Below are 72,089 nucleotides of genomic sequence, written 5' to 3' on the forward strand. Positions count from 1 at the left end.
GAATAAAAAAAGAAAAGAAAATGAAAAAATAAATGTTATAAACTAGTTGCCCAGCAAAGTTGTGAACTTCGGCCCAAAAGAAAAGAAAACAAAAATAAATAATAAAAGTCTAAGCTAGTGTTGGCCCAGCAAAACCCTTACAAATATTGGCCCAAGCAAAACAAAGGCCCAAGTATATATAGATATATATTGAGGAGATTTAAACTTATCAAAATCTGTGAATTTGATCTACAATTAAGGCTCAAATCTACTAGCTTAATGATGGCCCCATATAGAGAGGATACGTGGCACTCACATCAAGGCTCGGGTTGCTGTATAAATAGGGGCAAATGTGTTGTAAATAAGAGAAGAAAAAAAAAACAAAAGAAAATAAAGGAAAGAGAGAGTGGAAAAAAAACCGAGAGGAAGAAACTTAGTAGGGAAGTTCTGATAGTAAAGCAAGGCTAAGAGTTATAATTAAGCTGAGTTATATTATACCTTACAAATTACATTTTATTAAGTTGTATAAATAAAAGTTATGTTTATAAATATTTCAATTACGTGGGTTACTTTCTAAACTCTATTTACTTAAAAGGAAACCCATGGATATGTTTGTTTAAATTTTAATATATATTTGACTATAACCTTATAAACAATTGTGTTTTGTAAGTCCCACGCCTTGGGGGACTTAAATAACCGCTGGCCTCTGTTTGACCACTTTGTGGTCCGCTGTTTGTCATGGATCCATTGACCTCTGTTCTAACTGTCACTTCTGTGACCTCTGCTCTGTTCTGTTTCATACCGTGGTTGTAATTATTTATTTCCATGATTTCTGTATTCTGCTGCGTTAAATAAATTGTCATTTAAATTAAATTATGCAAATATTTTAGCCTAACCAGTTATCCATGGTTATTTTGTATTCCCTACACTCTTGGCATAATATTTCTCACTCTGCTATGTGCTTATAGCTGTTACCCTTTCAGGTGACGAGATATAAGGGAGACCCATAACCCCACAAAATGGAACCTGCTCATGAATTGTTGTTGAACCACTATTTTATCTTCTTTTTTTTTTTTATATTTTTGCTTCCTTTTGTCTCTATTCGGGGCTGGTCGCTGAATGATAAAATAATAAAAGCCCTAGAAATGTATTTCTTCTTTCTTAAATAGTAAAATGTAGTAAAATTTCTGTTTAATTACTTTTGTTTTCACTTGCGCAACTTAATTTGCTTCGAATAAGAATAAGTTAGTAAGTCACGATTCCAACTCTAAGCCCTTGGGGTGGGTCGTGACAAGATTGGTGTTTGTTTGGCTACAAAGAGGGACATGAATTCCTTGAGTAAGCCCAAATTGCCTAGCAAATTGGGCAGGGCAATAAGGTTCAACAATGCATTTGTAAGCTTGAAAGTTCAAGGTACCAATGTAGAGCTCCCTTGGAATCAAAATCGAGGCCCACATATCCCTATGAATGGGGTTGGAGCAGGTGTTGTTAGCTAGGAAAAGTCCTCAGCCATGTCAACCTTGTGTTAACCACAAAGGGACAGAAAAAGGTGGGAGAAGGAGAAACTAGAAGTTGATGGAAGAAGGTAAGGTAATAAGCAAAGCTAGAAGGGTAGCATGAAACTCTGGCATACTTCATTCCATAAGTGGTAGGGTCTTCCACCAAGAACCTTAGGCACCTGGAATGTAAGTCAGTAAAGTACGCGAAAAGCCAGAGTTGCAACACCCAAATTGGTCCTCCTTGGTTAGCATCGAGAGGTTTCTCACAAAATTGAGAGCAAGTTCTGTATACATGACCCAGTACATAGGGAGCTAAGGATATCTTCTAAACCAAAGCGAGAGCCTTAGCAAGAGGGACGAATTAAGGCATAATATTCTGTGAAGAGGTACAGAATAAAAACTTGTAGAGCCAATATAAGAGAAACGAAAAGAACTCCCGATTAGTCATAGGACCTTCCTTTTTATTCTCAGACTGCACAAAATCACTAAAGGAAGAAGTCAGGAGGGAAATAGAGAAATGAACATTAATATCAGGATAATTAGGACCAAAGAGAGTATCAGCGGGTGATAACCCTAGAAGATGGCATATGTTAAGGACAATGGGGGCGATCATACCACATCGAAATTGAAAGAAATTGAAAACTGTTTTCCAAAAACAAAGAGCAGTGGGTATGAGAAAATGGTCTTTAGGAATAGAAAACTTGGCTAGTCAAAGGGTGTCAAAGAGATAGAGTTCCTGGAGGTCCAGTGTCCGGGCAGGAATAACTTAGTTGTACCATTCCTCCCATTTTGGCCTCAATTTGGGCCAGCAGCGATGATGACGGTTCATCTTCCAACTTCCCCAATCAAGGCCACTCTTGTAAAGGAGGCATTGACCTTCTAAGTGCGGATACAGAATAGGGAGTTAGATAGGGGCTTCTCTGAAAATGGGACCAAGGATAATCTCCCCTTGAGCATGGTGTTGGGGAATAAAGATGCAACCATCGATAGCACACCGTTCCCCAGTCTTGTATTTGTCATATTCTTTGTTGATGATTCTCCTCAAAGCCACAGATGGACTTACGCGCTCGACGAATGGTATTTCAGAAGAAGAAGCCATTAGTAAGGAATTGAAAGAAGAAAGTGAACGAAAGGGCAAAGAGCTGCAGATAAGGGTAGGAGTGAAAGAAAGAGTTTGGACAAGCGTATAGATAAAACAAAAGAAGAAGGGTTTTAAAACCTTTCTGTCCAAAGTTACCTATTTAACATAATGGGTTAAATAGACCCAGGTTCTAACCCATGTGTGATCAAGGCTTTTATTTTAAATCCCTGAGAACACAAGAAAGAAGACTGCCTTCAAGCCAAGATATAGATACCTTATCAAGGAGGGAAACACATTTCAAATACCCACCTTAGCTTCGAAAGGTGTTAGGTGGCTTCAAAGCCAGTTTTCAAATACTTAGTTTAACTTTGAAAATAGGTAGTTGGCTTTGAAAGGTGTTAGTTGGCTTCGAAGCTAGTTTTCAAATACTTAACTTAACTTTGAAAACATGTAGTTGGCTTCGAAAGGTGTTAGTTGGCTTCAAAGCCAGTTTTCAAATACTTAGCTTAACTTTGAAAACATGTAGTTGGCTTCAAAAGGTGTTAGTTGGTTTCGAAAGGTGTTAGTTGGCTTCGAAGTCTATTTTCAAATACTTAGCTTAATTTTGAGAGCAGGTAGTTGGCTTTGAAGCCAGTCTTATGCCTTGAATTCAAGCATAGTTAAGATTTGCTCACTTCAAGAATCCTGGAGGTGTGCTTTTAAACTTTCCAACAAAAGAAGTTTCCTTCGTAATAACCTATAGTTAGAATATGGTTCTTACCTATTCTTTCAGTATAGATAAGCATTATGAAACCTATGGGAGCGAAATAATTTTGGATCAATAGGAACGAACCAGTCTCGTCCAGAAAATAACCTCTATTCGGCATTGACCCTATTCAATTGCAGGGCCGAATAAAGTAGCCGGCATTCCTACCAGTGAAACAAGGGCCGAGTAGAAGTACATGTAAAGAACTAGGGTTGGGTCGGGCCCTAAGGCCCAAAGAGAATACTATAAATACAAGATCTTTAATTCTAGAAAGGTATGTGAGAACTATTAAGCTTAACTTAGAATACAAGTAATCATGAGTGCAGGGACTAACTTGCCCGTAGGAGTGCTAATTCCGGCACCCCCGACCGGAGTGTTTGTTCCTTTTCAGGTGACTAGCAGAGGATCACGAGTGTCCCCTAGGATCAGAAGAGTATTTTCAAACCACATCCCCATAATTGGCGCCTTCTGTGGGAATACTCAAACACATCCATGGCGGGCGTAACGGAAGACCCTCCGATAGTCACTGATAAAACCACGCAAAGAGACGACCTCACTCCAACAAACATGCTTAGACTGGAGACTATCCCCGTAAGACGCACTTTGAACTTCGCCTCACCCTCGACTCCAGAGCATGAGGCAATGCAGGCGATCATGGAACAAGCAAAGCAAAACGAACAGAGGTTGGAGAACATGATAGCTAAGAACGAACGTCTCCGTCAGGATTTGGCTTTGGAGGTGGCAAAGTCCAAACTAGCTGTACGCCAAGATCCGGAACGACCTGTGAGGGTAGGTGGTCGATGATCTCGAGCTCGACAACAAGACACTGATAGCGACTCCGACTCATTATCCCTGGAGCCCAGAAGAAGGGACGATCTGAAACTTCTAGTTCTTCTAATGAGAGTCCCCGTATAAGGCCTAAGCGAAGAAGAAACAGTTCGGATGAAGATCAACACGATCCTTTTGTACGACGGATTGCAAAGGCAGTGCTACCCAAGAAATTCAAAGCACCGTCATTCACCTTGTACGATGGTAAATCAGACCCCACCGATCACATCCGCCATTATGAGCAAGCCATAACATTGCATGCAGATGACGAGGCTTTGATGTGTAGAATATTTCCGAGTAGTTTGGGACCACTAGCTATTAGGTGGTATTACAAACTGGAGCCGGCTTCGATTAAAAGTTTCCACCAACTCCAAAAATCCTTCAGGGCAATGTTTATCACTAATGAGGTCCAGCCAAAGAAAGCCGATTCCCTCTAGGCAATGCAGATTCAACCGGGGGAAACCCTTCATGCCTACTCGGCGCGGTATTGGGAATGTTTCAATCTGGTAAACGATGCTTGCAATGACTCCATGGCTATCACCGCCTTCAAGATGAGGCTGCATGCCGATAGTGCCCTTATCAACTCTTTGACCAGGTGGCCCCCTAAAACAGTTTGATCGTTAATGAAGAAGGTTGAAGAATATTGTAAAGTGGAAGATGATGCCTTGAGGGTTAAAGCCGGAAATGTGACCAACAAGATGGCTTCTGCTGAAACTGCTCAACCGTTAAATTCTGTAGCACCCCAGAGCCCTGAACCACGACATCAGGCCAAACGGGACAACAGACGGGATTCCCGCCGATCAACCGACCAATGCTCCCACCGAGAAAATGAACAGCTACAAGTTGACAGTAGGCGCACGAGGCACGCCGACAAGAAATATACGGAGTTAACAGAGCCGATCAGTGCGGTTATGTCCAAAATCTAACACCTTCTGTTTTTCAAATGGCCGTCGAAAATGATGGGACCTCCCGACACAAGAAGGCGGGATAGACAGTGTGAGTATCACAAAGACCATGGCCATGATACTGATAGTTGTTATGCACTGAAGGATCTTCTGGAGGAATTGGTACAAGATGGCCAGCTACAACAGTATGTCCGAAAAAGTAACCCAACCAAAGCAATAGCCTTAAGACAGGATTCACTTCCGCTCGGCGTGATCTACATGATTTACAGCCTGCCAATTTCATTTGCGGTGCATACGATTCAGTCAAATCTTAGTTCTCAAAACCAACTCACTCCGGCCAAACGACCCCATGAAGCTGTAAGCATTTCTTTTGATGATTCAGATTTGGCCAGTGTGACACTTCCCCACAGCGATCCCTTGGTAATTGAGTTACGCGTAAACCGATTCACAGTTGAGCGCGTACTTATTGATCCGGGGAGCACATCAGAGGTTATGTGCTACAAGACATTCACCAAACTCGGCTTCTTCGAATCAGATCTCTCCCCGGCCCCTTATCCACTATTCGGCTTCAACGCCAATCCAGAATACCCATTGGGGGAAAATCACACTACCAGTCTGAGTCGGCTCCCGAACAGTGGATGTGGGATTCTTGGTCGTCAGGCTGCCATCGCCGTATAATCTCATCATGGGGCGATCCTAGTTGCATGTTATACAGGCTGTGCCAAGCATCTATCATTAGCTGTTATGCTTTCCCACAGAATGCGGCATTGAGCAAATTCGCGGCTCTCAGAAATCGGCACAAGCATGTTATCTCCTTGCTCAAAAGACGCCAAAGGAGTTGCAAGTGAACTCTATCGAGGTCACAGATCGCGAGAGCCTCGACGATGTTGGGTGGCTCCCAAATGAAAAGGCCACAGAAGATCTAGATCGAGTTGAAATCAATGGCAACCCAAACAGGTTCTTCATGGTCGGCGCCTCCCTCAATCAAGCCGACTGACAGAAGCTAATTTCCTTCCTGCTCGGCAACCTTGATATATTTGTGTGGACTCCATATGAGATGCTGGGTGTAGACCAGTCTGTTTCGGAACACCGCTTAAATGCCAACCCTAAATGCAAGCCGATCACCTAGAAAAGCCGTCGATCAGCCACAGAGCACACCGCCTCAGTTGTTGAAGAGGTTGACCGGTTTCTTGACGCCGGGGTAATCAAGGAAGTGACCTACCCTACATGGCTCTCTAATACTGTGGTTGTGAAGAAAAAGAATGGGACCTGGCGAGTCTGCGTTGATTTCACGGACCTAAACAAAGCCTGCCCTAAAGACTGTTTTCCTCTCCCAATGATAGACCAACTGGTAGATGCTACAGCACGTCATCAGCGCATGAGCTTCCTTGATGCCTACAGAGGCTACCATCAAATTGCCTTGCATCCGGAGGACCAAGACAAGACTACATTCCTCACCCCAAGAGGAATCTATTGCTACAAGGTTATACCTTTTGAGTTGAAAAATGCAGGGGCAACTTACCAGAGAGTACTCACCACCATGTTCAAAGAGCAACTTGGCCACACTATGGAAGTATACATTGACGACATGGTTGTCAAATCCAAGGAAGAGCAAAGTCATATAGCCGATCTGGAGGAGACATTCGGCATTCTACGCTGTAGACACCCCATTTTTGACCGTCCTCAAGACTTAGACGTCACCGCTTGAACACTCGGTGATCATCCATGTTTTGCGTTCGTCTTGAGTTCTCGGAGGCCTCGGCTATGCGCCTTGCCTCAAGATCTCTCGACTCGACCGTTTTGTGTCTGGTTTTGCACCAAACACTTGTGTTTTGCTTTGGAGGGCAGGGAATGGCTTTTGGGACATCCCCACACTCCACCAGCTATGGCTTGAGGCCACCGGCTGTGTTGTGTTGCCGTCGGCCAAATGTGATGGCCGGCTGGCCAATTTGACTGCCGGTCAGCCACTTTGATGGCCGGCCGGCCAAATGTGGTTTTCAACAGATATTTCTACAGACAGCTGGCAGCTGTCAATCCAGGCCATACCCCAGCCCATGCCTGGACGTGGGAGCTCTGAGGAGCTGCAGATTGATATATCTCTATATCAATCAAGCTCTCAAAAAGAGAGAGAGATATACAAGAGGAAGAGGAGGAGAGATACAAAAAAAGGGCAAAAAATCTCTCTCTCTCTCTACATTTTTCTGCCCCTCTCTCTAAGGTTTAGGGCTTGTTTGTGCTCAAAAGTGCATTTTCTTTGCACTTTTGCATATAAACACCTAGTTCTCTACTCCCTCTATTGAGCTGAGGTCCTTGAAGGTGATTTTTGGGGTGATTTGAAGCCTTTTCTTGGTCTAAAAGTTGCTGATTTGCTGTTGTGCTACAAGGGTAAGACTTTTGTCCTTTTTTACCCCATTTTTGCAAAGCTTTTTAGCCTATCTTGCATCTATTTTTGAGCTTAGCATATAACATAGAAAAGTCTTTTTTTTGAGTGCTCTAAATAGTTTGTTACGGGTGTTTTAAGCTTTGGGGTTGTTTGACCCCTCTTAAGGCTTGTTTGGCCTTTGTTTTGTGCCATTTCGGTTGAGCTCCGGGACCATTGTGTTTGGGCCTCCTCACCACTGAAATCTTGAGGGATTTCAGGGGTGAGGATGGTTCCTTGAGGTCCTAGGAAGGAGAGGGCCACCCCCTCTCCTTGTTGTTCTTGGAAAGGGCCATTTTTTGCCTCCTTAGTGAGCATCATGTTTAGGTTCATGTTGGCCATGCCTTAACTATTATTTGGTAGTATTTTGCCATATATTACCTCTGTTTCATGTTGGTTTAGGTACACCATGCTTGCTTAGCATACATGCCTTGTAATGCCGTGAATAGCCTTAACATGCTTTGTGCTTTGAGCCTTGTTCTAGCATGATTTAGGCCTAGCTTTGTGAAGCTTTTGTGCTTGTTTTAGCATGCTTAAGTTCTATTTTTGCTTGTTTTGGTCGAACATGACATGCTTAATATAGCCACCTTGCATTTTGGTTTGTAGGCCTTGGGTGTGTGAGTGTGGAGCATGCATTGCTTACATCTCTTCAGTGGTTTGGAACCATTTAGCATGTCATTTTAGTCCTCATGGCATGCTTGTATGCTTGCATTTGATGTCCCTTTAATGCTTTATAAGGTTACCATCTTATGCTCCATGTTTGGCTTCTTGTATGCTTCCATGTGTAACTCATTTAGATGCCATCTAAGTGTTTCTTGGGGTTCATTTTGACATGCTAAAACCCTGATTTCAGTTGTTTAAATCCTACCATGTTTGGTTTTGCTAAGTGTAGTTCAATACCTTTTTAACTTGCCTTGAGTTTTGGCCATGCTTGCATGCTTTGCTTGTGTTGATTGGTCGGTTTGGCACCTCTTTTCCATGCAATTTCAGAGCTTATAATGCATGCCTTTGGTCCATATTTATTCTCTTTTAAGTGTGCTTAAAAGTTGTCTCTATGTGCCTAAGTGTTAGACCTTGCATGCATGCCTATTTGTATGTGTTTTGGCTTCCATCCTTGAGCATGTTGGCCACTGTTTTAGGCTTGTTTGAGGGTTGCCTAAATTAGCCTAAGTCCATTCTCGCATGTCGTGGCATGCTCACCTTGTGTGTTGATTGCATACTTGGCTTATCATGTGTTGTTGCATGTTTAAGTGGCTTTGCATTTGGCATGCATTTATCTTGGTTAAGTTGCCTAACATGTTGTCACATGCCTTGCCTACTTGCATACCCACATTACATTTTGTGTGCTTGTCATTCCATACCTTGCATGATTGATTCCTTAGGTTGTGTGCCTAGCATCATTACTTGCTTGCATGTTCATGTTGCATACTTAGTCAACATGCCTAGGTTGCATTGCATTGGCATGCATGCCTCACCTCTTGATCAAGCCATGATAGAGGTTGAAGGCTTCCTTGTATGTTTATATGCATTGCATTACATTTGAAATCAAAATGCACACTTGATGCTTTGGGCCATCATGCATGGAAATGCGCGATTGGTGGTCCGAGAATCGAGAATCATACCTCTTTGAGTCATGAATATGATAAGAGGTGTGATTGGTGCATACATTGCTTGAAATACATTGTCATGCCAAGTTCTGTCCTCTGCTGCTGTCAAAACAGATTCAGCAGGAATATTTGGCCGGCCGGCAGCTTTTGGTGCCGACCGGTAAAACAATTTTGGCCGAGAGCATGATTTTGTGGCCGGTGACCATTCTCCATGGCCGGTGGAGTTCTCACTCAGCCGGTAGTGTCCCACAACACTCAGAGAAGCAACCTTGGGAGTTGTGCAATTTTCAGAGAAGCAGAACAGTCAAAGCAGAGGCAAACTTGTGCATGGCAGTGACTTTCCGAGCGGAGCCGAATGCGCTTTGCATTAGGCCCTCTTCCCGAGGCCGTTTACTGCTTTCATTAGATTAGTTAATTTATTAATTAATTAATTGGTCTGTAATAATTAATTAGCTTGTAGGTTAATTAATTTGTATTATTCTTTTGGTCCCTCTGAGCGAGGGCAAATCTGTAATAAGTGTGGGTGCGTGTGCGCATGTCTTCTAACCCCCACTTCTTTCTCCCTTTTACTTACCTGCTTTTGATGGTTAGTATTAGGACATGTTTACTTTAGCATACCTTATGCTATGCATGCGTGCATCATTCATCAGTATTGCATGCACCAAGCTCAGCGCATCATACTAACTGCATAAGTATTTCAAATCTAACTTGAATACATACTACTTGTGCATTTTCACATGTCATTTATAGACTAGCCGAGTCTACTCTAGTGACATTCCGTATGCGTTGCATTAGGCATTTAAACATGGACTTAGATCATGCATAATTGCTAACATGTTCTTGTTTTGGCTTGGAGTACTCGGTAAGCATTTATGCTTTAGCATGCCGCATGCGTGTGAGTGTTGCCATAACAGCATGATTACCATGAGGCTAGCTACTTATGTGATATAACTGCTTAAATGCGTGTGGGTAGAGGTCGAATTACCTAAATTAGAATAATGCATTAAAACTGTGAGTTTTAAGCCCACTTGAGGGTGGCAAAACCTGCATTTCAGCCTACTTGCGAGTAGCAAACCATTTTCAAAACAAGCATGAAATGTTTTGTTCCAATTTAGGCGATTTGGTCTATACTTGTTTGCTGTGCGCATAACATAGTAATTCTAGGCGAATAAACGGAGTAAGAACACATAACGTTTTCAAAAACGGATATCACGGTTAGTAGAGGCTGATCTTTGGATCGGGCGAGAGGGGGTGCTCATAGCTGACCTTCACCAATCGTACCCAAGCTCCCGAGCCAAGGCAACTTTGGTGATGATGGACACGTGGCCTTTGGCACCGAGTCAGGGTTTCCTAAATTCCCCTATAAAAAATATTTAGGTGGCAACTCTGTATCTGGCAAAGCAATCCATGTTTGGCACTTCTTTTCAAAAATCTGTTTCTCAAAACGATTTGCCGGATTTGGACTCTTTGGTTCCGATTAAGGACCGTGACGCAAATTGAGTCCGAACTGTAGCGAGGCCCACGGGCGCGTCTACATACGCAAATACAAAATGAAGTTGAATTCTTCCAAATGTGCGTTTGGGATCGGCTCTGACAAGTTCTTGGGTTACATTGTTAACCACCGAGGAATTGAGGCCAACCCGAGGCAAATTACAGCAATTTTGGAACTCGGCTCCACTCGTTCTGTAAAAGAGGTTCAAAAGTTGATAGGGATGGCCGCCGCACTCAACAGGTTCATCAGTCGGTCTACAGATTGCTGCTGATAATTCTTTCATATACTACGACAGGGCAAGGCTTTTGAATGGTCTGCCGAATGCGAAGCTGCTTTCAACGGACTCAAGACCTACCTCCGCTCAGTGCCACTCTTGACAACACCCGCTACTGGTGACCCGCTGTAGACACCCCATTTTTGACTGACCTTAAGACTCAGACGTCACCAGTTGAGTGCTCGGTGATATTGCACATCGTGCTCATTCAGAAGTTTCAGAGTCTCGGCTGCGAGCCTTGCCTCCGGACTTTCGGACTCTTTTGTGCCTTGCCTCGGTTGCAAAACAGGCTCTATTTTCTCTGTTTTCTCTTCCTGAAGGGAGGTAGAGGTCTCGTAGATCATCTCTCAGTGGCCGTAAGCTACGTTTCGTAGTCGTAGGCCATTTTTCCCGTTTGGAGCTCGGTTTCCGTTTTTTCAGAGCCAACGACCGTGTGCCTCAGTTCGGGACCGCCTAACCACCTCCGTTTGCTCTGGTTTTTGGTATACACCTTATTTCCTCCCTTTTGAGGAACACTGTGGCCCGAGAGACCAACTTCGTGGTCGAACGCCACCTCCGGTGCTTAACAGCCCATTTTCGGGGCCCCAGGCCGCGCGTTTCGGTCCTCGAACCTCTATTTTGCATCCGTTTTGGTTCATTTTTGGTGGAGGCCTTATTTTCATTGTTAGGAAGCTTGTAGGAGGGTGGGAGGCCAGCAATTGTTCTGAAAAGCCAGCTTTATTTCTTTATCGCTCTCCGTCGCCCGTTTTCCTCACTAAAAAGCTAATGTTGACCACCTTGGGGCCACTTTCTTTAGCCTTAAACCCCATATTTGTGTTGTACACACCTAGGAGGCCACCAATATGTATAGGCCGGCCAGTAATTGCCATTGACCCTTTTGAACCCCTCTAAAAAGTTGGCTTTTCTCTCTCCTGGTTCATATTTTTTTGGGTTTTGACTACATAGTTGTGTTGTGCACACATGGGAGGCCACCTTTTTGAGGTGGCCGGCCAGCAATCTTCATTGACCCTTTTGACCTTTGGCCGGCCGGCCATGGGAGGTGGCCGGCCGGCCACCTGAACCTTTTTTACCTGGCTGGCCATTCTTCTCTCTTCTGGTACATTACAACTGTGCCAGCTGTTTTGCACAAAACCCCTGCCTGAGGGTCTGCCCTTTTGGGGGGGAAATTTGAATTGGTTTTCTTCCCCTTTTCCTCCACTCCTCCCTCTATAAAACCAGACCCCCCAGCTCCATTTTTGAGGGTTACAAATTCTTGTTTAGAGCCTTGCTTACATCTCTCCCTCTCCCTCTCTTCCAAGCCTCAAAACCCTAAAAGCCTTGCACCATTTACACACCAACCCATAGCTCCACACATCCACACTCCATTCCAGCCTTTTGAAGCTAATTTCCAGAGGCTAGGAGCTCCTCTTCTTGGTCCAAAGGCTGCTGGTTCATTGCTCTTCAAGGGTAAGCATACTTTTCCCCTAAACTAGTCTTTTCTTGCTTCATTTATAAGCCTTAATTGAAAGCATTTTTGGGCTCCGACCCAAACTTTAAAAAGTCATATTTTGTGCTCATCTCCATGTTTGATTAAGGGTCTTTCTCTGTTTGAGGTCTCCTCCTCACCCTTTGTGTTTAAACTCTCTTTTAGGCCTATTTTTGCATGATATTTTAGGCTTATTTGTGAGCTGTTTCGGACTTGGTCATAAACTGTGAAATGTCTTGTTTTAAACCCCTCTTCAACTTTGTTGAAGGGTCTCCTCTATTTGAGGCCAGTAGCTATCACTTGTCTCTTTATCCCTCTTTTAGGCCTTTTTCTTGCATGATATTTAGGCCTACTTGTGATTATTTTCGAAGCTTGACATAAACTGTAAAGTGAATTTTTTTGAGCCCCTCTTCAACTTTTTTGAAGGGATCTTCACTTTTTGAGGCCAGCTTCTGTCCCTTGTCTCTATTCTCTCTTTTAGGGCCATTTTTGCATGATAGATTAGCCCTACTTGTGTTTGTTTTTGAGAGTTGTCATGAACTGAAAAATATCTTGTTTTAATCTCATCTTCAAGTTTGTTTAAGGTTCAATTTTTGTTTGAGGTCATATGCTTCCTTGTATGCTCGATTGTCTCCTATTTTGGGCCTTACACCTAAGCCCTTGTTGCATGCTTTGTTTGGCCTTCTAGCCACTGAAATCCAGTGGATTTTCACTGGCTAAGACACTGTTTTGAGCTTCCAAATCAGAGGGGGGTGACCCCCTCTCACCTTGACTTGTTTGGTGGTCATTTTGGCCTTCCAAAGAGACCCTATCTTGCATGCTTTGGAGTCACTTTCTAGGGTCAATTTGGTGAGTTTTGGGACTACCATATTGATTTTCATAGTTTTTTATGCCATTCTAAATGTCTATCTTGCATGTGTTTAATAACTCCTCGCATGGCCCTCTAAAGTAACTCATCATTTTTGCATGCCATGGTTGCATATCAGTGATTATTTGGGCTTATTTTCACATGTTTTATTCACTTATTTTTCTGGTTTGGTGAGATTCCATGTGCATCCTATACCTGCCATGTAAACCATGTTTGCTAGTCAAAATTGCATGCTATTTTAGTCTATCTTGCTAGCATCTTTTGACCATGCTTTGAACTGAAAATGTCCATGTTTTGGGACTGCCTTGGCTCTGTCTTCATGCTTCATGATTAAATAATGCATGCTTTGTATAGCTACAAGTCATTCCATGTGCCTAGTTTTGAGTTACGGGGTTCATCTCATGCATCGGGTGTCATATTTCTATAATTCGGGACCATTTTGCATCATATTTCAGTGCTGGAATCTACATGCTTGTATGCCATATTCCATGCCTTGCCATGCCTTGTTAGAGTTGCATGTTATGCCTTAGATTCGGTCCCCGGTTTGCATGCATGCGTGCACGCATTTCGAGAGTCTCATTTTCATTTAATGGCTACTGATGTGAGTGTGGCTGAGGTCCACTCATGTTGGTGTAAGTCCATCGTGCATTGTGTATGCCATTTTATTTCGCAGTATTGTGTATGTTAGGTTGTATGTTAGAGCATTGTGTATGCCTCGTTACATCGTGTATTGTGTATGCCATTTCATAGCATTGTGTATGCTAGGATGCATGTTAGGATCGCATTCATGCATGTCATGTATATTGCATAGTGCTTGGGATAGGAGTTAGCCCAAGCACGGGAAACGAGGGACGTTTCGTACTCCGAGTGACGGAACGTGTCTCAATTCCCTGTCGCCGACATTCCGGATTACCCATGATGGAGTTTAGGCCTTGTTGTGTCCATATGTGCATTCATTTCATATTGAGTCGTGCAAATCGACTCCTCGGCCATCATACATCGAGATGCGTGATTGGTGGCACGAGGATCGAGGACTATACTCCCTGAAGAGTAGTCATGCATACATATGTGAACATACTTTGCCATGCCCCTATGTTGCTCTCTGTTGCAGCAAATCAGAAATCGACAGCCTTCTGGAGCTTGGCACGCATCCCGAGAACAATTGTAAATAGAGGCAAACCGGGACATCGCAATGGATTTCCGCGCAAGGCAACTCAAGCATGCATCATCCATCATTTGGAACCGAGCTGAGGCGGTCCATGGATTTGCGTGCCAATTTACTGCTTTCCTAGATTAATTTGCTAATTAATTAAGATTTTGTACTTATTCGGACTGTACTATTTATTCGGGACTGTATTATTTATTCGGACCCTTTGTACAAGGGCAGTGTTGTAATAAGTGTGCGTGTGTGTGGTGTATGTCTTCCAACCCCACGTCTTTCTCCCTTTTATTTATCAGCTTATGATGGTTAGATTAGGGCATGTTTCATTAGCATACAGTATGATAGCATGTTTGCATTCATTCATCTGTCTTGTATGCACCAGGCTCGGCGCATCATACTAACTGCATTTGTATCTCAATTCCAAGTTGAATACATGTTAGTTGTAGCATTTCACATGCCATCTTTAGAATAGCCGAGCCTATCTTAGTTGCATTTTTGCATGTGTTGCATTAGGCATTTCTGTATAGTTAGGATCATGCATGAATTTCTAACATAGCTTTTGTTTTGGCTTGGAGTACTCGGTAAGTGTTTATGCTTTAGCATCCTTGCATGTGTGTGAGTGACTGCCATGATAGCATGCTTACCATAAGGCTATATGCTTATGTGATATAACTGCCTGAATGCCTGTGGGTGAAGGTTGGATTATTTGAATTGGAATAAATGCATTGACTATGAGTTTTAAGCCCACTAGATAGTGGCAAAATCATGTTTTCCTAAGCCCAGCCGAGGGTGGCAAATCCACGTCTTAGCCTACTTGCGGGTTGCACCATCAAACCACTTTCAAAAATAAACATGAAATGTTTTGTTCCAATTCAGACGATCCAGTCTATACTTGTATGCTGTGCGCATCACATAGTAAATCTAGGCTAATAACCGGAATAAGAACGCATAAAGTTTTCAAAACTAGATATCATGGTTAGTAGAGGCCGATCTTCGATCGGGCGAGCGGGGGTGCTCACGAAGTGAGCTTCCCCAATCGTACTTAAGTTCCCGAGCTGAGGCAACTTTGGTGATGACGAACACGTGGCCTTAGGCAATGAGTCAGGGTTTCCTAAATTTTTCAAAAATAAAATATTTAGGTGGCGACTCTGTATCTGGCAAAGCAGTCCATGTTTGGCACTTCTTTCAAAAAATCTGTTTTCTCAAAACGATTTGCCGGATTTGGACTCTTCGGTTCAGATTAAGAACCATGACAATTTGAGAGTCCGAACATGTAGTGACCCCAATATGAACGGAACGGGACCCATCCTCCCGGGGCGTTCGGGGATGTTTATACCCGCTCATTTTGTATCTGGCAGTTTCCGACAGGGCCATCAGCGCCGTACTGATAAAGGAAGAGCTGGGGGAGCAGCGGCCAGTGTATTATGTGAGCAAGGCAATGGTTGACGCCAAAGCACGCTACTTTCTGCTGGAAAAACTCATCCTAGCCCTAGTCATGGCGGCAAGAAAACTGATGCATTACTTCCAAGGACATAGCATTGGGGTGCTAACAGATTATCCCCTCCGATCAGTACTACAAAGTGCAGAAGCATCAGGACGTGTTTCAAAGTGGGCTCTTGAACTCGGCCAGTACGACATTCAGTTTCTACCTAGAACCTGAATCAAGGGACAGGTGCTTGCTAACTTTGTCACTGAATTCACTGGGGGTCTTGCCGATTTCAAGTCCGATGAGATTTGACCGGAGCCGAACTAGAGAATTTATGTTGGGAACATTTGGCAGTTGTACTGTGATGGGTCATCCAATCAGGGGGGCAGCGGAGCCGAAGTTGTAATCATGGCTCTCGACGGCGTAATAATTGAGCAAGCCGTCAAACTCGGCTTAGAAGCGTCAAACAACGAAGCCGAATACGAAGCCCTTCTAGCCGGTTTGCGGAATGCACATCTTCTGGGTGGTCGGCGTTTGCTTGTATTTTGCGATTCAAAACTGGTGATCAATCAGTTAAAGGGAGAGTATGCGACAAGAAACGACTGTATGGCGGGTTACATGAAAATGGCCAACTCTTTGCTGGCAAAATTTGACCATCATGAATTGAACCAGATAATACGTGATCAGAACACACATGCAAATGCCCTTGCTTGCCTAGCCTCCGCCATCAACTCAGAGATTAAACGAACCATCGAAGTAGGTTTCATTCCAGAGCCGAGCATTGGCCCTTCGGAAGAAGTCCAGGTCAATGTTATAGAATATGGACCGAGTTTGATGGATCCCATTGCCGCATTCCTGTCTTCCGAACAGCTCCCAGAGGACAAGAAAGAAGTGCATAAGCTGCGAAACAAAGCCTTGCGATACTACTTGGACCCGCAATGAAGGCTTTATAAAAAATCCCTCTCTGGTCCATATTTGGAAGGTGTGCACCCGGACAAAGTCGAGGAGCTTTTGATTGAAATACATGAAGGCAGTTGTGGCGCCCATTCTGGCGGGCTGTCCTTGGCTCATCGAGCCATAACACAAGGTTATTACTGGCCGACAATGAGAGCAAACGCCGAATGCTACGTAAAAAAGTGTGAACAGTGCCAGAAGTTCTCTCCTTTGACCTACCTGCCTGCTGAAGAGCTAAGCTCCATAACCAGTCCTTGGCTGTTCGCCCAATGGGGACTTGGCATTGTCGGACCACTGCCGCGTGCCCCGGGTAACAAGTGATTTTTGATTGTCGCGACAGATTATTTTACAAAATGGGTAGAAGCGAAGGCACTAACCCACATCCGAGATACCGACGTAAAGCGTTTTGTTTGGAGAAACATCATAACACGGTTCGAAATTAACTTTAGGATTAAATTGGAAAAATCATAAAACATGAAGGGTCGAAGTGGGAAAAAACAAACTTAAAGGGCCAAAGTGTGAAAGTGACTCTAAACATAAAGGGAGCAAAGTGTAATTTATCTTAAGTTATTTTGGTAACTTTTTAACTTTTTGGTTAAAATATGAGGTGAAAAAAATTAGTATACTTAGGATACTTTTTGACTTTTTACGAAAATACATACAAAAAGTAAGAAGAAAGAGAATCTTTAACTTTTTTTATACAGTTCTTTAATCTTTTGACTTTTTGGTATTTTTTGACTTAAGCCTATTTCTGAAAAATAAGTTAAAAGTTGATTTTTTTTTTTTTGAAAAAATGTACAAAAAAATAAAAAAATAATGTGACCAAATAATATAAAAAATCCAAAAAAATTAACTTTTAACCATATTACCCAAATAAATCTTAATAAGCCTGTGTTTGGCAAGTGGGTTTGCAGGCTTTTTTGGCTATTTTAGCCACAAAAAACAAAATAGACTATTTTAGCCATAACAAACAAAACATCACATCAAACCTATAATCATTACATTCTTCTCTCACAAAAAAACTCAAAAAAGCCAAAAAGTCCTTCCCAAACTAAGTTTTTAAGCCCAGGCTAAAATAGTCAAAAAAATCAAAATGCCAACCCACTTCCCAAACGGAGGCTAACTATTATGGTAACTTTTTAAACTTGCCCTTAGTCCACTAAACCAAATGGATGAAACCTATTGGCAAGGCCGGTAGTTTTTTCATATTTGATTAAATATTAGGCCAAGTTTGGAAAGACTAAATAAGTGTACTTTTTGACTTTTCTTGTATTATGTGTAGAAAAAGTAGAGAGGAGATATTGATTGATGTGACCCAAAAAAGATAAAAAGATGAAATAAGTGCACTTTTTAAGTTTAGCCAAACTTGGCCTTAATAATCATATGATCATATTATAATTTATTTTTAAAATTATATTTATTAATTATTTAAAAAAATTATATGTATAATTCAATTATATAATTATCAATATTTAATTAATTTAAATTTTTTAATAAATAATTTACTTAATAAATCAATTTAAAATTAAATATACTAAGATAAGACAACACCTGTGGTGGAAATAAAAGTGAAGTGCAACAGTGATGCCATATCACAGATGATACTATCTAAAAAATTTCTTACCATTATATGTGAAAGATTGAAAATGAGATTCATTCGCTATATATAAGTTTATTGTTGGTTGATGATATCACATCAATAATATCATCATGATATTAAAACTTTTTAACTTATTTTAATAATTCGAATTATATTCATCGAAGATATCATTTATGAAAAGAATCATATTAATTAAACATATATAACTTGATAATAAGACCACATTTACTTTGTAAAAAATAAAAGTTAGAATAATTTTGATAGTTTTTTTATTTTTTTTTATTTTTATAAATTGCACTTGATCAAGGTTACACATATTTGATTAATTTAATTTCTTTTCATATATAATATGATTAATAAATTGTGAAGGTGTTTGGGATGAGCCAAAAAAAAAAAACAAAATAGATTAAAATAGTCAATAAAACAAAATGTTATATCTAATCTATAATCATTTCATTTTTCATATTACAATCATCAAATCAACTACAAAAGAAATCAACTAACTTCCCAAATATAATTATTTTAATTAAATTAAAATAATCAAAACACTAAAATCTAATTAAAATAGTCAATTTTTAAGTATTATTATGAAACCATGTAAAATAGGGCTAAGGAAGGAATTTGCGAAATTCGTAATCTGATTTGGTCTAGTCCAATCCAGTAGGTTTGGATTGGTTTTTTGAATCCATGGTTCGATTTCAGATTGAAAAATTTAAAATTCGTAGTCCACAGATCGGTTCCGGATTGAACCTCACGGTTTTGGATTGGAACCGATCCGGACCGTATAAAATAACCAATATTTATATTATACACACTCCCACATAATATCTTCTCTTATTCCATATCAAACTTAAACCCAAACCTAAATCCACATAGTATCTTCTTTTATTACTTTTGTTTGTTGGTTTTTAGTTTTAATTTGTAATGATTTAAATACTTATAGTAAAACTAGTTTTCTTATGATTTTTTAAATTCTAGAATAGTATGTCGTTATTATGGAAAGACGTGTTGTTATTGTGAAACTAATATGATGTTATATTTTTGTCTTTATGAAATTAAAATATTTTATATATTCTTTTGTCATTTAATTTTGTGAATCCGTAATTTTAAACCGATTCAATCCGTATTTAAATGGATTAATTCGGATTGATTTCATAATTTAAACGGATTGAATCAAATTTAATTTTTCAAAAATAATAAATAACAAATAGATCCTAATTTTATTTTAATTGAAACTAATTCAGACCATGCTCGCCACTAAACGAACCGTGACCAGAGATCTCACAAGAGCAGTGGTGCGCCTCACCAACCCCAGATCCCACCCAGTGCGGCTTTGTGCCTATGTGCCTCTCTCTGTCCTTACCTTAAAAATAGTAATTAATAACACAACAAACAAACACTTGAGATCAAAAAATAATAAATGATAATGGGGTGTTTGGGTAGAAGACTTTTTTAACTTTTTTTTGAATTAAAATAATATTAAAAGATAAAATAAATTAAAATAATTAATAAAAATTAAAATAATATTAAAAGATAAAATAAATTAAAATAATTAATAAAATAAAATATTATATTAAATTTATAAATATTTCATATATATTTTTTTTTTGATAAATATCACATCCAACTTATAGAAAATATTATATTTAATTTATAAATATTTCATATATATATATATATATATTTTTTTTTTTGATAAATATCACATCCAACTTATAGAAATTCAATCACCTTTCTAAACCTAACTTCCTAAAATAACTAAAAACTAAAATAATTAAGTAACAAATTCTCAAACACCCACAATATAACCAAAAAAAAAACAAAAAAAAAAAATAAATAAAAAATGTCTGTCATCTCTCTATTGATTTCCAATCCTAGTCTTCACCTGCCATGCTCTGAGCTCTGAATCTCTCTGTCTTTCTTCACCCATTTGAGCCACTAAAGAGAAAGAGAGAAAAATCTAGAGAGAGAAACAGAGGGATGCATGTGCTTCAGTTGAACAGCTCGCGGCCGCGGATTTCGCCTCGAATTTCAAGATTAAACGCGATTTCTTGTCCTTCGAAAAGGTCGGTCACTTGGGAGTTTTGTTTGATGTCTTTTACGTCTCTTTGTTTATGTGTTTCTATATCTATCATTTGTTTAAAAATTCAGAATCACACATAAATATCGAAATTTATAATCATAGGCCAAGCGGTGCTCATTAACCTATGAGTATTCTATGAAAATCAACAAAGTTGAAAATAAATAAAAAATGAAGAAGTTTTCAAATTTTGAATTTTAAATTTTGATCTAAGTTTTTTTTCTTTCTAAGAAGTGGAATAGAGTAACCCGGTTGAAGCGTTATGATCATAATGCATTGTATGCCTCATAACAGGAGTAAAAATTGAGTGTCACGGTTATCCAACATCAGCATTGACACATGATATCACCAACCAACAATAAACCTACATGTGAAGGGTAAATGGCAAGAAATTATTAGATAGTGATACTAATGATAATGACTTGGTATCAATAGGTCCCATTCGTCTACCCTTTCCCGGAAGGCGATGATTAGTCATAGCTATTACCTTGACACCAAAGAAGAGTTCAGCCAAAGGCTTTATTTCTGTCTTAGTTGATCCTGTTTCGACATTTGAATAAAATTTTGCAGTAGTTGTGCAGAGGTAGTTGTATAGGGGCAATTTGGGAATGGAAAAAAGTGTGACAAAGTTCACACTAAATCGAGTTGTACACTTCATTCATATAATAGAATAGATGCAAATGCACAACCGTGTCATTTTTAGAATTCATATGTATGATCAAAAGGAGAGTATATAGTCAATATGTGGAAAAGCCAAAAAGATTGCAGACACTCCCCAAAGCACGAGTGCAGTCAATATTTGGTGTTTTAAGGGGCGTCCGTAGCAAGATTGGTGAAAAAACACATGAAAGTAATGGACTCCATGGAGTGACACTTGGAGCTGTTGTTTTCTAGTATTGCCTGCTTGATTTGTAGAGAGTAGTGGAAAAAAGTTGTGGTTTGGGCCTTGCTTGCTTCATGAATTTATGTTGCTTGAAACTATGATTTGAAAATTGAATGAATTCAAGCCACAGAATGGGAGCAGCCTTGGATTAATTTGAGCTCATTTGGTTCAAATGCTCTTGGAAATTGTTTCCATAGCGTGCATAGTTTTGTGCTCATAAGGAGTGCTTGCAGTGTTTGAAGTATTGATTCTAATTTGGATTTTTTTTTTATAATTTTTTTAATTTTTAAAAGAGCATCTTTATAAAATATGATAGATTAGGAAACTCTTTATTGGAAGATTTATAATCTTTCTTATTGTCATCAATGTATGAGCAATAAAATTAACCTGAATTTCACTTGAAAGCTGAACCTTTCTGACAACATTATACTTTTCAGACAATTAATGCCATGCCCGTGTTGGCGGATCGATTCCTCAGCTTTACGTGTGAGAAATTTATTAATCAATGGTGAAGGTACGTTTTGAACAGTCTATGTTGGAAAAGTCAGGATTAATATTTCTTTTTATCCTTTCAAAACTCTATCCTTGTAGTGGAATGTTGAGCATATTCCAGTTTCAATTGATAAGAATTTTGCACATGTATGACCTAAAATATGTTATACTCATAATGGGCACATATAAAGGATAAGGATCCTTTGCCATGGTTTCTGACAATGATCTAGTTGTGTTTTTTTTTCTCTTAACAAGACAAATTAGCAAAATGCATAGTCCAATGGCTCGAGTTTAAAAATGAAGTAAAATCACGTTAAAACTACGCCCCCTAAAATGACGTAGCTTTGCTTCAACTTTAAAGTTAATAGATATCAAGATTGATTTCCATATAAATGGTTGCCATTATCTTGGTACGATGCTCTCTTTGCTTTTCTACTTTCTACACTTTTGGCATGTTGGTTTCTTTTTAAGTCTTACACATTTCAACTATTCTACTTTTAACATGACAAACTCTTGGTTAACAATCCTGCATGAATTGCCTTACCAAAAAAAAAAGAAAAAGAAGAAGAAGTCCTATTTGGAAAGTGGGTATCAGAAATATGTTCAGTAAAGTTTCAGAAAAAAGTTAAAAAAATATGTTTGGAAAATCTGGTTTTTGATGCAGTTTATTGGTCTCCAATACTTGTACAGCATATTCTCTTAAATTGGTTTATATGTGGTTTTGTTCTCATTAGTATAGTTTTACTTTTATTCAAAAATGTTTGGCATTGGTTAGTGGATGTTCCATTTGCTCTTGTGCTAGTTGATTGATGAATTGTCATAATCCTTTGCCAGGGAAACGGGATGCTATTTTTCAAAGGACATGTTCTGAGTTGGATTCCTCTATGAATTTGAATGCTTCAGACAATTTTCATGCTAACGACTTGAGAGTGAACCTAAAAAGTAGTATGAAGGTGAGAATTAAAAGAGGGGCTGCTAAATTTCAAAAAGTTAAACAGTGGATGTGTTATCTGAACTTTAGAATTTCAAGAAAGAGATTTGTAATTTGCATGCTTCAGTGTTGAATATTTTCAATGTGATAGCTTGAATTGGTTGTGTACTTATGATAATATTTCTTGTGGAGAATTTGTGGTGATAATTACTCTAATTTTAATTTATCCCCTTTTGCTTAGGCCTTAAAACATGAAAACACCTTGAAGTTCAAAAGATGCAAACTTTGCTAGCGTTAACAACATTGCAAAATGCCTCAAATACCATCCTCTAGTTCTTTCTCTCTTTTATTCCACCACTCATCGCCCACCAATACCACCACAGAGTTCTTCCTTTTCACTTCTCTTTCTAACTTTCATTTTCTCTTTGTTAGACAATCTCTATTTCCTTTCTTTCCATTCTTTCTCTCTTTACCCAAACTGCCACCACCCATTTGTTCATCTTCTCCATTTTGTTATTTTCTTCTTCCCCCCTCCATCCTTTCTCTCTTTTTTCTATTGGCAAGCTGCGTTTGTTGAATGTCTTCACACCAGCTTGAGGCGGAGTGTTGGAATTAGGAAATTAGTATTTTGTATAAAATCTGTTATTGTGTAAATTGCAGATTTAGTGCCTTTGATTATTTTATTTCTTAATTTGTAAATATTCATTCAATATATATCCATGGCTTGGCCTTATTCAAAGGTAAGCCTTTCAATTATTTTCTTCTTCTTTAGGTTGTACGTGTGAGAATATGCCTATATTCAGGCCTTGTTTGGCAAGTGGCCTTTTTAGCCAAAAAGTCACTAAAAAAATCAAAAAGCCAATAACCCATACAAAAAAGTCAAAGATTCCCTTTTCTCTCTACTTTTTGCACATCTTTTCGTAAAAAGCCAAAAAGTCATCCCAAACATACTAGTTTTTTTTACATCACATTTTAGCAAAAAAGCCAAAAAGTTACTAAAAAAGCTTGTTCCCAAACGAAGCCTGAGAGTGTTCTCTTTTTTCCTTTTAGGATTAGGAATTAGTGTTCTATATCTATTAGAATTCTATATCAGTAATGTATTCGTTTAGGATTAGGAATTAGTGCTCTATATAAGTGATATATTCTTTGTTCAATTAATACAATCTAATATATAGTTTCATTCAGAAAAAAAAAACTTGCATGGTATCAGAGCTACTGTCGGAACCCTAGGAGCCGTTTGCTATTTGCTAACTCTGAGTTGGCTCTGGATCGTAGTTTTTCCCTTTGTTTCGTGACTGGTTCTCCCTTGTGACTAGGTCTCTATTGCCTTTGATTCGTGGCTCAGTGTGAGTCGCTGGTCCAGTGTGATCCGTGGGTCTCTGGCGCATCTCTCTACATCGCTAGATCGTGGTTCTTCTCTCTGGTTTGTGGTTTTCTGGTTCGCTGTCTCTCTCTGTCTCGCTGGTTCTCCTTAGGGCTTCGATATTATCGCAATCGAGCTCTCTGGTTATCTCTCTCTCTGGTTATCTCTCTCTCTCGCTCTCTCTCGTATTGAGCTCTCTACTTATCTCTCTTTCTATCTCTAGTATTGTTATTAGTATCTGAGTTCACCGGTATTTGACGTAGCTGTGCTAACTTTGGGATTATTATAGTTTGACCCCTCTGATTAAGTTGTTTTATACTTGGACAACATAAACTTTGCTTTATTACAATGTCAGATACTAAAATCCAAGCCATCAAATGCAAACTCATTGGTGGCAATTATGCCCCTATTGGGCCAGTGTTATGAAGAATTTTCTTCTTGGTCAAAAAAAATAAGGCTATCTTTCTGGTTCTGTTTCTCGTCCATCGGACCCAAAGGCAGAAGGGTATCTGACTTCCTGTGATTCTTGGGATTGTGATAATGCCCAAGTTCTGACCTGGTTTCATGACTTTGTGGATGATCATATTGGAATGTTTTCCAAGTACAATACTGCCAAGGAGGTGTGGGATTATTTACTAGATGTTTATCGACAGTCCAACTTTGCTAAGCGGTATGGGTTGGAAGCAGCTATTCAGAGTGCTCATCAGCGGGATTAGACTATTCAGGGCTTCTATGTTGAGATGACAGGTCTTTGGGATTAGTTGGCTCTTATGGAACCATCTAGTCTCAAAATACTAGACGCTTATCTTGAGTTTCGGGAGCAGGATCGTTTAGTGTAGTTCTTAACGGCTCTCTCCCCTCAGTATGAGGCTATTTGAGGTGGCATCCTTCACCGATCTCTTTTTCCCTCTGTGGATGCTATTGTTCGTGAGCTCTTCTTCGAGAAAACTCGTCTTAAGACGGCCAATCAGACTCTGCCTCCTTCTGTCTTCTTGGCTCCTGCCAAGCCTCTCTTGTTATCAACCACACCTCCTCATTAGCTTCAGGCCACTGCGAAACCCAAGAAAGGACCATTAGGGCCAGATGAGTGTGCTTTCTACGATCAGAGAGGTCATTGGAAGAACAACTATCCCAAGAAGGGGCGTTAGTCTGCTCCGTCTTCTTAGACACAGTTCTGCGGTCCTACTTCGGGTATTGTTCGACCTCCTGCCACTTATACTGCATCTACTCCGGCTCCTGATCTTGACTTGGCTTCTTTGAGTGCTCATGTTGCACAACTGCAGCATATCTTGTCCACTTCTTAGCCATCCTTATCTGCCTCCGCTCTTACCTCTCTTCATTCAGGTTTGCTTGGGTCCTCTTCAAGTGTCCCTTCTTCTGTCTGGCTTTTTGATACTGCTAATGGGTTTGGTATGTCTGTTCTGTCTATTGGGTTTGTTTTACCCTCTGCCATGTTTGCTGTTACTAGTCTTTTTGTTCTTTATATCCCTCAGTTATCTGTCAGTTTCTTATCTATCAGTCAACTTGATGTGTCTGGTTTTGATGTTATCTTTTCCTCTTCTGTCTGTTGTGTGCAAGATCGGGTGTCCAAGAAGCAGATTGGGGCCGGCTGTAGAGTTGGAGATCTCTATGTGGTCGAAAGCTGGCATCTCCCTCTATCCACCTCTCTAGTTGCACTTTCCTCGTTTCAGTTAGATTCTCAGTTGAGTCAGTTTTACTTATGGCATTCTCGCTTCGGTCATTTGTCTGTTGACCGCTTACGATCTTTAGCTTAGTCAGGGTTGTTGGGTAAAGTTTCTCCTAGTCAAATTGATGAATGTTTGGGGTGTAAACTTTCCAAAATGTCAGCTTTACCATTTAATAAAAGTACATCTATTTTTGTTTCTCATTTTTCTCTTGTGCATATTGATGTCTGGGGACCCTTTACTGTTCTTACTAAAGGGGGTTCTGCATACTATGTGTCTTTTGTTGATGATTGCACCCGTTACACGTGGGTTTATCTTATGACTTGTAAGTCTGACTTCTACTAGATATACCGTACTTTCCAGTCTGTGGTCACTATACAGTTTGGGTCTACTATTAAATTGTTGTGGTCTGACTTAGGTGGGGAATACTTTAAAACTGAATTTTGTGAATATTTGGCCAAATTGGGTACCATTTACCAAACTTCTTGTACTGGTACACTTTCCCAAAATGGTCGAGCTGAGCGTAAACACCGTCATCTCCTTGAGACAGCTAGATCTATCCTCTTTGCCTTCGTTCCGGCTCCGTTTTAGGGTGAGGCAGTTTTTACTGCTGTTTTTCTTCTAAATCGTATGCCTTCCCCTTTCTTTCTGGTCGGTTTCTTTATGAGGCTTTGTTTTCTTAACTTTCTAATTACTCCCTCCTTCGTGTGTTTGGGTCTGTTTGTTTTGTCCTTTTATCTCGTAAAGACAGGACTAAACTTAGTGCCCGGTTTGTCGTATGTGTCTTTTTGGGTTATAGTATCACTCAGAAAGGTTATCGCTGTTATGACCCTGTTTCCCGTCGCTTTTATGTCTCCCGCCATGTTGTCTTTCTTGAACATCTATCTTACTTTCAGCTTCCTCTTCTCACCGCTCCAGTTTCCAAAGAGGATTTGGTTCATATTGATCCATTTCCTTCTGAGGTCCCGTCTGAAGAATACATCTCCACAGTTCCTCTTGCACTTGTTCCATCTTTTCCTCCTGCTTCACCTCTGGCTGCTTCTCCTCCTCCTTCATTGTTAGTTTATTCTCGTCACAAGACTCCTCCTCTACGAGTTGTCTCTGCCCTTACTGCTGATCCTCCTGCTTCTGATGACTCTGATCCTGCTGCACACTGATATCCTCTTCGAGCACGTCATCCTCCAAATAGGTTGGGTTGGTCTAATACTTGTTTTTCTGCTTCTTATCGTACCTTTTTGTTTGCACTACTGATGGTGTTCCTCTGGACGATCCTATGTTATATCGTGAGCTTGTGGGTTGCTTAGTTTATCTGACAGTTACTCGCCCTGATCTTGCTTATGCTGTCCATGTGGTTAGTCAATTTGTTTCTGTTCCTCGCTCTACACATTGGGTTGCGTTGCTTCAGATTCTTTGCTATCTTCACAGGATTATCTCTCAGGGCTTGCTATTCTCTTCTACTTCTTCCTTAGACTTGGTGGCCTATGGTGATGCTGATTGGGTTGGTGATGTTAATGATCGTAAATCTACTTCTGATTTCTGTATGTTTCTTGGCGATTCTCTGATTTCTTGGAAAAGCAAGAAACAAACTGTTATTGCTCGTCCTACTGCCGAAGCTGAGTGTCGTGCTATGGCTCATGCTACTGTTGAAATTGTCTAGCTTCGTGGTCTCTTATCTGACTTGGGTGCCCTCAGTCTTCCCCGATCTCTCTCTATTGTGACAACCGAAGTGCTATTCAAATTGCTCATAATACTGTCTTCCATGAACGGACAAGTCCGTCAACATCTGCAGTCTGGCTTTATCTCGTTTCCTTTTGTCTCTTCGACCCTGCAACTTGCTGATTTCTTCACCAAGATTCACACCACTGCTCGATTTCGGTTTTTTCTTGACAAACTCTCAGTATTTTCTGCTAAAACACCTGAAGTTTGAGCGGGGGTGTGAGAATATGCCTATATTCAGTGTTCTCCTTTTCTCTTTTAGGATTAGGAATTAGTGTTCTATATCTATTAGAATTCTATATCAGTAATGTATTCGTTTAGGATTAAGAATTAGTATTCTATATAAGTGATGTATTCTTTATTCAATTAATTCAATCTAATATATAGTTTCATTCAGAAAAAAAAAACTTACAGTATGTTTAACTATTACCGAGTACAAAGAAAGAGTTTTGGGTAGATATCTATGTTACACGGACTCAGGTACGGGTATCGGTTGCGGGTGTGTATCTAGGGGTCGGACACTTCAAAATTAAAAATTGTGGATACGTGGATATGTATCCAAATTTAGATATGGGTACGGAGATACGTTAAATAGATTTTAAAAAAAAAATATATTTATTATATGAAGATGAGTTATATTATATAAATAACAAATAAAAATTATAAAAATTATTTTAGATATAAAATAAATTAGTTATTTTTATTTTAGACATAACAATTATATTATTTATGATATATTATATTATATAATTTTTTTCGGATGAATAACATTATATATTATTATATTAATGTAATTTATACTATATATTAATATAAATGTAATATGAATAATAATTTACAAAAATTATTATTATATATGATATTTTAAGAAATAATAATTAGATATTTTATTATATATGATAAAAATTATAATTTATAAATTATATTATATATGATAAATTATATAAATTATATTGTCTATGATCAATATATGTGATCAATTAAAACAGAGACGAAGAGAGAGAGAACAGTGAACAGATTGAGAGATGAAGAGAGAGAGAAGCAGAGACGAGACGAGACGAGACGAAGAGAGAGAAGCACAGAGACGAAGAGAGAGACGAAGACGATCGAGATCGAGATCGTGATCGACAGTGAGAGAAGAGAGTGACGAAGATGATCGAAGCCCTCAGAGACGAAGACGATCGTGATCAATAGTGAGAGCCCTAATCGTGATCGATGATCAAAGCCAACAGCGAGGTTCTCTCTTCCTTTCTCCTTTTTCATTTCTTTTGCTATCTGTAAAGAGCCGTGTCCGAGAGAGAAGAGGCAAATCCGACACAGATCCCACACCCGCACCCGTGTCGTGTCGTGTCGACACGGGTACTTCACCCCAAAGTGCCGAGTCCATGTAACACAGGTAGATATAGATAAAGAGAGAAGAGATTCCAAACTATCTCCAATCTCTTTTTTTCTCTTTGTCCAAACTATCTCCAATCGCTTTTTTCTCTCTTTATCTATATCTACCCAAAACTCTTTCTTTGTACTTGGTAGTAGCTAAACATACAACCTCAAGAAGAAGAAAATAATTGAAAGGATTACCTTTGAATGAGGCCAAGCCATGAATATATATTGAATGAATATTTACAAATTAAGAAATAAAATAATCGAAGGCACTAAATCTGTGATTTACACAATCAAAGATTTTATACAAAATACCATACATACAAAATACTAATTTCCTAATTCCAACACTCCGCCTCAAGCTGGTGTGAAGACATTCAACAAACGCAGCTTGCCAATAGAAGACTGAAGTAGCATTGGACCCACAGACTTTGTGAACATTGGCTAACTGCTCAGAAGAAGAGACAAAGGATGGATTCACAACACCTATCTGAACCTTTTCTCTAATAAAATGTATATCAACCTCGATGTGTTTAGTATGCTCATGAAGTATTGAATCAGAGGAAAGCATAATAGCCAATTTGTTATCACAAAGCAAAGAAGAAGGAGCAAATTCAAATCCCAACTTTGCAAGAATAAATCGAAGCGATAGAATTTCACATGTGCCCTATGCCATAGCTCGATACTTAGCCTCTACAGAAGATCTAGAAACAACTACTTGTTTCTTACTTTTTCATGATATAAGATGATCACCATAGAAAGTACAAAAACCTGAAGTGGAACGTCGATCAGTCATGGATCCTGCATAGCTAGCATCAGTAAAGTAGGAGAGCCTGGATTGAGAGTCTACCGAGAAGAATAATTCCAAACTAGGAGAAGTCTTTAGGATCTCAAAATGTGATAAACAATATCAAGATGCTCTGTACGAGGTGCATGTATAAATTGACTCACAACACTAATTGCAAATGTCAGATCAGGTCTATTGTTAGTCAAGTAAATGAGATGGCCAACAAGGCACTGATACATGCTTGGGTCTGCTAACAATTCACCAGACTCTGATGTGAGCTTAACATTAGGCCAGTCCATATAGAGGTTTGCTCTGGCTTTAAATGGCCCCCCCGCTAGTGGACGGTGGGATTGGTTCCCCAGGGATTAGTCGAGGTGTGCGCAAGCTGGCCCGGACACCCTGAGTTATCAAAAAAAACATTAGGATCTATAGGAGTAGAAGCAAGTTTGTATCCTAACATACCAGTATCCTTAAGCAAATCAAGAGTGTACTTCCTCTGGGACAAAGAAATCCCTTGATGAGAGCGCGCAAACTCAATACCCAGAAAGTATTTGAGATTCCCCAGATCCTTAATATCAAATTCTCTGCCTAATTTCCTTTTGACCTGACTAATGCTGTCTGTATCATCACCTATGAGAATGATATCGTCCATATAAACTAACAAGATGATACATTGGCCTGTAGAATTATGGTGGATGAAGCAAGTATGATCAGAATGACACTAAGCAAACCCCATGGATAGGATAATCGAGCTAAAATGACCAAACCATGCTCTGGGAGACCCAAAGTAGATAAAAGATTATAGGTAAAATTAGTAACATGCAAAATAGAAGACAAGGTAATGTTAGAGGATAATGAAACAGCACCGGTATGATGCACAGAAGATGAAAAACCATCAGCAAGACGAATAGATTGAGTAACGGTAGTAGGGACTGGAGAGGAAATAAAGAAAAACTTACCCGTCATATGATCATTAGCCCCTGAATCCAGAACCCATGAGGGACTAGCAAATTGAACATGGAAAGCAGTAGAAGTACCTGTAGCAAGAGTAGCAGCGGAGGTAGATGATGGGCCCTGAGAACTAGTGGTGAGGGATCTGAGTTGGGCCTGAATTTGTCTAATCTAAGTCTATAGCTATTGAACACTATTAGAGCCAGGAACATGAGAGGCCTCCACTAGAGCCGCAGTACAAGAGGAGCTAGTACCACGTGTGTGAGAGAATCATTGCTTCAACGCAGGATGAAGTTTGAAATAACGAGCCTTAACATGCCTAGGTGCACCACAATGATGACAAGTCGCACAACCGCTTGAACCTCGAGAGCTAGAACGTGCAGCAAGAGCCATCTGATCAGATAATCCTGGAGCCACTGGAGAAGGGCTAGGTTGGACTACTCGCCGACGGTGCTCATCACTATCAATGGTAGCAAAGGCCTCATAGAGAGACGGCAAAGGTGATGCGTTTAAAATTTGAATCCAAAGAGACTCGAATTTAGAGTTTAAACCCATCAGAAATTGATAAGTGTGTTGTCGGGCAAGATGTTGGGATTGGGACATAAGAGAGGCAGCCTCTAGCGGAAGCTCGGTCAAAGGCTCGTATTGAGCCAATTCTTCCCAACGGGCTTGGAGATATCCAAAAAACTCAACAACAGTGAAGCCCAAAGTAGACTGAAAAGCATGAGGTATCTCTTGATAGAGCTCAAAGATGCGAACATCGTTATAAGCATGAGCATACATCTGTGATAAGGCTTTTCATAAACTTAGAAAAGTATCACAATACAGAAACATGTGATAAATTTGTTGGAATATGTCCCACATAGCTTGGAGTTGCCCTATCTGTGCTAGTTATAAGGTTTCAGTTTCTCTCCTTAATACCTGGGTTTTAAGGAGAAGTGTAGGCTAGACTTTTCAATTTGGTATCAGAGCTTGGTTGGGCTTGTGACGGGTGTGCCGTTTGTACGGCTAGTGTATGTTATGGTCCACGAGGGTGTGTTGGAATATGTCCCACATCGCTTGGAGTTGCCCCATCTATGCTAGTTATAAGGTTTTAGTTTCCCTCTCCTTAATACCTGGGTTTTAAGGAGAAGTGTAGGCTAGGCTTTTCAACTTGGTATCAGAGCTTGGTTGGGCCTGTGATTGGTGTGCCGTTTGTCCGACTATTGTATGCTGTGGTCCAGGGGAGTGTGCTGAAATGTGTTCCACATCGCCTGGAATTGCCCCATCGGTGCTGGTTATAAGGCTCTAGTTTCCCTTTCTTTTATACCTGGGTTTTAAGGAGAAGTTTGGACTGGGCTTTTCAACTTGATATTAGAGCTTGGTTGGGCCTGTGCCTAGTGGGCTATTTGTCCAGCTAGTGTGTGTTGTGGTCTAGGAGGGTGTGTTGGAATGTGTCTCACATCGTTTGGAGTTGTCCCATCTGTGCTAGTTATAAGGCTCTAGTTTCCTTCTCCTTAATACCCGGGTTTTAAGGAGAAGTGTGGGCTGGGCTTTTCAATTTGGTATCAGAGCTTAGTTGGGCCTGTGACTGTTGTGCCGTTTGTTCGGCTAGTGTATGTTGTGGTCCAAGAGGGTGTGTTGGAATATGTCCCACATCGCTTGGAGTTGTCCTATTTGTGCTAGTTATAAAGTTTCAGTTTCCCTCTCCTTAATATCTGGGTTTTAAGGAGAAGTGTGGACTAGACTTTTTAATTAAATTTAGTCCTCCATGGAGTTGAAGATCCATCCCAATATAGTGCAGTTATCAATATCCCATTGCCTACTTGTAAGGTCTATATCAGCAGGTGGGGTAATAGCGGATGAAAGCCAATGAGCCTTCCCCTTGCCCCCTAAATAGAGTTTAAGGGAACGACTCCAGGTAGCAAAATCTTTCCCATTCAACACCACACTTGTAATACGATGAATAGGAGTTTGGTGAGAAAGAGAAAAATCTGAACTCACCGGGGTAAGTTTTGGGGTTACCATAGGTGTAATAGTAGAAGATCATTCATTCATGGTGCTAGAAAGAGGTCCAAGATATCACACAGCAACAAATAAAGTAACTGAGAAGTTGGAACAAAACAACGGCTTAACCCAATAATTGCCATCGAATAACCCGGTAGCCCAACAAGTGAAGTAAACACACGAAAAGTGCTTACCACATAAAAAACAAGAACCTTAGAAGGGGAAAAAAAGGAGTCACAACCTCCTCAAAGGGATTGTCGAACTAAACCCAATACAGCAGGGGTCTATTCGGCCTTCATTATAGACTCGGCAGCAAGGATAGAGGGCTGCAGAGATGCTAGGATGGTAGAGAAGACGCTGTCGACTGGTGCAGAGAGAGAAGAAGGACAGGTGGGTGGATAGGTAAGGGTGGAAGGTCTATTGGTGTGATGGGTGTGGGTGTGGGTGTGGGTGTGGGTGTAGGTTACCAAAAGAGAGAGGGTGTCTAGGGTTTGGCTCTGATACCAAGAAGAAAATAATTGAAAGGCTTACCTTTGAATGAGGCCAAGCCATGAATATATATTGAATGAATATTTACAAATTAAGAAATAAAATAATCAAAGGCACTAAATTTGTGATTTACACAATCACAGATTGTATACAAAATACCATATATACAAAATACTAATTTCCTAATTCCAACACCTAACACATGCCAAACTTGAAAGTAAGGAATGGTGGTTTGAAGATTGCTGGTGTAAATGCATTTTGCACAGTAAGTTAGGGAAGTGGCAACCTTTACATGATATAAAAAATGAAATAACACAAATTTGTAGTGACAAAGTGGTGGTAGGGAGGGTTTGAGTATAGAAAGCAGCGAGAGAAAGAATTAGATAAGAGGGGAGGGATTAGGCTAGGGGAGGTACTAGTGATAGAAATGAGAGAAGTGGGTGGGGTGGGAGGCAAGTTTTGTACTAAGTGGTAGTTGGAGGGTGTTAGGGTAGGAAAAACAATCTGAGAAGATGTGAGAGGTTGTGGGTGGACAAATGGTTGAGTAATGGTGAAAGAGTTGAGAGAATATTATGTAATTATGGTATTATGTATCAATTAGGTAGGTTGATTGTGAATATTCGATTGATTGTATATGGTTATTTCTTATTATAAATTAGATTTAGGATTGCTATAAATATTGGTTGTAATCTTTGTATTCTACAAGTTGAATATACAAGTTATCATCTTCAGAAACTTACATGGTATCAGAGTCGTGTCCGAAACCCTAGCCATCAGCCTCAAAAATTGCGATCTTCATCAACAGAAGTAGCAATCGTTGTGCGACCTAAGATTTCACGTTGCCATCGTCACTCCTTCACTCTGTCTTCTTCATCGCGACCACTGGTTTTCTATCTTGGACTTGTTGCGATATACTTTTGACTATGATCGGACTCGCGATTCTTGTTTCTGGTTCATGATTGCTGTACTTTGTCTCAGACGATGCGCGAACCACCTCTGGCCCTCTTCTTCTTGTTTGCAATCTGGTTCAGCTTCGGATCTAGTGACCGTCGTCTTCTGTCTTACGATCTGGATCTCAGCTTTGGTGGTGTTATTGCTAAGTATTCTTGGTTTGCTGGTTATTTCACTCTAACCTCGAGGTTTTCTGGTATTTGCAATTTGACCCCTTCTAAGTTCTCATCATGTCTGAAGACAAAAGTCGTGCCATTAGTTGCCGACTAACTGGTTCCAATTACACATATTGGGCCAGTGTTATGAAAATTTTTATCGTCGGCCGTAAAAAGTGGGGTTATGTTTTTGGTTCGGTCCCTCGTCCATCTGATCCCAAGAAAGTGAGATATGAGGCTGCGTGTGATGCTTGAGGTTCTGATAATGCTCAGATTGTGACTTGGTTACACAATTTTATGGAAGATCGCATTGGCATGATGTTCTCTAAATATTCCATTGTAAAGGAGGTGTGGGCGTATTTACCCAGTGTCTATTAGCAGTCCAACTTTGCCAAATTGTATGAGTTGGAAACTGCTCTTCAGGGTGCTCGCCAGCAGGATAAGTCTATTCAGGACTTTTATGTTGAGATGACTAGTCCCTGGGATCAACTTGCTTTGATGGAGCCTCCTAGCATCAAGCTGCCAGATGATTATCTACGGTTTCGGGAAGATAGTCGTCTGGTCCAGTTTCTAACGGCTCTCTTTGTGAGAATATATATTGTATATATGGCATGCTTGTGTATATTTGGAATTAGGCAATTTCTTTTTCTTTGTATTTCCTTTTTGAGTATTTTTCAGGCTTCCGCCGGTTTTACTGCATCTGCTCTAGCTCCTGATCCTGACTTGGCTTCCTTGAGTGCTCAGATTAGTCAGCTTCAGCATACACTGTCTACCTTCCAACCATCCCCATCTATCTCTTTTGTTTGTTCTATTTATTCAGGTTTGCTTGGGTCTTCTTCAGGTATCTCTTCGTCTGTCTGGCTTTTTGACTCTGGTGCCTCTCATCATATGACTCCTCATCTCTCTTTACTTCAAAATTGTACTCTCCCTCCCTTTTCTATTACTGTTAATGCTGCTAAGGGGTCTGGTATGTCAGTTATATCTGTTGGGTCTGTTCTATCGTCTGCTATGTCTGCAGTCTCTATTTCATCTGTCTTATATGTTTCTCAATTATCTGTCAGTTTATTATCTATTAGTCAACTTGATGCCTTTGGTTTTGATGTAATCTTTTCTTTTTCTATCTGTTTTGTGCAAGATCGAATGTCCAAGCAGTAGATTGGGACTGGCCGTAGAGTTGGAGACTTCTATGTGGTGGAGAGCTTGCATCTGCCTATGACTACCTTTCCGGCTGCCTTTTCTTCTTTTCAGTTAGATTCTCTATCAAGTCCTTTCTATTTGTGGCATTCCAGATTAGGGCATTTGTCTGCTGACTGCTTACGGTCTTTAGCTCAATCAGGTATATTGGGTAAAGTTTCTCCTAGTCAACTTATTGAGTGCCGGGGGTGTAAACCTGCTAAAATGACAGCTTTACCTTTCCGTAACAGTACTTCTATATCTGCTACACCGTTTTCTTTAGTTCATACTAATGTCTGGGGCCTTTCTCCTGTTCTCACCAAGGGGGGTTCTGCATACTATGTGTCATTTGTTGATGATTGCACCCGTTACAATTGGATTTATCTTATGACTCATAAGTCCGATTTCTATCAGATATACCGTACCTTTCAGTCTATGATTACTACTCAGTTTGGGTCTACAATTAAAGTGTTACGGTCTGACTTGGGTGGGGGAATATTTTAAAAATGAGTTCTGTGAGTATTTAGCCAATTTGGGTACCATTCACCAAACTTTCTGTACAGATACACCTGCCCAAAATGGTCGAGCCGAGCGTAAACACCGTCATCTCCTTGAGATAGCTAGGTCTCTTCTTCTCTCTACCTCAGTTCCGGCTCCATTCTGGGGGAGGCAGTTCTTACTACTGCTTTTCTTCTCAACCGCATGCCTAATCTCTTTCTTTCTAGTTGGTCTCCTTATGAGGCTTTGTTCTCCCAAATTCCTAACTACTCCCTTCTTCATGTGTTGGTCTACTTGTTTTGTCTTTCTTTCCCGCAAAGATAGGACCAAACTTAGTGTCCAGTCTGTTGTCTGTGTCTTTTTGGGTTACAGTCTTACTCAGAAAGGCTACCGCTGTTACAATCCTGTCTCTCGTCGCCTTTATGTCTCCCGTCATATTGCTTTTCTCAAACGTCTGTCTTACTTTCAGCTTCCCCCTTTTACTGCTCTTGTTTCCAAAGAGGATTTGGTTCACATTGACCCCTTTCCTTTTGGGGTCCCGTTTGATGAGCACATCTCCACTGTTCCTCTTGAGCCCATTCCTACTTCTCCGTCTGCGTCACCTATGGCTTCTTCTCCTCCTTCGGCTTCTTCTTCTCTTGCGTTGTTGGTTTATTCTCATCGCTAGGCTCCTCCACCACCAGTTGTCTCTACTCCTGTTGTTGCTCCTTTTGCTTCTGACGACTCTGATCTTGCTGCACACCGATATCCTACTCGTGAGCGTGGTCCTCTAAACAGGTTGGGTTGGTCTAATACATGTTTTTCTGCTTCCTATCGTGCCTTTTTCTCTGTTATTCATTATTTTTCAAAACCACAGTCTTACACGGAGGCCTGTCAGGATCCTAATCGGGTTCAAGCTATAGAGGATGAGTTGTTTGCCTTACAGAAGACTCACACTTGGGAGTTGGTTCCTTTGCCTGCTGACAAGAATCTGGTTGGTTGCAAATGGATCTATAAAGTCAAGACTCACTCTGATGGTTCTCTCGAGCGCTACAAAGCTCGTTTGGTTGCCAAGGGTTTCTCACAGGAGTATGGCATTGATTATGAGGAGACATTTGCCCTTGTTGCCAAGATGACTACTGTCCGTACCTTGATTTCTGTTACTGCTGTTCGACATTGGCTTCTTTATCAAATGGATGTTAAGAATGCTTTTCTTAACGGTTATCTCACTGAGGAGGTCTACATGTGTTCTCCCCTTGGTCTTCTCCACTCCTCTGGGCAGGTTTGTCATCTTCGGCATGCTCTGTATGGTTTGAAGCAGTCTCTTCGTGCTTGGTATGATCGCTTTCAGACTACTGTTACTGAGCTTGGGCTTCATCCTTCTGCTTTCGACTTTGCTTCCCTCAGTATGAGGCTATCCGTGGTGGCATCCTTCATCGGTCTCCTCTCCCCTCTGTGGATGCTATTGTTCGTGAGCTCCTCTCCAAGGAAACCCGTCTTAAGATGACCAGTCAAATTCTGTCTCTATTTGTCTTCTTGGCTCCTATTCAGCCTCCTCTATTGTCGACCCCACCACCTCATCAATTTCAGGGCCATGCGAAGCCCAAGAAAAGGCCACTAGCCTCTGATAAGTGTGCTTTTTGCCATCAGAAGGGCCATTGGAAGTACAACTATCTTAAGCAGGGACGTCAGTTTGCTCAGTCTTCTCAGCCACCTCAGACACGGTTTCGACCTCCTGCTGCTTATATTGCATTTACTTCGGCTTCTGATCCTAACTTGGCTTCCTTGCGTGCCCAGATGGCTCAGCTTCAGCATCTCCTGTCCACCTCCCAGCCATCCTTATCTGCCTCTACTCTCACTTCTCTTCATTTAGGTTTGTTTGGGTCCTCTACAGGTATCTTCTCTTTTGTTTGGCTTTTTGACTCGGGTACCTCTCATCATATGACTCCTCACTTTTCCTTACTTCAAAACTGTATCCCCTCTCCCTCTCCTATTACTGTTAATACTACTAATAGGTTTGGTATGCCTGTTCTTGCTGTTAGGTCTGTCTTACCCTCTGTCATGTCTGTTGTTACTATTTCCTCTGTTCTTTATGTTCCTTAGCTATCAATCAATTTATTATATATCAGTCAACTTGATACTTCTGGTTTTGATGTTATCTTTTCTTTTTCTGTCTGTTGTGTGCAGGATCGGGTGTCCAAGAAGTAGATTAGGACCGGCCGTAGAGTTGGAGATCTTTATGTGGTAGAAAGCTTGCATCTCCCTCTATCCACCTTTCCAGTTGCTTTTTCCTCATTTCAGTTCGATTCTCAGTCGAGTCAGTTTTACTTATGGCATTCTCGCTTAGGTCATTTGTCTGTTGACCGCTTACGGTCTTTAGCTTAGTCAAGATTATTGGGTAAAGTTTCTTCTAGTCAAATTGATGAATGTCGGGGGTGTAAACTTGCCAAAATATCAGCTTTACCTTTTAATAAAAGTACTTCAATTTCTGTTTCTCCATTTTTTCTTGTGCATACTGATGTCTGGGGACCCTTTCCTGTTCTCACTAAAGGGGGTTCCGCATACTATGTGTCTTTTGTTGATGATTGCACCCGTTATACTTAGGTTTATCTTATGACTCATAAATCTGACTTCTACCAAATATATCATATCTTTCAGTCTACGATCACTACATAGTATGGGGCTACCATTAAATTGTTACGATCTGACCTGAGTGGGGAATATTTTAAAACTGAGTTTTGTGAGTATTTGGCCAATTTGGGTACCATTTGTTGGAATGTGTCCCACATTGCTTGGAGTTGCCCTATATGTGTTAGTTAAGGTTCTAGTTTCCCTATCTTTAATACCTGGGTTTTAAGGAGAAGTGTGGGCTATGCTTTTCAACTTGGTATCAGAGCTTGGTTGGGCCTGTGACTGGTGGGCTATTTGTCCAACTAGTGTGGGTTGTGGTCCAGGAGAGTGTGTTGGAATGTGTCCCACATCGCTTGGAGTTGCTCCATCTATGCTAGTTATAAGGCTCTAGTTTCCCTCTCCTTAATACCTGGGTTTTAAGGAGAAGTGTGGGCTGGACTTTTTAACTCCATTCACCAAACTTCTTGCACTGATACACCTGCCCAAAATGGTCAAGCCGAGCGTAAACACCGTCATCTCCTTGAGACAGCTAGGTCTCTTCTTCTCTCTGCCTCAATTCCAGCTTTGTTTTGGATCGAGGCAGTTCTTACTGCTGTTTTTCTTCTTAACCGCATACCTACTCCCCTTCTTTCTGGTCAGTCTCCTTATAAGGCTCTGTTCTCTCAACTTCCCAATTACTTCCTTATTCGTGTGTTTAGGTCAGTTTGTTTTGTCTTTCTTCCCGATAAAGATTGGACCAAATTTAGTGCCCGGTCTGTCCTATGTGTGTTTTTGGGTTATAGTCTTACTCAGAAAGGCTATCGGTGTTACAAACCTATTTCCCGTCGTCTTTACGTCTCTCGTCATGTTTGTTTTCTTGAACATCTACCTTACTTTCAACTTCCTCCTACTACTGCTCCAATTTCCAAAGAAAATTTGGCTCACCTTGATCCTTTTCCTTCTAAGGTCCTTTTTGATGAGTACATCTCTATTGTTTCCCGTGACCTTACTCCCTTTTCTCCTCCGTCTCCCCAGCCTGCTCATTCTCTTTCTTCTCCTTTTTCTTCTCCTCTGTTGTTAGTTTATTTGCGTCGCCAGGCTCTCTCTCCGCCAGTTATCTCTGCTCCTACTGCTGATCCTCCTGCTTCTGACGACTCTGATCCTGCTGCACACCGCTATCCTACTTGAGCGCATCATTCTCTAAACAGGTTGGGTTGGTCTAATATATGTTTTTCTGCTTCCTATCGTACTTTTTTGTTTGTTATTCATTCTTTTTCAGAACCTCAGTCTTACAAGGAGACCTGTCAGGATCCCTATTGGATTCAAGCTATGGAGGATTAGTTGTCTGCTTTACAGAAAATTAGGACTTGGGAGTTGGTTCCTTTGCCTGTTGGTAAGAATCTGGTTGGTTGCAAATGGGTCTACAAAGTCAATACTCATTCTAATGGTTCTCTTGAGCGCTACAAAGCTCGTCTGGTTGCCAAAAGTTTCTCACAGGAGTATGGTATTGATTATGAGGAGACTTTTGCTCCTATTGCCAAGATGACTAATGTTCGTACTTGGATCTTTGTCGCTCCTGTTCGTTCTTGGCTTCTTTATTAGATGGATGTTAAGAATGCTTTTCTTAATGGCCATCTCACTGAGGAGGTTTATATGTGTCCTTCCCTATGAAGCACGGACACGGACACGGACACGGACACGGGACACAGGAATTGCCAAAAAATGGGGACACGGACACGGCGGGGGACACAGCGAATTTTTTTTTTTTTTTTTTTTTTATATATTTTTATGTGTTATGTAGATTCGTATTACATTCATTTTAAATCAAAATTAACAAATACTAACATAGTATCATTAATTCAATAAATATAAGAGGCAAAAGATTCAACATCCAATCTTGTGTAATTTAATAAAATTAACAAACACTAACCCGACAAAAGTTACATTGAAAAGTATAATTCCCCCCTCTTGCATCAGATTTTTCTAATCTAGTCACATATTTCCATAGTGGCTTATCATCTTCAGCATCAAAGGCAGATTGTGTGTTATTGGCAGAATTTGAACTAGACATTTTTCCTATAAATTAACATTAACATTAGAAGGATAAAAAATGAAAAAAAAAAGAGTTTACATACTGTATATATATAAACCTATAATTTTTTTTTTTAAATACAGTTTTATATATATACATATATATAAACATATAAGTACAAAAAAAAAAAAAAAAAAGTCTACACACACATATATATATATATATATATATAAACGTATAAACAAATAATAAAAAAAAAAAATCTTACATATAAATATATATATATATATATATATATAAACGTATAAAAAAAATAAAAATAAAAATAAAAATCAGACTCAGTCTGAGTCGAAACCAGAGCAAAGAGAGAGAGAGCGAAAGAGAAAGAGAGGCGAAAGAGAAAGAGAGACAGAGGCGAAAGAGAAAGAGACGACAGAGGCTTACCTTCGAAGACGACTGGATGGACTGAAACAGAGACTGAGACGACTGGATCGGAGGTCTTCGATGGACTCCGGAGGGCTTTGATGGACTTCGGAGGGCTGCGACTGAGAGAGAGAGGTTCGATCGACTTGAGAGGGCTTTGACTGAGAGAGACAAGGTCTTCGCAGGTCTGATTTTACTCCTTTACTCCCTCAGTTGTTCGATTAGGGCTTTGAACGTTATTGTTGTTGTTGTTGTTGTTGTTTTTTTTTTTTTTTTTTTTTTTTTTTTTAACTTTTTAAATATTATACTTTGACCCCAAATAAATATAAAAAATTCAAAAAACAGCCCCGCCGTGTCTCTGGACACGCGTGTCCCTGCCGTGTCCCCTTCCAAAAAAATCATTAAATTAAAGGGACACGCCATCTAGCGTGTCCCGTACGTGTCCCCGACGTGTCCCCGTGTCGGACACTGCCACGGCACCAATTTTGGAGTGTCCATGCTTCATAGGTCCTTCCCCTGGCTTTCACCATTCTTCTGGACAGGTTTGTCGCCTTCGGCGTGCTCTGTATGGTCTGAAGCAGTCTCCTCGTGCTTGGTATGATCGCTTTTAAGCTGCTGTTACTGCGCTTGGGTTTCATCCTTGTGCCTAGGACTCTGCTTTATTTCTTCTCCACACCTCTGCTGGATTTGTTGCCTTATTACTGTATGTGGATAATATGATCATCACTGGCTCTGACTCTTCTGCTAATTTTGATATTAAGCAACATCTTTTCCGTACTTTTGAAATGAAAGATCTAGGCCCCTTGTGGTATTTTCTTGGTATAGAGGTAGCTTCTTCTCCCAAGGGCTACTTTCTCTCTCAGGCCAAGTATGCCAATGAGGTTATTCATCGTGCCGCTGCCACTAAGCTTTTTGATACCCCTATTGAGCTTAATGTGAAGCTCACCTCTACTGATGGTGTTCTTCTAGATGATCCTACTTTATATTGAGCGCTCATAGGTTGTTTAGTCTATCTGACGGTTACTCATCTTGATCTTGTCTATACGGTTTATGTGGTTAGTCAGTTCGTTTTGCTCCTCGTTTTACACATTGGGCTCTATTGGTTCGGATTCTTTGCTATCTCCGGGGTACAATCTTTCAGGGTTTACTGTTGTCTTCTACTCTTTCTTTGGACTAGGTAGCTTATGCTGATTCTGATTGGGCTGGTGATGTTATTGATCACAAGTCCACTTTTGATTTTTGCATGTTTTTTGGTGATTCCTTAATTTCTTAGAAGAGCAAGAAACAGACTGTTGTTGTGCGTTCCACTGTTAAGGCTGAGTACCGTGCTATGACTCATGCCACTGCTAAGATTGTTTGGCTTCGTTGTCTCTTGATTGATTTGGGTGTCCCTCAGTCTTCTCTGACCTCCCTTTACTGTGACAACCGCAGTGCTATTCAGATTGCTCATAACATTGTCTTTCATGAGCGGACGAAACACATTGAGATTGATTGTCCTTTTGTCCATCAACATTTGCAGTCTGGCTCCATCTCGCTTTCTTTTGTTTCTTCAGCTTTGCAACTTGTTGATTTCTTTACGAAGACTCACATAATTGCTCGATTTTAGTTTCTTCTTGGCAAACTCTCAGTGTTTTCTACTAAAATACCTTGAGTTTGAGCGGGGGTGTGAGAATATTATGCAATTATGGTATTATGCATCAATTAGGTAGGTTGATTGGTTGATTGTGAATATTCGATTGATTGTATAGGGTTATTTCTTATCATAGATTATGTTTAGGATTGTTATAAATATTGGTTGTAATTTTTGTATTCTACAAGTTGAATACACAAGTTATCATCTTCAGAAACTTACAAGAGTATGGCATATTTTGGTGGTGCATGACGTTGTAGTAGTGCTATAAGACCAACAATACTTCATGGTACAAAATGTTAGGCAATCAATAAACAACTTATTCCTAAATTAAGTGTAACCTAGATGAGGATGCTGAAGTGGATGTGTAGCAAAACTAGGGAATATAGGATTAGGAATGAACAAATTTATAAGATGGTGGAGGTAGTATCTATTGAAGTTAAAATGAAGGGAAATCGATTAAGGTAGTCTGGTCATGTATAATGAAGATGGGAAATGCACCAATTAGGAAGAGTGACACTATCCATTGCAAGAGTAATGCCATGAGACGAGGGAGACTAACTTTAATGCGGGCTGATATAATAATGAAAAACATGTTATTTTGTAGTTTAACTGAGATTATAGCCCTTGATCTAGTGAAATGGCAAACAGAATTCATGTCGCTGACGCCTAGTAGTTGTGACGACAAGGTTTTGTTCAGTTGAGTTGAGATGGTAGAAATCATGGCCGTGGTCATGTTTCCAATTGAAAATTCAGCAATACTCTTTACTCAATCATTTAGTGAACTTGCTTAAAGCCATTTCCTATAGCTTTCCAATGTAAGGTGCACAAAGTGGTCGCTATCAAATTTGAATCTGCACCCTCATGGTTGTCAACTTGTCATCATCTCTAGCTTTTACCATTTTACCAAGTGATAGATGCCTTAAAATCACAACATTGCCTTAATGGAATGACGGAAACAATACAGTGCAAATCTTTGTTATGTTTGATGTATTTTCAGGACATTGGACCTTTATTTTGATAAGAACTTTGGAATTTCTACTTTATTCATTCTCTATATTTGCATTCTCATTATTATTTGGACCGTTTTGTTTATTTAACTGTCCACTCATACGTAAACAATTTATCTGTGAAAATTTATATAATGCTTTCAAGCAGAACTGCAATTTGGCTGTATTTTTTATGGTGCTTGGGACTGTATGCTTTTCAAATTCTTCATTACTTGATCGACTTTGATATACAAAAGTCAAGACTACTACCCTTGTTCTATTTAATTTAGTCAAGAATTTTGGACACTTCATATATTAGACAAAAGAGCATATCCTCAAGTGTTAGCTGCTATATTGATTTGTGTTAATGTTGCTGCTAGTAGTAATAAATATTTATTGCAAGTTCATGTTTGATTTTAATGTGGCATGTGCAGGGTCTTCATGTTAAACTCCTGATAGCATCTGCGTCATCTTATTTGCTCTCCAGAATGATGCAAGTAAACTTCATGAATAGATTGATAAAAGTGGCCCAAAATATACTTTTCTCTGTTGCAGTCACAAGTTTGCCCTTCGCTTGTATGTCTAGTTCCCCAGATAAACCCACACCTCTTCGGTTGGATGTATCTTTGCCCTCATTGCAAGATATGGGGTGGAGTTTTGCAAGGTTACTTTATTTATTCAACATCCAACTTGAAAGGAATGTTGCCACGTAAGTGAAGCTGATAATGCTCTTATGTGATTTGGTTTGATTTTTTTCTTTCGATTGATATGTTATTTATGTGGTATTATTGAATTTGAATGACATTGCGGTCAAAATATGAAATATCTGCTATTTTATCTTCCTCTGGGAAGTATGATGTGATAGTAAATGAGCTTACTATATTTTACAGTATGAAATACCTGCTATTCTGTCTTCCTCTAGAAGTATGATGCGATAGCATATGCGCTTACTATATTTTACGGTATGAAGTATCTGCTATTGTGTCTTCCTCTGGGAAGTATGATGTGATAGCACATGAACTTACTATATTTTACAAAATTTAATCGTTCTTTTCTATTCTGTCTTCATTTAAAGGATTGCTTGCATTAGCAGTGCTTTATGTCCATCCACTTACCAATACTATGGAACAAATCCTTAAAATGGCAGACCAAGAGCTTCTTTTTTTTCAGTTTTTTATAGATATTTAATTTTTATTTTTTTATATATGTTTTTTGGGGAGATTCACCTTTTTTTAAAGTATTTTTGTATTTTCTTTTTCAGTGCTGTCCTTTTTCTTTATTTTTCATTTTTTAAATTTAGGCATTCTCCCCTCTTTCATAATGAAAAAAGGGGTACAACTTCCCTTTAGTAGAGCCAAGGCCAAACAACATTGAAGTTTCTGGCAGCATGTTGGACTAAAATTTTTGAGACTTTTATCATTTCCAGATAGGCTCCTGTAATGTCTTGGTTTGGAGAGGCATGGAGCTGTCTCATTTCTTTGTTGGTTTGCTAATGGTTGCATTTTGTTATTGCAATATGATGGAGTCTATTGTCTTTTTTCTTCCATAAGCAAGGGCAAAGTCTTTATGTATCCTTTCGACTAGTGCTCTTGTTACTGTTGGATATTGAGAAAGGTGGACTAAAACGTATTTCAGCATCAGTCAGTACTTCACTATCCTTGTGCTGTGCCCGATTGTTAACAAATAGAGCCTTAAGCTTGACTGTACCCCTCTCTAAAATTTAAGCCAAGCACAAGTGGATATGACTCCATTTGTAAGTGTGTATGTGTTTTTTCTTTGTAAAGAAAAAAAGGGGAATCAATGTGTAAAGTGCAAAGATATCCAGCTTAGTACGATTCCAAAGTGTTTTGAGCCCTCAATCCTTCCTAGAAAATGGACACATTACGGCAAGTTTCTAATGGACCTCAGGTTGACAGTTGAGTTTCCAATTCCTCCTAGAAAGTAGATAGAATTCTGGCAAATTTCTAAAAGTTGACAGTTGAAACTTTTGCTATCAATAATATCTTCTTCCCCTGAGGTGATGTTGTAACTATTGAAGATCTGGTAAACTGGTGTTACAAGTGGTCCATTTGGTGTAACAAACAGTTTGGGGACCACAAAGGTTGGATTATCTTTACAATTTGAAGTCCTATATACTTATATTGGCCACAAAGTCATAAACATTGGTCATCATGTAGATATAGGAGTTTTACATTTGAAAAGTGCCACAAGTGAGATTTCTGCCACTCTTATCTACCTTCAGGAAATTCAAAGATATTGCTCAACTCACTAGATCACTTTTGCAGGCATTCCACTTCTGAGAATGTTTTAAAGGAACAACTATGATGACACTCCCAACCTAGCATTGAGTTTCAGTTGTTGTGTCCTACTTGATAGGCTCATTTTTTTATTTTTTATTTTCCCTGGATGGTTCTGCAGGTTCTTTATTGTGCTCCTTGCAGCATGCTTCTCCTTTGTTCTCATTGGTGGTTTCCTCTTCTTCAAGTTCAGGTGACATTCTATTTGGCATTTTGGAAAATAATTTGATGCTACTGCTCTCTTCTTTGGAAATTATGAATTTTTAAGAGAGAGATAAAGTATTTTATATCTATTACACAGTTAAAATTTTCACGTTTGAAGTCAATGTCAGGAAGGAATACAGAATGATTTTTCTTAAAATATGTTTTGGAATGTGATGAATATCTAGTTGGTTGTCTCATATGCCCTAACATTTTCTTTTATTCATGAGATTTTGAAGATGAGTTACAGAATGTGAGACAACTTGTGATGGAGCAACTTATTGTGTATTCAGTGTCCCCAATTTTGCTACCAGTTATTCATTTATGTATGCATGTCTTGTTAGACAGACATTCACTCAGATCTTTCCTTTTCTATTTATATATATATAAAAAAAAAAATTTGAATGTGGCAAAGAAATTAACTAGTGTTGATTGGTGTCTTTCCCTTGTAATTGATCTCTGACAAATCATTGATGACAAATTTAAAGGGATTGTTTAACTGGAGTTTGCCTTGGATTATTTATTTATTTATTATTATTATTGTTTTTTTTAATAATTTAAAGGGATGTCAGAAAGTTGAATTTTTTCTCAAAACACTCTACTCTGCTGTATTAAAAACAGGGTTGCATATTTCTTCCCATTTTTTCTGCTAATTAAATATTGAATTGCAATGGTCAATAGGTCTGGTTCTTGTCTTAATTGACTCTTGCAACATTCATGCTGAAATAACACAGGAATAATACACAACCTCTGGAGGACTGCTTATGGGAGGCTTGGGCATGCTTGTGTTCATCGTCTACTCACTTGAAAGTACGACACTATTTTGGGAATTCAACATTGCTCATTTGATTAAGATGTCATTATTTTAATGTAGCTAAAGCAATTGTGACTTGTGACTTGTGAGTAGCAGTAACTAATACAACCACAAAATATTCTTTGTATTGGGCTGCAGCAAAGAACACGTGTTGAGCGTGTTCTTGGGTTTGTTCTTGCTATATGGGGCATACTGTTCTACTCTCGTTTATTGAGCACAATGACAGAACAGTTCAGGGTAAGCTCTTGGAAGTGGTTTCATGTACTAAAGGTCAATTACATCTCTACAACATCCTATTGACTTTTTTTTTGGACAGAATAATATGCAAAGACTCAGAGATGGAGCGCAAATGCAAGTCCTGGAGACTGACCATATCATTATTTGTGGAGTAAATAGTCACCTGGCCTTCATACTGAAGCAGTTAAACAAGTATCATGAGTTTGCTGTTCGCTTAGGTACTGCTACTGCAAGGTAATTGTTTCTTTTGCTTTCAGTAGAGATGCTACATTAGATAAGTGTGAGCTACTGGTTTCAATGACTCTTTGCATGTATATATGCTGCAGGAAGCAGAGAATTCTTCTTTTGTCTGATCTTCCAAGGAAGCAGATGGATAAGGTAGCTGATAATATTGCCAAAGATCTCAATCATATCGATATCCTTACAAAAAGGTATGTGTACGTCTCATTGCCAGTGCTAAGGGGTATGTATATTGCAAATTCACAATAGCTCCGGCTTATCTTGGAGTTGTCTTTAATATAGTTATTTAGCTGGCACTTCTAGGGTACTTTCCAACATGAGACTTAACACCTTAGACATTTAGATTTTTTCCTCTAATCATAGCATAGAGCGTAGACTATAAAACAGAAAAACTTACTTCTCCACCCTCCATACATATATGATATATATATTGCGCATATGCTTGTGTATATTTCCATATGCTTTTGGAACTTTCTACTCTAAACGTTGCGTTTTATTTGACGTAACAAAACATATATTAAGTATTGAACATAAAAATTGATAAATATACATGTCTCATTACATGTATGTTTATAATTGTGTAAGCATAGATGCTCTGGACTGCAGCATGAATATCCTAGGCACTGTCCACCGAACCTTCTGTTTCTATTGACGTGACAATATATATATATATAAATATTAAGCATTGAACATAAAAATTGATAAATATACACATTTCATTACATGTATGCTTATACTTGTGTATGTGTAGATGCTCTGGATGCAGAGTAGGTGACACTTTAGTAACATCCACACTTGGACTCTCACTCTTGTTCCAGCTCTTGGTAGCTTAGTCCGTAACATACCCAAACTAGCAGTAAACCCAAATATCATCTCCCTTACCACGGAAACAGATAATTTTACTATTTAAACACTCATGTGTTGTTATTTATTGATCTTCTTGGAGGAAAGATGGGGGAGGGGTGATGAAAGGAATTATTTTGAAAGTTAATTTTGGTAGTACTATATTGAATTTGTGTGAGCTGGTGCTATTTTTTGGCAGATATCATAATGACTTGAAGTTGCTAGGCAACTTTTTTTGTAGAACTCATTTCTGGAGCTGTCTGTTTCATGTTTGGCGAGAGGGTTACTTATCTGAAAAATAAAACGGGGAAACAAATTGTGAAAGTGTTGAAAGTTCACTAATCTTATCTCAATTCCTTCTCTCTCATTATCCACCATTACTATACGATTATTTTTGTTGTTATTCCTTGTGAACAAGGAAAGCCTTACTTTATTTCTTACATGTTTGAGCTTTTGCTTGTACAGCTGCAGTTTGAGCTTAACAAAATCATTTGAAAGAGCTGCAGCCAATAAGGCACGTGCCATAATTATTTTACCAACCAAGGGGGATCGGTAAGAATTTTGATACGAAAATATATTTTGAAATAGTAATTATAACTATTATTTTGTTTCGTTTTCTTTCCTTGTCATTTCACTTTTTTGCCCTTTCCTTTCTTGTCTTATCTTGGTTGAAGACTTTCCTTTTGTCCATGGACATCATCTAAACTAGCTCAGAACAAAATTGAAGTTGCTTTCATATTTATACGATACTGGTTATACTGGACCTATACATTTATTCTACGAAAATGGCAATCAACTTTGGGTTGTCAGCTTGAGAACCTGTGATTATAAGTATAATTAGCCTAAGCTATTGTAGCGCAGTGGTTGAATGTTCATATCAACTGAAAAAAGGAGGCCAATAATTTTCCAGAAAGAAGGGGGGAAAAAAGTGATGAAGAATAGTTTCCTAATGGCATGTAATATGACATTTTAAGGGTGATTGTAATACAATATTTTAGATGGATTGAACATATTTCTATGGATTGAGTGTTCAATCTAAGAAACAACATTGTAACTCGGTACATTTCCTTGGCTACTAAATACTCATGCAACTATTTTGTTGAGGTAGCCAGAACCCTATCTTTTGTTGAGGTAAATTCTTCATGTCTTATTTCATTATATCGTCTCTTTGTTCTTTTCAGCCATCCTATTTCCTATTCAAGGCTTTTCAGTGCTATCACTTGTTTCCTTTTCATCCTTTTTCTTACCCACAGGGCTAGTCATCGATCTCTGCATGTTTATCTGTTCAAGCTACATTACATGCTTTGGTTATGGCTGCGTAGCCAAGATTACATGCCCTAGTATGCTCATGTTGGGTGCTTTTTTTTGGCACTCTATAATCATCATCATTGCACATAATGACAATTTGCCAGTTAGAATTATAAAGTTATACTTCTTACAGTCTTTTGATTTCAGATTCTCAATTTATCAGATATGAAGTTGATACAGATGCATTTCTTTCTGTACTTGCCCTTCAACCACTTCCAGAAATGGCTTCTGTGCCCACCATTGTTGAGGTACATTTCTTGTAAAGTTAAAAGCTGACATACCATAAAAAGGTTCAGTGCAAAATTTAAGTTATCATCTTTTCATGCATGCAGGTTTCAAAATCCAATACATGTGAGCTCTTAAAGTCAATCACAGGATTGAAAGTGGAGCCTGTGGAAAATGTTGCATCCAAGTTATTTGTTCAGTGCTCTCGGCAAAAAGGCCTAATTAAGATTTACAGGCACCTCCTTAATTATCGAAGTACTAACACTTTCAGATTCTTATTGAAAGTTTGTGTGCGGGCTTTTTTGTGAATTTCACCCTAGGAAAAATATATATATCATTTATCTATTTTCACATATTTTAACTTTATGATGATTATGAGTAGTTATACAATAGGTTAAAATCAATCAATAGAATTCGAAAAATGTGGATGAAGTTGTTTCTTCTAAAATCTGTATCTATTTTTTGTCCTTTTAGACTGGTACTCTTCATTGATAGACAACATTGTTGTTGGGAGCGTTGCCATTTGTGGAACATTGTCTATGAGGTTCAGTCGGTTGATTACTTGACAAATGTGATCGACTTTGTATAGTAGTGTTGGAACTACATCCCTGTTTGGTTCTTGGATGATTTGTGCTGTCTAAATACTACTTATGGTCCAATCATCATTATATTAGGTTATCTAGTTTTATCTTCCAATGTCTTATCGTGAGTGATGTCCTACTTAAGTACTATCGGTCATGTTTTGTTGCAGAAAATGTATTTAACCTCTGCAGTTTTCCTAATCTAGCCGGGTTAAGATATAGGCAAGTAAGACGTGGATTTCAAGAGGTAAACTGTCCATAAATGTAATTATTGCTGGTATCCACTACAGTTGTGGTTCTAATACTTTATCTATGTTTAATATCCATCCAGGCAGTCGTCTGTGGTCTTTATCGGGGAGGGAAGATATACTTCCACCCAAATGATGATGTAGTACTACAGGAAACTGACAAAGTATGTAGAAAGAATTGTGTTTGATCATTTTTTTCTTTGAGAGAATAAATATATATATATATATATATATTTGCAAATCCAGATGATTGATCCAATTGAATAGTTTGTGATGCTAAAAGTACATTCAATAATAACTTGAATTAATTATCTTAGTACAGTTCAACATGAGTATTTTTCTGAAATTCCAACTCTAAAAGTACACAGTAGAATAACTTGATAAAATTTATCAAAACAGTTATCTTAGTAAAGATTTTAACATGAGTATTTGTTCTAAAATTTTAATTATTTATCTGATGTGAAAAAATAATACTTAGAATAATGTAGGTATGCCAAAAAAAAAAATAATTTAGTTTACGTTTGGATTTGGTTTATGATATATGTATTGTTTTGTTTGAAATTTGGGTTTTATTTTTATTTTATTTGTTTTATGAAGATTTGAGATTTGGGCAATGTTATGGTAATCTTCTGTTTTTAAGATAATTTGTTCAAAATTTTAATTAATTATTTATTTTCAATCCAAATTTTCACGTCAATTGCCTCATTGGTGTCTTCTTAAAATTGTCTTCGTTTTTTTTTTTATTTTTTAAGCCAAGGGAAACCATACTCATTATCATAATTACAAAATATTTTACCATATAATGGCTAGGTACTATATAAGTATTAGTTCTACTCAAATCTGTACCTAACTCCATTACTTAATGTTTTAATCCCCTAGCAGTTGATTTCAAATCTAGGCATTTCAAACCTAAGGACAATATACATGCAACTCAACTCAACTAGAATTTGTCCCAGTTGCTTGAGGTCCACGGATCCATTTTCTGCAATTGGATCTACTCACAGTCATATATCCTCAGTTAAATTTAAGATAGTCATGTTGTTTCTTATTGCCTCAACCTAAGTTCTCCTAGACCTTCCTCTATTTCGTTTGCTACCCTCAAATGGATCGAATCATTCCTATTCCAAGCTCATTAATTGGTCAATGATGCACGTGACAATACGATTTTCCCTCATCTTATCTTTAGTTGGTGCCACTTCTAAAATATATACTCCAAATATAAATCCTCCTTCCCAAATATGACCTTAAAGTTTAAAATCAAGGGTGCCTCAAAATCTCATATTTATCATGGATCAAGAAAATCAACAAAGTGTACTTCATGCAGACCTTGACTTTGCTTCATCTTAAATTCGCAAACCAAATCAGATGCTTCACTTGTTGCTTTTCTATGTGCAACCGTAGGTTGGAATTTTGCAATGGAAGATTAATTTGCTACCAAGACGTTCAAAAAAATTCTACTCACTGGATTCATTTGTTAGTTATTTGCTGTTCATTTGCTTGCTTTCTGATTCTGTCACTCGTATAGGTGTTGTTTATTGCACCTATTCATGGGAAGAAAAAACCTCAGCTTGCATGTCCAGACATTGTAAAAGAAGAAAATAGGATGGCAGATAATCTTGGAGTCCTAGAGAAGAATGGTGAATCTCCTAATCAAGCCTCGGAAATGAAAAGGATGCGGCTCCAAAATATAGTAAAGCGTCCCACTAGATCAGGTTCAAAGGTATATTACTTTCCCAAGAAACAAGTGCATATATATATATATATCATTATCCTTTGAAACACTTGGTGTCAGTCTATTATATGTTGAGTTTTGTTTGTAGGCATCAGATTGGAGTCTAGGACCAAAAGAATGCATACTACTGCTTGGATGGCGCCCTGATGTTGCAGGAATGATTGAAGAATATGATAATTATCTTGGACCTGGTAGTGTATTGGTATGTTCTAATGTTCTTTAAGAAACTTCATCATATCTGCTATTTTGTTTGAGGTTATATACAATAATAAGATTTTATTTTGTTGCTTTAAAATTTGGGGAAAACTTTATAAATTTGGTTTCATTTAAGACATCATAGCATAAAACATCTCATAAGATTAGTAGGTCCATTGGGCCGGATACTGAGTTATAATTTTTTTTTTTTAATACATATGGATCTGCATCAGCCATCAATAGAATGACATCATCATTCATTCTTGTTCTTCTTTCTTTTTTTATTTTTATTTTTCTATTAGTTTTCTTTTTCACCTCTTTTGAAATCAGACACAAGATATGTTAATGTCTTAGATCGTACATTAAGTTCTTAGATTTTAAATATGTTGCTTGAAATTTTATTTTTTAAGATCCATGTATGTGTAGGAAATATTGTCAGATGCGCCGATGGATGACAGAAGCAGGGCAAGCAGCCTTGCTGGTCAAGGCAAGCTCAAGAATGTCCGGGTTTCCCACAGGGTACTGTTTCATCAATATGGTTAGAACTATTCATCTTCTTTCTTTCTTTCTTCTTCTTCGTCTTCGTCTTCTTCTTCTTCTTCTTATTATTATTATTATTATTTAATATAAGTTTGGAATACCTTCTTTACATTCCTTCAAATCTGTTCCATGATTTTTGATATTCACAGATTGGGAACCCCATGGACTATGATGTCTTAAAGGAAACCATTAGTAATATTCAGAAATCTTTGAAGAATGATGAAGATATTCCCTTGTCAATCGCTGTAATATCTGATAGAGAATGGCTGCTTGGAGGTAATGGAACATAAATTTGTATTCTCTTAAACTAGCTTATCAGTAATTATTCTTTCTTCAGATCCATCCAGGGCAGACAAACATTCCGCATATTCCCTTCTACTTGCTGAAAATATTTGCAACAAACTTGGAGTGAAGGTGAGCATAACTCATTTTAAATTATCTTGAAGGATATTAACGTTTATTTCAATTGTAAATAACATGAGTACACAACTACTTCCTTTTTCTTTCTTTTCCGGGAAATCTGCCTAATAGAATTTAGAATTAAGGAGAAAATTCTCATTTAGGTTGTGAAACTATAAACAATGGTTCTAATATGATAAGAGGCTCAACATGTGCAATGCTAGAAGGATCCAATTGTATGACCTAGTGAAGCATGCTAGCCGTTCTCTTTGTCTTGAAATCCCTATATAGGGCATACATGGGCAACAAGCCCCATTTGGAACCTAGGAAAAGATGCAATATTATGTCAATGTATAATGTGTAATTGAATATGTTGTCTATGGTAATTTGGTTGATATCATTGCATATGTTTAGGAACTTTTAGATTATGCACTTCTCTATTATGGAAACTTGTAGTGTGTTGTTTATATATGGCATGGGTAGTCCATAGTTTGTGAGATGTATTTTCTCTTCATGGTTCTTTGCTTGTATAAAAGAATGGGCCTACTGTTGGAGGTAATATTATATTGTCTCCAACATGTTGGAGATAATATTATATTATCTCCAACAGCTACCACATGTAGGTTGTCCTTGTAACAAGCTATTGGGGGCATCACTTAGCTGATTTGCACAAGGCATAAATTCCTTTAGGAAACTTCCAATCAACTCATCAAAGCCGTCTTCTAACTACTTGGGTTTGGCTACATTAATCGTATTTTTCCATTCTACTTGATCGAAGGTCCAATTGTGATAAGGGAATATGAAATGGAATCTCCCTAAACTGAGATGCTCTACTCTTCATTCTACTTGAAACAGGAGCGAATGTCCGGTCCAATTGTGAAGTAGAAAATGCAATGGAATCTCCATTCAAATCCTTGATTAAAGCACATTAGCCTTTTGGCTAAAGGTCTACAGCATATACTCTTTCATGTATTGTTTCTGCATAATACAATAAAAGTAATGATATTCAGAGTCAACTTTTAGCATCTCGCACGCCCTTTGTGAGAGGCTGAAAACAAAAGAGGGAGTGAAGATTGTTGCTCTATTATGAATGTTTAAATTTAAGGGAGCACTAGCTCCATGGTTAAAACTTGGCATACTAATCTTGAGGTTGTGAGTTTCGAATCTGAGGGAAGCAACTTTGTGCAAATTATGTCAAAGGTTAGGTCTGTATCCATGGGCACTAAACTGGACGTATGTTTTATATATATGTTTAAATTTTCTATATAGAGGAAAAATATAATGATGAATGGATTGCAGGTGCAAAATCTAGTTGCAGAAATTGTTGACTCCAAATTGGGAAAACAAGTAATTCTTCCTTTTAGACTGATTAATTTTCTATGCAAAATGCATGGCTTAGTATAGCACTCACACAAGTTAAATTTTCATTTGCCACAATCCTGCAAATCCCACAGATTACAAGAATCAAGCCGTCCCTCACTTACATTGCCGCAGAGGAAGTAATGAGCCTTGTGACTGCTCAAGGTCTTGAATTATTCTACTCTTCTTTCTAGCTTGTGGTTTACCATTAGATGTTTCATTGCATGATGTAATTTTTTATTTATTTATTTTTTGAGGTAAATCTCTGTTTGTTCATGACAGTGGCGGAGCATAGTGAATTGAATGAGGTGTGGAAAGACATTCTGAATGCACAGGGTGATGAAATATATGTGAAGGTAAATTCCCTTTTGTAGTGTAATTATTTTAATTTTTAGATGTTCACGTTATCACGGAAAGTTTAGGTTGAGTGCTGTTCTGAGGTTAGAGAACAGAATCAGCTTAAACCAAACGTGGCTCTTCTTGTTCCGTTGGTCAATCAAAATTCACACATAATATTTTCTTGTTCTGTTGGTCATTATTTTTTTTTTTTTATTTTTATTTTCTGGGTTTCTAGACTAAGAGTACCTGAAAAGTAAAAACAATTGACAAAAATTTTGGAGAAAGAAAGGAACCGTCGTTGCCAAACCAAGCCCACAATTTTTAAAGAACGAGATCACTTGAAATCTTTTGTAGGGTCATGTGAATGAAGACATGGTTTTCTGTTGCGAAAGTAATTTCAATAGAACCTAATAGTTTTTAGTTTTATCCTACCCAAGTGGGTAATGGATCATCAGCTTAATCCTCCATTACTTCTAGTATGTTTATGACCAAACCATCTATCCATTGTCGCTGATTTATTGATTTGCTTATGTTTATTATTATTATTATTATTATTATTATAGGATATCGGCTTCTACATGCAGAAGGGAGAGAATCCTTCTTTTGCTGAGCTGTCTGAAAGAGCATATTTGCGACGAGAAGTTGCCATTGGTTACATGAAGAACAATACGAAGGTAATTTATGCCTTCTAGTTTGAGAGTATTCAAATTTGAGAGATGCTTGGGAGATAGAGATCTCTCTTATGCTGTTTTCTTTTCATTTCTTTTTCATTTATTGCCTCTCTTGTTTTAATATTTTCAGGTTATAAATCCAATGCCCAAGTCTGAGCCTCTGTCCCTTGAATTGACAGATTCGTTGATTGTAATATCTGAGCTTGAAGGAGAACAACCCTTGCTTATTTAAACTTGTAATCGTTTAATTTTTTATTTTCAACTAAACAAATCTTTGATTCATTTCATTGTTCACAAAGTGCATATTATAATGAGCAAAAAGTCTGTTATCATGGACCTCTTTGGTACTTCACATTAGCATCAATATTTAATTTTTATTTATTATTTTTTTTGGCCATAAAAAAAAAATTGTAATATAAACAATTGGAAAGTGAAAAAGCAAAGTATCGATTCTCTTCTTACAAAGTGTTTGATAACATGATTCAGCACTTAAAACTAAATTGATTAAGTGATAATTAATTAACCTCATTTGATAATCATAATTGATATCACTTAAAAATTTAAGTCTTTTAAAATGTAAGTTAAAATTTAAGAAAATTTTAAGCCAGGTAAATTTTTTTTTTTTAATTCTGACTGAATTTATAAATATTAAACATAAATATCGATACATACTATTATAAATTCACTAACATCACCGTTATCACTACTACTACCATCCACACAACCATCATGTTGCCACCATCACTATCACCATGCCACCGCCATTACTACCACTATCATCATCACAACCATTACCATCATGTCACCACTACTACCATTACTACCATTATCACTACCACCACCATTATGCCACCGCTACCTCTACCTCTACGACTACCACTATCGTTGCCACTATCATGCCATCGCTGTTGCCGCCACCACTACTACCTCCACCTTCATCACCATTGTGATTATTGCCATGAACATCACTATCATTTTACTACTACTATCATCGCTAACACTACCACCATCACACCACCGCCATTACTACCACTGCTACTACCACCACTATGCCACTCCACCACCACAGTCACAATATAAAAATTAAAATATATACTTCAAAAATAATAAATTTTAAATTTTATCTTACATATATCAAATAATTTATTTTTAATTCAACATTTAAATTTTTATCAAATAATCTTTTAACTTAAAAAATTTAACATTTAATTTTCAATTTTTAACTTTATCAAACATCACCTTACTCAATTGGTTTAGTCTAGAAAGAAACATGGTGTGGTGTGGGTTTATTATAATCAAATCATTTTCTCAACAACAATAATAATATTATATAATAATAATAATAAGGGTACTCAGGCGAAAAATCTAATTATGTATTTCTTATGTCCGGAGATTCCCATGCTATTTTATTATGTCATAAGGACAAGTTTTTTTCGAAATGACAAAAATATTCATATATATATATATATATACATATATGTTTACCCTAACAAATCATTCTCACTCGGGGCGTTTTGAGAACTTTGGTAAAAACTAGCTTTTTAGTTTTTTTTTTTTTTTTTTTAAGCTGTTTTACACCCCAAAAAAAAAAATTAGCTTTTTTAATACAAAAAAACTAAAAAGTCACAAAAACAAAGTCAAAAAATCATTTTTTTACTAACTTTTCAAACAAAAATATTTCAGACCCCATTTTAGTTACCCTCACGACCCCTACTTGACATAGAGGGAGTCACGTGGAATGAAAGCCCACGCGCCCATCTCATTTCTCATCTCTCTCTTTTCTCTCTCATTTGTGCAAATCATTCAACCCTCCTCTCTCTCTTCTCTCTCTTCATCATTGCTCCGGCCACCTCCGTTGTCGTCGGAGTATCGAGACGAGGAGGAGGAGATTCGACCACCTGTAGACACCCCATTTTTGACCGACCTTAAGACTCAGACGTCACCGATTGAGCGCTTGGTGATGTTGCATATCGTGCTCGTTCAGAGGTTTCAGAGTCTCGACTACGAGCCTTGCCTCCGGACTTCCGGACTCTTTCATGCTTTGCCTCGGTTTGCGAACCAGGCTCTGTTTTCTCTTCCCGAAGGGAGGGAGAGGTCTCGTAGATCATCTCTCAGTGGCCGTAGGCTACGTTTCGTGGTCGTAGGCCATTTTTCCCGTTTGGAGTCCGGTTTCCGATTTTTCGGAGCTGTTGGCCGTGTGCCTCGGTTCGGGACCGCTTAACCACCTCCGTTTGCTCCGATTTTTGACATACATCTTATTTGCTCCCTTTTGAGGGACACTGTGGCTCGAGAGACCAACTTCGTGGTCGAACACCACTTCCGGTGCCTAACAGTCAGCTTTCGGGGCCTCGGGCTGCGCGTTTCGGCCCCCGAACCTTCATTTTGCATCGGTTTGGGTTCATTTTTGGTAGGGACCTCTGTTTCATTGTTAGGAAGGTCGTACAAGGGTGGGAGGCCAGTAATTGTTCTGACAACCAGTTTTATTCCTCCATCGCCCTCCTTCGCCCGTTTTTCTCACTTGAAAGCCAATGTTGACCACCCTAAGGCCACTTTTTCCAGCCCTAAACCACATATTTGTGTTGTACACACCTGGGAGGTCACCAATATCATATGGCCGGCCAGTAATTGTGTGTGACCCTTTTGAACCCCTCCAAAAAGTGGGCTTTTCTCTCTCCCGGTTTACTTTCTCTAGTTTTTGACCACATGGTTGTGTTGTGCACACATGAGAGGCCCTCTTTTTGGCATGGCCGGCCATTAATCTTCATTGAACCTTTTGACCCTTGGCCGGCCGGCCATGGGGAAGGCCGACTGGCCACCTAAACCCTAGCAAACCAGCCGGCCTTGATCCTCTCTCCAGGTACATTACAAATATGTATTTTGTTTCCTCCCAGATTGTGTATCCGGGGGGCTGCATTTTTGGAGGGAAACTTGAATCCATTTCCCCCCTTTTTTCCGACACTTTTGCCTATATATCAGGCCCTCCAGCTCCCGTTTGAAGGGTTACAAATTTTGCTCTAAGCCTCCTATATTGTATCTCTCTCTCCCTACACTCCAACCCTCAAAACCTCCCAAACCCTACACCATTTCTACACCACCACATAGCACCACACCACCACCATCCTTTCCAACACTTAGAGCTGGTTTTCCAGAGGCAAGGAGCATCTTTTCTCAAGCCAAGAGGCTGTTGAAGTTTGGTCTACAAGGGTGAGCCACACTTTCCCTCTTTTTGAGCTTCTTTTGCATGCTTTCTAAGCCATACTTGCTTGCACATTTGGGCTCCGACCCTAACTGAAAATAGCATTATTTTGAGCTCCTTTTCATGTTTGTTTAAGGTCCTCTCCCTGTTTGAGGCTTCCTTTTTACACTTGCTTCTTTACCTCTCTTGTATGCCTCTTTCTTGCATAGTATTTTAGGCTCATTTTTAAACTGTTTTGAGCTTGGTTATAAATTGTAAAGTGGCTTATTTTGAGCCTTTCTTCAACATTGTTGAAGGGCTCTTCACTGTTTGAGGATTCCTTTTATCACTCGCCTCTTTATCCCTCTTTTGACCTTATTTTTGCATGTTTTGTTAGCCCCTTGTGCTTGTATTTTTAGGCTCTGGTCCGAACTGTAAATACCTTATTTTGACCCCCTCTTAATGTTTGATCAAGGGACCTTTGCTGTTTGAAGTTCCCTTTTTGCTCTTTGTGTTTAAACCTCGTTTTAGGCCTTATTTTGCATAGTATTTTAAGCTTGCATGTGCACTGTTTTGGGTTTGGTCACTAACTCTAAAACACCATGTTTTGGGCCCCTCTTCAACTTTGTTGAAGGGCCCTCCTCTGTTTGAGGCCAGCAACCATCACTTGCTTCTTTGTCTCCCTTTTGGCCCATTTCTTGCACATTGTTTTAGGCCTGTTTTTGTTTAGATCCGTGGCTTGTTGTAGGCCCATTTCTTGCACTTTGTTGAAGGGCTCTTGGCCATTTAGGGCCAGTAGCTGCTACTTGCTTCATTACCTCTCTTTTGGGGCCATTTTTGTATGTTAACTTATCCCTATTTGTGTTCACCTTTTGGCCTTGCTTAAAACTGTAAACATGCTTGTTTTGGGACTGTCTTGATTCTGTCTTCACACTTCATGTTCAAATAATGCATGCTTTACATAGCCATAGGTCATTCCATGTACCTAACTTCATGTTTCGGTTCTCATTCCATGTATCGGGTGCCATGTTTCCATGTTTCGGGATCATTTTGCATCACATTTCAGTGCTGAAACTTGCATGTTTATATGCCATATTTCGTGCCTTGCCATGCCTTGTTAGAGTGGCATTTGTGCCTTAGGATTGGTCCTCGGTTTGCGTGCATGTGTGTACACATTTCGAGTATCTCATTTTCATCTCATGGCCTCCTATGTGAGTGTGGCTGAGGTCCACTTGTGTTGGTGTAAGTCCATTATGCATTGTGTATGCCATTTCATTTCATAGCATTGTGTATGCTAGGTTGTATGTTAGCGCATTGTGTATGCCATGTTACCTCGTGCATCGTGTATGCCATTTCATAGCATTGTGCATGTTAGGTTATATCTTAGTTGCATTCATGCATGTCATGCATACTGCATTGTGCTTGGGATAGGAGTTAGCCCGAGCACGGGAAACGAGGTACGTTTCGTACTCCGAGTGATGGAACGTATCTCAATTCCCAGTCACCAACACTCCGGATTATCCATGATGGAGTTTAGGTTTTGTTGTGTTTATATGTGCATTCATTTCATATTGAGTTGTGCAATTCGACTCCTCGGCCATCATGCATCGAGATGCGTGATTGGTGGCACGAGGATCAAAGCATGCATACATTTGTGAAAATACATTGCCATGCCCCTTTCTTGCTCTCTGTTGCAGCAAATCAAGAATCAGCAGTCTTCCGGGGCTTGGCGCGCTTTCCAAAAGATTATTGCAAAACAGAGGCTAATTGGGGCATCACAGTGGATTTCCGTGCAAAGGCAACCCGGATATGCATTATTCATCATCTGAAGAAGAGTCAAGGCAGTCCCTGACTTGCATGCCAGTTTATTGTTTTCTTAGTTAATTTGGTAATTAATTAGGATTTTTGTACATATTTGGACTGTATTATTTATTCGGATTGTATTATTTGGGATTGTATTATTCTTTTGGACCCTCTGCGTGAGGGCACAACTGTAATAAGTGTGTGTGTGTGATGTATGTCTTCCAACCCCACGTCTTTCTCCCTTTTATTTACCCGCTTATGATAGTTAGATTAGGGCATGTTTCAATTAGCATACAATATGATAGCATGTTTGCATTCATTCATTTGTTTTGCATGCACCGGGCTCGGCGCATCATACTAACTACATTGTATTTTCAATTCCAAGTTGAATACATGCTAGCTGTAGCATTTCATATGCCATGTCTAGAATAGCTGAGCCTGCTATAGTTGCATTTTTGCATGTGTTGCATTAGGCATTTCCGTATAATTAGGATCATGCATGGATTTCTAATTAGCTTCTGTTTTGGCTTGGAGTACTCGGTAAGTTTTATGCTTTAGCATCCTTGCATGCGTGTGAGTGACTGCCATGAATAGCATGCTTACCATGAGGCTATGTGCTTATATGATATAACTGCCTGAATGTCTGTGGGTGAAGGTTGGGTTATTTGGATTGGAACAATTCATCAAATGTGTGTTTTAAGCCCACTAGATAGTGGCAAAATCATATTTTCTAAGCCCACCCGAGGGTGGCAAATCCACGTCTTAGCCTACTTGCGAGTAGCACCATCAAACCATTTTCAAACAAACAAACATGAAATGTTTTGTTCCAATTCAGGCGATCCAGTCTATACTTGTATGCTATGCGCATCACATAGTAAATCTAGGCTAATAACCAGAATAAGAACACATAATGTTTTCAAAAATAGATATCATGGTTAGTAGAGGCCGATCTTTGATCGGGCGAGCGGGGTTGCTCACGAAGTGACCTTCCCCAATCGTACCCAAGTTCCCGAGCCGAGGCAACTTTGGTGATGACGGACACGTGGCCTTAGGCAAAAGAGTCAGGGTTTCCTAAATTTCTCCAAAATAAAACATTTAGGTGGCGACTCTGTATCTGGCAAAGCAGTCCATGTTTGACACTTCTTTCAAAAAAATCTGTTTTCTCAAAACGATTTGCCGGATTTGGACTCTTTGGTTCAGATTAAGAACCGTGACAATTTTAGAGTCCTGAGCTGTAGTGACCCCAATATCGAACGGAACGGGGGGACTTATCCCTCCCGGGGTGTTCGGGGACGTCTACAGTTTCTGGCGACTCTGCTGGGGAGTTAGAGAACTTGACTCGAACTCATGATATCTGTTTTTGACTACACTTATGTGTTTCTTTGCATTGCATGTGCATTGGTGCGCCTAGGACACCGTGTTTGCCATCTGCTATTCCTGAATGGTTTGCCGGAGGCTTATCTTGTCAAGGCATGACCATAAGGCTGACCGGTTGTGGGCTCTGCCAGTATGGGAACACAAACCCCGGTTTTACCGGGGCACCCTTTTTGACCATTCGACCTAGTGCGTATTCGAATCCATAGTGACTATTCCAAACTAGGACAGGTTGCTTACCCGATTTAGGTTGTTTGAAACCGCTGCGTGCGTAGTGAAACCCTAGCTCCTGACAAAATAGGACAGGGAAACCCTACCCCAACATAGGGGTGTTTTGGCTCACACTTATCTGTTATGTGCTGTCAGAGTGTGTCTCTACAGGGATTGCATGTATCAGTTTATGAGTTTGGGCATCAGGCCTGCGGGCATCAGTCAGTGTTTGAGAATCAGTTATCTGCGGGTATCAGAGATTCAATTTTCGAGGACAGCGATTCAGGGATAATGATCAGTGTTTGAGGACAGTGTGTATTCAGCTTATCAACCGTGTGTTGTTATGCCCGGCTGTCTGTCATGCATTTACTTTAAGCTGTTATGCTGTCCGTTTATCTGTTTATTTATTTCCTTATTGCTTTATTTATCTTTTTACTAGGGGCAGTTTTAGCACAATTGCTTCCGACCCAGTAGATATTCCCCAAGCACTTTGGACAAGAGGTCACCGCCTCAATCGATCCGAGGATCTGGTTGACGGACAGCCAGTGTTTCATTCTTTACCCCCAGTTGTCAGAAGAAGGCCAAGAAAACGCAGTGAGTCTGAGCAGAGGTTACCAGAACAGTGGTCTACACTAGTAGTGAATAGTCAGGCTGAGGTTTTAGTTTCTGCCATAGAGATACACATACCAGTCAGTCAGCAAGATCAGCAGAATACTGCCAGGATGGAAGAAATGATGCGCCAGCTCCAAGAGAGCATGAAGCAAATGCAGGAGGATGCTGTCCGCCAAGCGGAATTCTCTAAGCAGCAGGCCGCAATCATGGCCCAACAAGCAGAGATAATTACCCGGCTCCAGCAGCAAGCCGAAGCGTCAGCCTCACATCCAGTTCTTCCCCCACCAGGGATCCCGTTACTAGAGCAGACACCAACTATCCAGAATGCCCTGCCAAACACCCAGAACACCTCACCCAATGTCCAGAACATCCAAGAGGACACAGACCTTCCAACGGGGCCAGCTCCGCCCTTGCTTCCGCCTCAACTGTCCAAAACCCATACACCCAACCACCCGGACTCTCCCTTCGAGTTAAAAATAGACCATACAGCTCTAAAACTGAGCAAGCTCGAGAAGCTTTTCAAGAAATCACAAGGGGTAAAGGCTATTCTGGATATCGAGGATGGATATACCGATGTGGCCGTAACGTTGCCAGATAGATTCAAGATGCCGCAGATTGATCGTTTCGACGGATCCGGGGATCCCATGGTCCACCTCCGGTTATTCTCAGATATATTGCGGCCAATCGGCCTAACCCGACCACAAAAGCTTTCGCTGTTCGGCCGAACCCTGTCGGGTGTGGCCGCTATCTGGTACGCGAAGTTGGAAGATGAGGTAAAAAGAAGTTGGGATGAAATGGCTGAGGCCTTTGTCGCACAGTACTCGTACAATACCCAGACCGAGATTACAACTCGTGATCTCGAAACAACGAGGCAGGAGCCCAAAAAGACTTTCTCAGATTTCGTAACTCGGTGGAGGGCGAAGGCATTGATGATGACTTTGAGGCCCACTGATAAGGACCAAATCAGGATGATTGTGCGCAACCTCCTACCAAAATTGATGCAGAAGATGATTGTACTCCCCTTCCCCACCTTTTCGGATCTACATGAGATGGGGGTACAAATCGAGGATGCGATGAAGCAAGGTCTGATTGACCAGGACAGGGAGCAACCCCGGAGAACATTTAACCGCAATAATAACGCAGGCCCGAGTGGCGCTGCAACCGCAAGAGCTTCGGAGGTTAGCATGGTCACCACCATTCCCCCTCCCCTTCCAAGGCCCATGGCAGCCACACCCTTCTCCGGTGCATCCGGAAGTAATACCCAAACCACTAAATACCAGCCCAGAGGCCAAAGAACCTTCACCCCACTGTACATGCCTTTGTCTAAGGCTCTGGGGGTCTTAATCAGAAAGGGGCATCTAAAACCCCTGGAGCCGAGGCCATTACCAAATCCACTTCCACCCTCTCACAACCCAACCAAGTACTGTGCATATCACTAGCAGCACGGTCATGATACTGACCAATGTTTCAGGTTGTGTCACGAGATTCAAGACCTCGTTGATAAAAATGTGATTCTATCTCCAGAGAAACCTAACGTCACAACCAATCCACTCCCTACACACAACCAAGCTCCACCTCCTAAAAGAGTCAATCTTATCCAGACTGGGGTCGTGTCTTACAATCCTAGCATCTATATTACTCCTACCCATCTACCTAAGCCGGAGGTGCTCCTTCCCGACTGCACTGACTTCTTGTACATGATGGACATCTCCACAACCCAACCCGAGCCAACGGTGGTGACCATCGAAGATGGGGCAGGGCAGACTTCAGGAAAGAATGGGATTGTTGAGTCTGGGATTGAACAGTCTGAGAGTTTTGCTGGGGAAGCCTACGATCCAAGTGAGTACATCTTGTCAACAGGCCAGATTGGGCTGGGTATAGAATTGCCAGAGAAGGAAGAGCTGTGTGTGATACAGGGGGATGGATTTGAGCAAGGGGCAAATGATCTGACAGCTGTGGAGGAGGACTTTGCCAACCTACAGTTTTTCGATGACCAAGAATCAGGGGGCACGGCAGTCAACTGGTTTGATTATGAGGAATCGGCAGAGGCCACTGGATGGCTGGATGATCAACCAGATGTGGTGGAAGAATCCCAATCAGAATAGGGCCCGGTAGGGGCGAGAGTATCAACTGTGGCCGGAAGGGCTGGAAGTCAAGTTACATTGCCGGAGAGTGCCGGTACAAAGAATTTCGCTCAGGACAGAAGCATTGTGAATGCAGGGAAAGTTAAACAACAAACTGCACTGACGTAGGTAGAACAACAGGGATCTGAGAGAACCGGGAAAGCCAAAATCCACGAGGGGATCGGAAGTGCTGTGGGCACAAGAACAGAGGATGCTGTGAGCATGCAGGCTGAAAGTGCTGTGAGTACAAACATGCCCGAGCCAGACAGGTGCCTTTTGAATGCCAACGGAATGTGGTGGGAAGACGATGGCTTATGTCTTGCCCACACAGACGAAGATTGGGGAAACAATCAACCAGATGACACCTGGTACCTCGATGAGGTTGATCACATGACAAGAAGCGGGAGGTACTTCAAGCCCCCGCACCTAGACCACCCGAGGCATCTGGGAAGGATAAAGAAGCTGAGAAACATAAGGAGAAGCAATTTGAAGAGGAGGCTGTATTGAAGCAGTTAAAGAAAACACAAGCAGACATCTCCATCTGAGGACTGCTTATGGCGTCGCGAGTACACAGACAGGCTGTCTTATCTGCCATGGACAAGGCTAAACTCTCTATATATACTACACCAGAACAGCTGGTTGGGCTGGTTTTTCCGGGAGGAGGTTCCCCGGCATTATCCTTTTCAGACAAAGAACTACCACCTGAGGGCACAAATCACAACAAACCCCTCTACGTTTCCGTGGAATGTAGAGACAAGTGGGTGCCAGTGGTTCTTATCGACACGGGATCCGCCATTAATGTATGCCCATCAAGGACGGCATATGCGATCGGGTTGAAGCCCGCGGACTTCGTGCCGACTACTCAAGTGATTAGAGCCTATGATAACACTAGCAGGGAGGTGATGAGGACTGTCAAAATTCAGACTCAGGTTGGTCTAGGACAACACGACACTGAATTCCATGTCTTGGACGTTCCCGCAACCTTTAACCTACTTTTGGGGCGACCGTGGTTGCACCAGGTCAAGGCAGTCTCTTCCACTTTGCATCAGATGTTAAAGTACCCTCATGGGAAAGGGGTAGCTATTGTTTTTGGGAATTCATCAATCCATCCACCGCCAGAAGTGTCTACACCAGTCTTGGAAATCGAGCACGGCATGGAGGATGTGTTCTTATCAGGATTTACTTTGGCTGAGGCCCAGGTTGTACAAAATATCATGGCTGTTAACGAGGGAGTATACGTCAGTGCTCAATCCGTCTACCTCATGAACAAGTTACAACACATCCCCGGGATGGGATTAGGAAGGAGCGGCCGGAAGGGCATCGCAGCATTGGCCGAAGTGCCACACAACCCTCATACCTTTGGCTTGGGTTATATGCCCACCAAAGAGGACTGGATAAAGAAGGGTAACGAGATGGCTGGGAGAGCCAGAGCAAAGAAGGCTGGGAAACCTTTTGAGTTGATGCATAGGCCCATTCAGGGTACCCTAAACAGACGCTTCGTCCGGGAGGGGGAGGATTTTCCGTTTTGTGGCTTTTTAGAGCCATGGCTGAACGCAGAGAGGAAGCGCGTGCCTGGTTTCGAGATCTTCTTTGACCTGCAACTATCCGGGGATAACGTTGCCGAAGAGCAGACAGACCCATCAGCTGAGGTTGAGCAGTGTAAGAAAGTGCAGTCTGAGGACACCGAACTTGAAATGGGGGCAGCGCTGGCGTGTCTACTTTCAGATCCTCCGATCGACCAGGAGTGCTTGGGGGATAACTTCTCGGTATGCATGATCGGGAATGGAACAGCTGCGGGCCCGCCAGCAACTATTTTGGATGCATCTATCGCACCCTCTCTCACTTGGCAGTACGAGGAGGGGTTTTTGTCCAGCAACGTCGGGTCAGGTAGTGAGCCGAAATCTGATTCCACCGAATCTTGTGAGTCGGAATCAGGTTCCAGCTCGACTGAGTCTGAGTCTAGTAATCCTGGGGATGATAACCCGGATGCCACCGTTATGTCCAGGTCGTCTTTTTCTTTCTCGTTTGAGTCTGTTGTAATCGAGAATTTGGACGATTTGGATGTGCTTAATGAGAATCAAGTAACTGTGGTTTCTGAGTACTTTTCTGTGCCCTTAATTTATTGCATAAACTCAGACTTTCAAAATTTTGATGAAAACGACGAGGAAGAAATTCCTCCGGTTTTGCAACGTTTAATTGAGCACGAGCAGGCGAGATTTGTCAAACCCTTAACGGATGAAATCATTACAGTAAATATTGGTACTGAGGAGGACTCGCGGCTGGTCCAGATCGGGTCTACGTTGTCTTTAGAGGAACGCGAGCGCTTAGTCGCTTTATTAAAAGATTTCAAAGATGTTTTCGCGTGGTCCTACGAAGACATGCCTGGAATCGATCCTAAGATTGTACAACACCGGATCCCCCTTGACCTCGAGGCCCGACCTGTCAAACAGAAACTCAGAAGGATCCGCTCGGACTGGGCTCTCAAGATTAAAGAAGAGGTCACCAAGCAAATTGATGCAGGCTTCCTGCTGGTGTCCGAATACCCGACTTGGTTAGCCAACATCGTTCCAGTGCCGAAAAAGGATGGCAGGATCCGGGTGTGCGTGGATTTCAGGGATTTAAACAGAGCCAGTCCGAAGGACGACTTTCCCTGGCCGCATATTAATGAGTTGGTGGATTTCACAGCCGGGCATGCTTTGCTCTCATTCATGGATGGCTTCTCAGGGTACAATCAGATAGTAATGGCACCCGAAGATCGGGAAAAGACTGCATTCACCACCCCGTGGGGGACATACTGCTACAGAGTAATGCCGTTTGGGTTGAAGAATGCCGGAGCTACTTATCAACGAGCTGTGACCACAATATTGCACGACATGATCCACAAAGAGGTTGAGGTGTACGTGGATGACATGATTGTCAAGTCCAAAGAAAGAGAGGGCCACTACACCGCCTTGTAAAAGTTCTTTCAAAGGATCAAAGAATTTCAGTTGCGGCTAAATCCTCAGAAGTGTACGTTCGGTGTTATAGCGGAAAAAATGCTGGGATTTCTGATTACACAAAGGGGCATCGAGGTCGACCCTTCAAAGATCAAGGCCATCTTAGAAATGCCACCACCAAGGACTGAAAAGGAGGTGCGAGGCTTTCTGGGTAAAGTGCAATTCATAAGACGGTTTATCTCAAAATTAACCTGGACTTGTGAACCACGTTTTGGTCTCCTGAAGAAAGGCAAGAAATTCCAATGGGACGGCCGATGCCAAGCTGCTTTTGAACAGATCAAGAAATATTTACAGAACCCGCCCGTGTTGTCGCCACCAGAGCCGGGGAAACCGTTGATATTGTACCTTTCAGTGACTGAGACTACAATGGGCTGCATGCTCGCACAAGAATTAGAGGATAAGGTGGAGAGGGCCATCTACTATCTGAGCAAAAAGATGTTGGATTACGAGACCCGCTACACTCCGCTGGAGAAGGCTTGCTTAGCTTTGGTATGGGCTACCAAGAAGCTGCGGCACTATTTGTTAGCTCACTCCGTAATGTTGGTTTCACGACTCGATCCCATCAAATATTTTTTTGAGAAACCAGCACTTACGGGTAGGCTAGCTTGTTGATTGTTGTTGCTCTCCGAATTCGACCTAAAATATGTGACACGCAAGTCAGTCAAGGGAAGAGTAGTGACAGAGTTCTTAGCTGATCATCCAGTTGAAGGAGGTGAAGCAGTTGAGTACTTATTTCCAGATGAAGCCATTTTGCACATCGACAACAAATATTGGACGATGTACTTTGACGGAGCGTCAAATCAATACGGGTATGGGATAGGAGTGTTGCTGATAGCACCCGACAATTCCCGTATCCCTCTAGCCTTCAAACTCCGGTTCAAAGTCTTGAATAACGAAGCAGAATATGAGGCATGCATTGCCGATCTAGAAGCAGCCTTGGAACTAGGAGCAAGACGGTTGGACGTCATCGGGGATTCAAACCTTGTTGTGTCTCAAGCAAAAGGAGACTGGAAAGTTAAAGAAGAAAAGATGATGATGTACCACCAGACCTTGGACTTGTTAATTCCTCGGTTTGAAAAGCTAAACTTTGCTCATCTTCCAAGAGAGAACAACAAGTTTGTAGATTCTTTAGCAACTCTATCTTCCATGATAGACATCCCGTTTGGAATCCGGATGCGTCCAGTCGTCATTGACCAGAAATTTACGCCAGCCTATGGGTCGATTGCTGCTATAGATGAGGTTCAGGACGAAAACCCCTGGTATTATGACATTTGGAATTTCTTAGAGAAGGAAGCATACCCGCCAGGGGTAAATGCCAAGGATAAAAGGGCAATCAGAAGAATGGCCGTTCAGTTCATCATCTGTAGGGGTAAGCTGTATAAGAGAGGTCATCTGGGAATGCATAAGCTGTGTGTTGAAGCCGAGGAATCGAAGCGCCTGATGGAGGCCATCCATGGAGGAGAATGCGGTGCGCATATGAACGGAGTAATGCTAGCATGGAAGATCCTCAGACAGGGTTACTACTGGTCCACCATAGAGGAAGATTGTATCGGTTTTGTTCGACGATGCCACAAGTATCAGATTCATGCAAGCCGCATGAATATCCCACCGTCAAATCTGTACAACATGACTTTGCCATGGCCATTTTTAGTTTGGGGAATCGATGTGATCGGGGCTGTCACTCCGAAGGGGTCGAATGGGCATGAGTTCATCCTGGTTGCGATAGATTATTTCACGAAGTGGGTTGAGGCCCAATCGTATGCGGTGTTGAAGGCGTCGCACGTTGCAAAGTTTATCAGAAACAACATCATCTGTCGCTATGGGGTCCCAAACGAGGTCATTTCAGATAATTGTTCCTACTTTAAGAAGGAAGTGATTGACTTGTTGGAGAAATACAACGTGGCTTTCCATAAGTCATCCACATACCGGCCGCAAACCAACGGAGCGGTTGAGGCCGCCAACAAGAATATCAAACACATACTGCAGAAGATGGTGGAAACCTACCGGGATTGGCCAGATAAGCTGCCATTTGCTCTGTGGGGCTATAGGACCTCAATTAGAACTTCTACCGGGGCAACTCCATATTCATTGGTTTATGGGATGAAGGCCGTTCTACCTATCGAGATTGAAGTTCCGTCATTACGAGTATTGGCTAAGTGTCAAATAGACGAAGTAGATTGGCAGCAGAGCAGGTTTGAGGAACTCATGCTCTTTGATGAGAGAAGATTGAAAGCATTGTACCATGTTCAAGGTTATCAGCGCAGAATTGCCTGGGCTTTCAACAAGAAAGTTAAGTCCAGGAATCTAAAGGAAGGAGATTTGGTGCTCAAGGACAACCGAGCTCCCATCCACGACCCAAGGGGCAAGTTCAGACCTAATTGGACTGGTCCCTATATCATCAAGGCTATCTGGTCAGGTGGAGCTGTGGTTCTGATGGACCTAGATGGCCTGGAATTTTCCCAACCGATCAACATGGACAAGTTGAAGAAATATTACCCCTGAGAGGCTCGCTAGGCCGAAAACCCGAAAAGGCGACCTAGGCAAAAGTTAGAGCACAAAAAAATTGGAAAATATAAAAACTGAGCTCGCAAGGTTGAAAACCCGCAAAGGGCGACCTTGGCAAAAGTTAGAGCCTAAAAGGAGAGTGAAAATACTCGAGTGAACCTAAGCCTGAACTACGTAAGGCTTGATTCCCATCTTTGGGATACGTAGGCAACTTCACCCTGAAGTTCAGCCCTAAACTTTTTCCTGATCAACTTTGTCCATTTTGACCACCTCAGTCATCTTTATCCATCAGCATTTATCGGAATCTCCGGTGCAGTGCTATTCAGATTAGGGGCAACTTTCCGTTGCCATGCAGTGCCGCGGTACTCTTCAGACTAGGGGCAACTTTCTAGTTGCAGGGATTCGGGGTTGTGCATCTCAGTGACAGATCTTAGGCGTGTCCAGTTCTGATCCATATCGAAAATGGTTTTGAAAAGTTTTAATAAAAGTTAACTTTGTTCAAATTAATCTCTTTACAACTAAGACCATTTTTGGAAAATTTTCAGTACCGCAACTTTCAATTTCATTGATTTCAAAACAGAGTTCTCCTGCTCTTGCATACAATCGAAGTTGTTTTTTATTACATTCATAAAGAAAACTTGAAAGTACTAGTAAAGCAATAAATCCGGGGCATAGTCAAGTCAAGTATCCCTACGCCCCCTCCCAGACCTGGTCGAAGCCTCTGATGCCAAGGTGGGTCCGACCTGTGCCTCCTCATTAAGCCAGTCCCAACACTCGTCAGACAAAGTGCAACTGAAAGTGGGAACAGGGGCCAGGAGCTCTCTAGTCCTCCATGCTGTGGCATATCGGGCAAGCTGTGCACCTCGGACTGGGAAAGCAGCCGGGTACTCAATCCCCTCTGGCGGGCAAATCTGATCATGACCAAACTGGCGCAGGAACCGGAACGGAAAGTAGAACACACAGTGGGTCAAACCAATCAACTGGATCCCGATTAGCTGGGACATGCTATAGCTCATTGCCGGGAGATTGAGCCAAGGACAACGCCAAGCAATGCGACCTGCAGACAAATTGCACATCCAGTCAAACCACCACCTTTCATCAGGGGCATCGACTAGGCGCTGTCGAAAGAAATAGCCTCGAACTGAGTAGGCTGGGCAAGAGTCCACAACCTGCAATTTGTCCATCAACCATACCTGGGGAGGGATGAAAAATGAGAGAATAAAGAATAGAGAGATGTACGGTGAGAGGAAAGTGAGAAAAGGGTTTTTGTGAGAAAAACCGAGCCTGAGGGCCTAGTGATGTGAGCAAATACATATGTAAGATTGGGTGGGAAACATTACCTGCAGCAGCAGTGGACTCCCAGCAAATCTAGTCGTCTCCCGGCGATAGATAGCATCCAAGCCCATCAGTGTCTCGGCCAGGGTCATGGCGATGCAGCTCTTCCCTTCTTTCAAGCCTTGAGCAACTTCAATCAGACGAATGCTAAATCCGCCAAAGCCCGGGGAAAGCAGAAAGTGAGACAGCAGGCACAAGCAAAGGGCGTGTTGCTGAAAACCTTGCCAATAATGGTTGCTG

The 72,089-nt window shown here is 40.3% G+C and overlaps 1 protein-coding gene across 11 annotated transcripts; it reads left to right on the forward strand.

The window, feature by feature from the left end:
- Positions 1-20,071: 20,071 nt before the first annotated feature.
- LOC114258722 (putative ion channel POLLUX-like 2) lies at positions 20,072-56,052 on the forward strand. 11 transcript variants are annotated; one of them, XM_082877570.1, is made up of 25 exons: positions 20,168-20,370; positions 21,705-21,781; positions 22,594-22,712; positions 37,991-38,047; positions 43,922-44,196; positions 45,906-45,977; positions 46,720-46,795; positions 46,938-47,036; positions 47,116-47,270; positions 47,363-47,467; positions 48,585-48,671; positions 49,561-49,675; positions 49,760-49,907; positions 50,404-50,480; positions 50,565-50,645; positions 52,007-52,201; positions 52,302-52,415; positions 52,835-52,927; positions 53,098-53,224; positions 53,286-53,362; positions 54,647-54,694; positions 54,802-54,871; positions 54,989-55,062; positions 55,609-55,719; positions 55,847-56,052. In XM_082877570.1, exons 5-25 carry the CDS (start codon positions 43,976-43,978, stop codon positions 55,946-55,948), a joined length of 2,247 nt encoding a protein of 748 aa, XP_082733696.1. In that variant the 5' UTR covers positions 20,168-20,370; positions 21,705-21,781; positions 22,594-22,712; positions 37,991-38,047; positions 43,922-43,975; the 3' UTR covers positions 55,949-56,052. The 11 variants fall into 11 exon arrangements, with proteins under 11 accessions (XP_028054507.2, XP_082733694.1, XP_082733695.1 ...); XM_082877573.1 differs by having other exon boundaries at positions 49,591-49,675; XM_028198706.2 differs by lacking the exon at positions 37,991-38,047 and having other exon boundaries at positions 20,072-20,370; positions 49,591-49,675.
- Positions 56,053-72,089: the final 16,037 nt, after the last annotated feature.

Source organism: Camellia sinensis, chromosome 7, assembly GCF_055761805.1.
Source record: "Camellia sinensis isolate YWXY chromosome 7, ASM5576180v1, whole genome shotgun sequence".
In the NCBI taxonomy this organism is placed as follows: Eukaryota; Viridiplantae; Streptophyta; class Magnoliopsida; order Ericales; family Theaceae; genus Camellia; species Camellia sinensis.

What these genes read in the sequence shown, in the direction of transcription:
- LOC114258722 (XM_028198704.2), top strand. Translation starts at nt 20,285, where the DNA reads ATGCATGTGCTTCAGTTGAACAGCTCGCGGCCGCGGATTTCGCCTCGA. An exon ending in GAGCCTTGTGACTGCTCAAG is followed by an intron (nt 54,872 to 54,988) that starts GTCTTGAATTAT and finishes TGTTCATGACAG; the next exon opens with TGGCGGAGCATAGTGAATTG. An exon ending in GTGATGAAATATATGTGAAG is followed by an intron (nt 55,063 to 55,608) that starts GTAAATTCCCTT and finishes TTATTATTATAG; the next exon opens with GATATCGGCTTCTACATGCA.